The sequence below is a fragment of the Vicia villosa genome, linkage group LG1, assembly GCF_029867415.1.
Source record: "Vicia villosa cultivar HV-30 ecotype Madison, WI linkage group LG1, Vvil1.0, whole genome shotgun sequence".
Taxonomy (NCBI): domain Eukaryota; kingdom Viridiplantae; phylum Streptophyta; class Magnoliopsida; order Fabales; family Fabaceae; genus Vicia; species Vicia villosa.
This window is the reverse complement of record NC_081180.1, coordinates 160,111,309-160,180,532: the sequence shown is the minus strand read 5'-3', so window position 1 is coordinate 160,180,532 and position 69,224 is coordinate 160,111,309. Positions and strand designations below refer to the sequence as shown.

The 69,224-nt window shown below is 33.2% G+C and overlaps 2 protein-coding genes and 1 pseudogene across 3 annotated transcripts; 2 read left to right on the top strand and 1 right to left on the bottom strand.

Moving 5' to 3' along the window:
* Positions 1 to 15,329: 15,329 nt before the first annotated feature.
* Positions 15,330 to 16,454, bottom strand: LOC131658366 (protein SLOW GREEN 1, chloroplastic-like). Its single transcript, XM_058927672.1, has one exon. It carries the CDS (start codon positions 16,452 to 16,454, stop codon positions 15,330 to 15,332), a length of 1,125 nt encoding a protein of 374 aa, XP_058783655.1.
* A 16,258-nt stretch (positions 16,455 to 32,712) lies between these two features.
* On the top strand, positions 32,713 to 39,555 carry LOC131619668 (kinesin-like protein KIN-5B). 2 transcript variants are annotated; one of them, XM_058890748.1, is made up of 24 exons: positions 32,713 to 32,903; positions 33,032 to 33,220; positions 33,429 to 33,558; positions 33,685 to 33,840; positions 33,948 to 34,288; positions 34,367 to 34,505; positions 34,865 to 34,962; positions 35,055 to 35,211; positions 35,307 to 35,376; positions 35,464 to 35,540; positions 35,814 to 35,867; positions 35,953 to 36,033; positions 36,106 to 36,217; positions 36,300 to 36,386; positions 36,602 to 36,777; positions 36,870 to 37,031; positions 37,179 to 37,286; positions 37,392 to 37,550; positions 37,637 to 37,720; positions 37,831 to 38,036; positions 38,218 to 38,319; positions 38,402 to 38,511; positions 38,620 to 38,771; positions 39,117 to 39,555. In XM_058890748.1, the coding sequence occupies exons 2-24, from the start codon at positions 33,042 to 33,044 to the stop codon at positions 39,330 to 39,332; spliced, it is 3,156 nt and encodes a 1,051-aa protein (XP_058746731.1). In that variant the 5' UTR covers positions 32,713 to 32,903; positions 33,032 to 33,041; the 3' UTR covers positions 39,333 to 39,555. The 2 variants fall into 2 exon arrangements, with proteins under 2 accessions (XP_058746731.1, XP_058746725.1); XM_058890742.1 differs by having other exon boundaries at positions 33,004 to 33,220.
* Positions 39,556 to 42,033: 2,478 nt separating this feature from the next.
* LOC131619661 (zinc finger protein ZAT18-like) lies at positions 42,034 to 42,783 on the top strand (annotated as a pseudogene).
* The last annotated feature ends 26,441 nt before the right edge of the window (positions 42,784 to 69,224 follow it).

Genomic DNA, 69,224 nt, shown 5'->3' with positions numbered 1-69,224 from the left:
TGGGCGGTTTTGACGTAAAAAATCATCCGAACCGCAAGAGAAAAAAGTGTGCGGTTCGGTTTGGTTTGGTTGAATTTTAAAAATAAAACCGAACCAAACCAAACCAAACCAATGCGGTTTGGATTGGTTCGGTTGGTTCGGTTTTTTTACTAAAATTTATTGAGTCATACATACACATATTGATGACAACATAACTTTGTATTTAGTCATTTATGTGTTATCAAATAACAACAAAATTTATCATATTTGGAAAATAACTTTCGATTTAATATACAAAAATAATATTAGATAAAAATGAAATAAAAAACATTAAATAGTAGCATAAAATAATATCAAAAACATTATAATGAAATAGAAAAAAAAGGAGATGAAATATTATAGAAGACGAAAAAGAAAGAGCGGAAGAGATGCGATTAGATAAGAAAATGAACATTAAAAACATAACTGAAAGAGAGATCAGTAGAATAAAAATAATAAGATGAAAAAGAACGAACTTAAGAGGTGAAAGACTAGAAAATAATATGTGATCGATATGTATTTGGAAAAGAATATGAAAAAAAGGTGCAATACCGCTAGGAGAGATTTAAGAAGACTTGACTTGAAACCTTAAGTGAGGAAGAGAAAATTATTAGTAATCGTAAGACTAAGGCATAATAGGTTTGAGTTTGGGTTGGATATAAGTTAATTGAAGTTTGGAGGGTTGTAACATAATGTGGTTTGGTTCGGTTTGATTCGGTTTGTAAAATACAAACCGCAAACCGAACCGGACCGCGCGGTTTGTTAAAAAATGGCCCAAACACATCCGAACCATATGCGGTTTTTTGCGGTTTCGGTTTGGTTTGGTTCGGTTTTGCGGTTTTCTATTGGGTCGGTTTGGTTTTGAACACCCCTACTTTGAATTGTTAAGAATAAAAGGGTAGGATTTGGTGTCAAAATTAATATTTTGACACCGGTGTCAAATGACCCCGTCCCATATACATATATATATATATATATATATATATATATATATATATATATATATATATATATATATATATATATATATATATATATATATATATATATATATATATATATATATATATATATATATGAGGACGACTCAAGTGAGAACACTTGGTTATTATGAGAAATGAGAACAATGAATCACGACCATTAAATTTTGATTTTGTTGATTTCAATGGACTGGATTGGTTTCAAGTGTTGAACACTTACTCCGAATCTTAACCATATATTATCATTAATCCAACGGCTTTAATTAAAGTTTTATATAGAAAAATATTTCCAAAAATAATTAGATTAAATATTCAATTAAAACCGTTAGATTAATGAAATTCAATGGTTAAGATTTGGAGTAAGTGTTCAACACTTACTCTTGGAGTAAATATATATATATATATATATATATATATATATATATATATATATATATATATATATATATATATATATATATATATATATATATATATATATATATAGGGGACGACTCAAGTGAGAACACTTGGTTATTATGAGAAATGAGAATAATCAATCACGACCATTAAATTTTGATTTTGTTGATTTTAATGAACTGGATTGGTTTCTCTTTCTATGTTAATTTAAAATAAATATTAAGGATTCTAGAAAGAGAAACCATTCTAGTCCATTAAAATCAACAAAATCAAAATTTAACGGTCGTGATTGATTGTTCTCATTTCTCATAATAACCAAGTGTTCTCACTTGAGTCGTCTCCTATATATATATATATATATATATATATATATATATATATATATATATATATATATATATATATATATATATATATATATATATATATATATATATATATATATATATATATATGAGGAGGGATATACTTACTCCAGGAGTAAGTTATCAAGACTTACTCCTCATCATGACCATTGATTCTTTTCAATCTAATGGTTAAAATTAATGAGTACTCCCTCCGTCTCATAATAAGTGTCTCATTTGCACTTTTTTATGTCTCAAAATAAATGGCTTTTTAGAATACCAATGCAACATTTATTTTTTTTCCACTACTATACCCCTATATATTAACTTTCACGTTTTTCAACTACTCCACTACCTATAAGAAATAAGGGTATTTTAGTAAATGATACTAATTTTTTCATTAAAATCAACACATCTAATCATTTTCTTAAGAACCGCGCAAAACTCAAATAAGACACTTATTATGAGACGGATGGAGTATTATTTTTCTCTCTCTACATTTAATAACTTATTAATTTTAACCATTAGATTAAAAAGCATCCATGATCATGATGAGGAGTAAGTCTTGATAACTTACTCCTGGAGTAAGAATATCCCTTATATATATATATATATATATATATATATATATATATATATATATATATATATATATATATATATATATATATATATATATAGGGGACGACTCAAGTGAGAACACTTAGTTATTATGAGAAATGAGAACAATGAATCACGACCATTAAATTTGATTTTAATGGACTGGATTGGTTTCTCTTTCTAAGATCCAGTCCATTAAATATTAAGGATATATATATATATATATATATATATATATATATATATATATATATATATATATATATATATATATATATATATATATATATATATATATATATATATATATATATATATATATATAAAGAGAGAGGAGGGTTATATTTAATCCAGGAGTAAGTTATTATAACTTACTCCACATCTTGACCATTAATTCTTTTTCAATCTAATGGTTAAAAATAATTAAGGATAGTTTTCTCTCTCCACATTTAATTACTTATTATTTTTAACCATTAGATTGAAAATAATAAATGGTCAAGATGTGGAGTAAATTATAATAACTTACTCTTGGAGTAAATATAACCCTCCTTTTATATATATATATATATATATATATATATATATATATATATATATATATATATATATATATATATATATATATATATATATATATATATATATATATATATATATATATATATATATATATATATATATATATATATATATATATATATATATATATACATATATAATTGAAAATTATAAAAACTAAAGCATTTTCAATAGATGAATTTTTAATTAAAATCTTAAAAAAGTATTTTTAGAATAATCGCTAACAACTTTGTTCACCATATTCATACACAAACTATACACCAAATACTTATATTAAAGATTGTTCACTATATTTATACGCGTTGAACATTATTTTTTAAAATTAAAATATATACTTATAAATAGTAATGTGAACAGTACCGTGAACACTAAAATAATTGTTTGGGTTGATGGAATTAAATGGAGCATAGCGGAATGAGACGGAATATAATTATATTTTATTTTTTGGATAATTTAAAACGGATGGAGCAGAATGGAGTGTTATGGATTCCATTCCATCACTTACCACCATATATCTTTCCTTCCGATTTGGGCCGAATAAAAAATTTGTCTTGTTCCATCATACAATTTCCAAACAATGAAATTGTATTTTCATTCTGCTCCACTCAATTCGCCTCCATCTCACACTGCTTTGCCCTATTCCGCTCCGTTTATTTCATTTTATCCAAACATTTAATGGTGATGAAGTTGGGTAATCAACTTCCAGATATTAAAATTAATTTAGTAAAAAAACAAATTTGAGATTAGTGAATAGTAAAATAAGTTAATTAATAAAGTAATGAAGTTGATTAAAAATCATTCAATTACAAAATTGGTTAATAATATTTAAATGTTGGTTAATAAAGTTATAAAGTTAATTAAACATATTTTTTTATTTATACCCCTTGATTTGAATAAATAATATAAAAAAAATTAATATCTATATTTTTTAAAAAATAATTTATTATTATGATATTTCACTGTTTATCGTATTAGTGAATAGGAAGATACAATATAGATATATGATTTTAGTGTAGGAATAACACTTCTCCAAACAAAATCTAAGTTAGAACCATCTATAAGATGGGAAATCATCAATTGAATCTCTAGAGAAAAGCACCTACAATTAGTTTAAAACAATTCCTCAATCAGTTATTTTTGGTAAAAAAATATTTTAATTTCTTTTTCCCTAATATTTTCTCTTGCTATTTAAACGGATTTTTTTTGTTATATGCCATTTTGGATTAATTCTGCTTTTATTATACACATGATTTAATTTGTACATGTAAAAATATATTACAAGAATAAAATTGCATAAATTAAAATTAAAAGTAACTTTAACCTTTTAAATAGAGAGGTAAATAAATTTGTAGCACAAAATGTCAAGCTCTACATTTTAGAGTTAAAAATTTGATAAATTTGAAATGTTTTAACGCGGTTTAAATATGACACTTGATATTGAGAAAAGGACAAAAGTTTCTATTGTGAAGACCTTTTGCTATCTAACCAGGGGACAAAAGTGTTAATATTTGATTGGTGAAAAGAATAAAAAAAACAAAATATTACAATTTGCAATCGACATGTTTGATTTCTATAGTAAGCTACACCTACTCACCCCCTTTCAATTTACTGTATTTGATATGATGTATCATATAGATGAAATGAAATCATGAGACTATTCAAATATTTGTTTAATTCATATTAGGAAACTCATAATTTTTTGCTCCAACCATATCCTATATTAACACATTAAATTGTTAAATATATTGTAAATTTTGATTAGTTTATGTAGTTTTTCTTTTTTTTTTTTTTGGTCATAGTGATGGTATTTAGAATATTTTGGGAAGAAATGTTCGAATAATATTTATTAAATATTTAATTTTTTAAATAATATTTTAATATATTTTAATATTTATTTTGATAAATATTCAAATTAAAATTAAAATTACAAATCAATTTAAAATTTTAAAATTTCTTTCTCAAAATGTCTTTAAGAGTTATGATATTATTCAACATCTACTTAACTCAAATCAATCGAAGTTTTTCATCTTTTAAGATTTCTCAGAGTTTAGTAAAGGTTTCATTTCATGTAATGAATGCATTAGTTAAATAGGTTGTTTATGGTTTATTAAGTTGTATTTAAAAGTATAATGGATTGATTTTTTATCCATGCATTGAGATTTTTTAAATTTAGAGCATAGGTGGTTTATATGTTTGTGTTTTGCGTTTTTTTAGTTTTTTCTCTAGTGCGAAAGTTAACTTCTGAATTTTGGTTGTTCTGCATTGTTTGTTTGTGTTTGCCTGTTCTTTTTCCCCTGAGTTTAAATTATTTAATTATGATATGATTTTATCGATTTAATTACAGTAAAAAATGGCTAACAACCAAGAGAGATTAAGACATGAAAGATTAGCTCAACATGCTTTTGTTCAAAGGGGAAAAGCTAAACTCTCTCGTCCAGACATTGATGCCACTTCATTTGATGCAGGATCATCGTCTTTCGAAGTTCACATGTGTCTGCTTTTGTCCTCACGAAGACATGAGTACCATGTTGCTTCCTTAGAAGCCTAGAAGCCTAACATACTAATGTCGTTCTTGACGTTTATCTAGGAGACCCCTCAGACACCTCACTACTTTATATGTATGCAAACCATGCTGCTAGGCACGCATGGGATGGAGAGGTAAAATAAATTTAAATGTAATATTTTAAACATATGTGTTATAAGATTTGAACTTTATGACATTAATGTATTTTTTAACAGCATTGTAAGTCGTTAAAATGTACCAATATTAGGAATATAGTGAAGTTGCTGAAGTCTAATGAGGCATGGTTTCAGGATGTCGTGCAGCTATCTGGACTGCAAGATTTATGCAAAATTAAGTATACTTGTATGGGTTAATAGGTATTTTTCTCCTTGCCATATAAGAAGTTTTGAAAAACTTCCATGTAATTTTTTTTTTGGATTTCGTCCTTAAAATTTGAAGATTTTATTCTTTTAGTCCCTCATGAGACCTACCCACCAAGATATTTGACGTGTTTTTTTTTTAATGATATGGATTTTTTTTAATTTTTCATTATTATAAATGCATGTGGCTTTTAGTTGTTTTAAATTTGAAACTTAAAAAAATAAAAGTATCAAAATTTTGCATCCAAAAGCGATTGAACACATAAAAAAATTACCTTTTAAACTTAAAAAAAAAAAAAAACAAAAGTCGCATGGATTTAAAATAATAAAAAATTAAACAAAAGTTCAACAAAGCAAACCATATCATTAAAAAAAGTTAGTCACGTAAAAGATTATGATGACTGGGTCTCATGAGAGATCAAAAGAAAGGAATATTTAAATGTTAAGGACGGAATCCAAAAAAAAATTACATTGGAGTTTTTCAAAATATGCTAATAAGGCAGGGAATGTTATTAACCATAGATTGTTGTATGCTTTAGTCGAGAGATATTACTCAGAGACTTCTTCATTCCATCTTTTGATTGGTGAGGTGTCCATCACATTTCATGATGTATCATCCACTTTACATCTTCCGGTCACAGAAAGATTATTCAACTACTCTAGACTCAATAGACCATATGTAGTGAAGATGATGGTTCAACATTTGGGACTTGACCCAAGTGATGCTCAGTGTAACACGCCAAATCTAACCCACAATTAATATGGAAATCAGAGTGCACAAATCACAAAAATAACAACATATTCGAGGCGCACATTTATCGATTTAAAACCCATGCAACATAAAAGCTCATTAATAAAGATACATAACACATATCCACGGAAAGAATCATAATCAATTAGTCATTCAAATCAAACAACTTTGAAACATCGCAGCGAAATTCATAAACTCTTACACTTCAAAACATAACAACGACTAAACAAAATCTCTCCACAAGACAACAACAAAATCCAACTAAACATAACAACATAAGTCAAAGAAAACGACAATCCCCCCGAGTGCTACGTATCAGAGCAATGGACAGGACTCGAGCTACTAACGGTTACTCCTTATCGTTACCTGCATGTTACCAACAAAGGGTAACATTCAAACAGAAGGGTGAGATATCAAACAATATAAAGGAACGTATGATAATACTTATAGCAAATATAAGATCATACTTAATCCACCACTTCTCAACTTAAGCACTTACATCACCACAACATAGTTACTTATCAATTATAACGACATAATCACATCACAATTATCTCATCAACACATAATAATGATATTCATCTCATAATCACAACAATTCAAAATGCGACTCAAATGCGACTTAACTCATGCGTATGCATGTGGTACCATTGGAGTAAAACTCCCGTCTCAAACAATTGTCATTGGGTCGTCTCAAACATTTTCCATTAAGGTCGTCTCAAACATTTGCCATTAAGGCCGTCTCAAACAATGCAATGGATGCGACTCAAATGATGCACATCCCCAAATACAACATAAACAACACGTCACAACATCATCTAAACAACATTAACTCAATGCCAAAGTTCTATGGCAATAACCATATCATTACTATGATAGTAATTTATTACGTCTTAATCACGTCTTTACGGTATACAAATATACACAAATATCCAACTTCACAAAACATCATCAAATCAGAAGAAATACAATTCAAGAAAGTTTTCAAAAGTCATTCCAATCATTCTCATTAGATAGACATCACTTTCAGCTTTGTGGAGGTTCAAACGGTGCGTCAAACGAACACCCGAGTCAAAAGTTATGAATTTTCAAAGTTGGGAAATTTGTCAGCTTCATCAATGTAATTGATTACATCCCCTGAATTTGCCTCTGTTACGCAAGTTTTAACTATGTAACTGGTTACCTCAAATCATGTAACTGGTTACATCACTGCCAGTAACTCAAAAACCCCATTTTTATGGGATGTAACTGGTAGCCTTAAACACGTAATGGGTTACATCACTAAACCAGAGCCAAAATCTGCATTTTTTTCTGCTACGAGTTTTATTCCCAAAACCCCAAAAACTCAACTCTTACATATTCAAAACATCATTCTAAGTTATGATTTTTCAGGTCTATCATTGGTATCAAATAGCTATTCATAAACAGACATCAATTGCATCAATTGTTCAACAATACATTCATCAACATCATCAAAAATTGCAATTTCTACACAACCATGGATATTAAAGCGTAGAGTCAAATCTCCACTATAACCTATCATCATACAAACCCTTATAATGAAAGAATCCTACCCTTACCTTGGTTTGGATTGAAGATAACTCTAGCTTCAATGGGGTTTTTCCCTAGCTCTATTCCTCTCCTCTTCTTTCTCTTCTTTTAGCAAATGATCTTCTAATTTCTATTTTTCTAAAAAAATCCCTTATTTTGGTTATACCCTTACTAACTTGTTATATTGCTAATGGGCTCTAATTAACACCTCTCTATTACTAATTCTATCTTAGGCCCAATAACTAATAGACTTAATAACTCATATTATTTATTAATAATTCCCAGTAAAATAACACAAAACCAAGTAATCGCATAACTAACACATAAATAGCACAATCATCAATTAATTCACATAACACACAATGACATAAAATACCTAAAAGAAAAATGGTCGTTACACTCAACGGGAGATAAATGACACGAGAGGATGTCATGCCAGATTTTAATTTCTAGAGAGGTTGTACAGATACCACCTGGATGCGACAGTTGAGGTTGATGGTGCTGATGCATTTGTATCACATCATAGAGTAGGTTCATTAAGGTCATACCTCTTTTATTTGGTTGACACATCCATATTTGTGGACAAAAGTTCATATTATGTCGATGTCGTCTATCTAACTTAATTCATTGACTTCGAGAGGATTCATGAGTACAACCAAAGCGCCTCTTATTTGGTTTACTTCTACTCCAAGTTAGATGAAACTTATTTATGGAAGACTAGACATATGACAACAAGCAACACCCAGTTTATGGTAATATATTTACACCTTTACTATTACTAATATTTCATAACACTTGTGTTACGTCGTTACTTACTAATATTTCATCTCATCCAACACTTTCCACGTCTCTTCAGTTCGACATATATGGATGACTATCATGAACCTTTGCCACGTGTTTGCTCTTCCATCCTACTCAAAGGGAATCAAGTGATTGAGTCGTTTCGAGTATATCTTGATCGCATCGCGGTAGATGATAAAACTTCACATTGTACGACGATCATCGTGAAACATGGCCCTTCGATAAGATATCTTTTTACTCATGATGGATGGCTTATGGGTCACGGCTGATGTATCCACATCTACCTGAGCAAGTCATTTTCTAGTTTTGGTATCTGTAGAGTATTCCTAGAGCCCTCATCATTGTTATATTTACGGAGTACCATGATCATATTGTCCTAGAGGATGTACGTAGTGTTCCAGCTCATCAGCCATTGAGTACTGCATGCGGTTACATCCAATATTATTTTAGAGTGTCGCATCCATACATGACACTGAATGCAGAGGGAGAGCCACTTATGCCAGCTCATCAGGAGATATTAAAGGAGGATGAAGATAGGGCAAATCATATCATTGATGTATTATCGACCTTTCTGTGTATTGTAGCTATTAGGAGAGCGGGCATAGAGATATGAGAGTTTCAGAAAGACACTCTTGAGAGGTCCACTATAGAGGCCAAGATAGCTGAGGCATGAAATGCGTTGTAGTACAGGAGGTAGAGGACGAATTAGGGAGTCGGATATATCTAGTAATTGACTTATTTTTTCTATTTTGATGATTAGTATTTTAGTTTGTATTTTGTGAATAATGTATAGTTTTTATTTTGACTTAATATATGATAGTTTGATTGAATTACATAAGTGCATGATTTAATTGTATAACAATTATATATACTTTGTATACATGACTTACAATACATTCAAAAGGGTATACTTTGTACAAATGGTATTTTGTCTAAATATAATTGTATTTTGATCGAAACTTTCTATCCTAGGGTTAATATGGAACTTAACTTCCGTAATATCCACTGAGTTGTAAAATAAATACTCTAGCATATAGAGGTTAGTTCGAAATTTAACCTACGAATTCACCCTTCCATAATATGGAGGTTAACTTTCATACTATTTGTTTTACCAAAATGATAGTGACTCACTTACGAAATATTTTGGTATGTATGAGAAGTAGGGGTGGCAAAACGAGCCGCCCACCTTAAGCTCGTCAAAAAATTAGCGGGGCGAGCAAGCCTGCCAAGTAGAAATGGAGATAAAAATTTATCCCACCCCGCAAAGGTGGCGGGTTGGCGAGCAACAAGTTTACCCGCCTATTTATTTTTTTAATAGATTAATAGGTTTTTCTTACCTTTCAATTAAATTTTTCACTTATTGTTTAGAACAATTTTTTATAAAACATCTTTTTAACAAATTTTACTTAAAATATATATTGCATATATTCACAAATAAATGTATAAAATAAAACCTTCAAAAATTGGAATTACTAAAATTAACTAAAAAAAGGACTTAAGGCGAGACAGACTGAACAATAGGCGGGGCGAATTTTGGCGGGCAGCGGATTTTGACGGGACGAGCTTTAGAGAGTGGCAAGCTTTGGTGAACAGCGGACCCTAAATCGTGATCCAACCCGTCTTTTTTGCGGGTGCGCGGCCGGTCCGACGAGCCACAACCCGTTTTACTCCCCTAATGAAAAGTGGCCAGAGATTAACTTCTATAATATTCCAATGACATTTTTTGGATTTTAATATTCCAATGACATTTTTTGGATTTTTTAAGGATGGTTCTTGGCCACTAAGACTGGGAAGAGCAATTTCCTTGATTTTAAATAGTTTGGGCCACTGACCGGGCCATTTTTTTTAGAGCTCATTTAACATACTTGACAATTTTTACTTAAGAATGACTTTGTTTATGTTCACTTAGCATATTTTAAAATTTAACTAAAAAGTAGAGATTGTTTAGGTAAAAAAATAAATTTAAACATTTAGACCTTATATTTTATTTCATACCTAAGCTTTATACAATACGATTTAAAACAGTACAACTAATATTATCTTCTCTCAAACTTAATAATATTAACTTTTTAATCACTTCTTTCATTTTCACACTACTTAGACTTAACAATAAGTTTTTAACCAATTCATTATTTAGAGGAGTCAAATTTCCTTTTAACATATTTGTATGACCTTTATACAAAGTATACATAATGGTAATGGCACTACACAATGGTAATGACACAAGCTTAGCTAGCATTATGACTTTCTTTAGGTCTAAGTTCAAGCAGTCATGCATCTTCTACTTCATGACTTTTCAGAACTTGCCTACAATTTTTTTCTTTTTACTTTCATACTGATTTGGAAACATTACCGAAAGAGTGAAAGTTGATTTGTAAACTTAATCACTAAGCAGCCACATTTACATGAAAGCAATATAGCACTAAATTATTGTGATTCTCAAATTTTTGTTCCTTTGCAGTAAAAATGGTGTTATCTTCAAAATCCTCTTTATAAGGATTGGAACAGGTTTTCTATACTTTCTATACTCCTCAAACGGCTTTTCAGCTTCATCATACTTTTGAAGCAGGGCATAAACAACACCCCGACACAAATAAGCTTTTTATTCTATAAAAGCTTATCATGTAATGACTTATATATAAGTTGATTCAACCACGAAAGTTGTTATTATAAGTTATCATAGAGAGCTTATGACAATAAGCTACAATCAACTTATTTAGATATCATAAATCATAGTGAATTGCTTCTCCCACCTTAAGTGATGGAAAAGCACTTATGGAAATCCAAAAATGTTCCTCTGAATCAAAAAATGTATTTTCGAACACATCTCAAAATAAACTAAATTCATGCTTAAGTGAATCACACCCCATCTTGTAAAAAAAAAGTTTGGAAATATACTTCCAAAAATAAATCTGGAAAGTGAGATTCACACACACACATTAGCCATGTATCAAACCTTGAACAGCTGGTTAAGTGACCCAAACTTGTACTACATGTGCCAAACATGAATTAGCATAATCGAATGTCACAATAAATGGAATTCTAATAAAATTTCTCTAGCAACAATGACTAGAGACAATGTTTAAAAAGAAATTCTATTTTCAATGTCAATCCAGTCACTCTCCACGAATTTTCCAGTATGTCACTCTTCTACAAGACTACCAGAAGTGTACCAAAATATACTGAATATAGAATTCAATTTTCAAAGGATTAACAATTTTTACACTCTACATTCTTACTAAAAGTAAATTTTCCCGTAAAGAACATTATGGTTATCCTATATCAATATCACTATTGATGCCGATGCAATGTATTCACACTTGAATACTTCTCAGAAGATAGGAAGAAGATCCATCATATAGAAGGAAATGTATCTGGCATTACATGATGCCCTGAAATTACGCTAATGAACCAATTCTATGTTACAACATAAAAACTCTGTTCTAAAAACATCACTTTCCATATATGCACCAAAAAACCATGTAATTTAAAACTCTCACCATAAGCAAGATAATCAGCTAAATAGTACTGCCATTCGCCTGAATTACAACCCAGATCATTAGAAAAAAGTAAAGCAATGCATAGTAACATAACTTTAACAAGAAAACAAAACAAGATGAGTATCAAAACCTCTCTAAAGAAACAGAACTTGATTGAGATTATCAAGTTTTTGCTTCTATCCCTCCCTTCTCAAGCTTGTTCGACAAAATCTTTGTGTTATCCTCAAAATACTCTTTATAAGGATGATTCTCTGGAACAAGTTTTCTATACTCCTCAAAGTGTTTCTCAGCTTCATCATTCTTTCTAAGAGTATAAACAACACCCTGACACAAATAAGGTCTAGAATCACTCAGTTCTTCCCGTTCAATTAAACAGTCCACAACACGGATTGCTTCGCTGAGTTTTCGTGCTCTCACTTTTTCCTTTGAGAGCGACCTAAGTGTGTCTGCGTTGTTGGAAGTTTCAATCAGGATTTCATCATTGGAATATCGTTTTCTTTAGTGGATAAAGTGTCTGCTGTTGTGGAGGTGGTGATGGCCTATGAAGCACAGACACCTCTAGAATTTGGCGTGTCCGACACTTGTATGACACTCGTATAACACGTGTCGAAAAAGTCAAACAAATGTCAGAAAAGTCAGACAAGTGTCCCCTAAAAGTTGGTTTTTTTCTTTGCCTTGACACTCTTTTAATTAGTGTCCGACATTCGTATGACAATTTGTTTTTTCTTTACTAACACACATTTATATATTTTTTGGACAAATCTCACCCATATATAAAAGAGTTAAACATGTATTGAAGCAATCTCATAAGTAAAAAATTAAAGACATTAATTTTGATTAGAATATTTTTAACAATTTTAATAATATATGAATAAATGAAGCTCAAATGTTATCTTATATTTAGGAGTGTCGGTGTTCTATATATTTAACATTATCTGTGTAGGAGTATCCGTGTCAGAGTCTGTACTTCATAGGTGATGGCAGTGGAAGTTTCCGCTGGAGGAGGTGGAAGTGCTGATGTGGCGGCAGTGGAAGTTTCTGCTGGAGAAGGTGGAAGTGCTGATGTGGCGGCAGTGGAAGTTTCCACTGGAGGAGTGGAAGTGCTGATGTGGCGGCAGTGGAAGTTTCCGCTGGAGGAGGTGGAAGTGCTGATGTGGCGGTGGCAGGATTTTGTTGAATGCGAAACAAGAAGAATGCGATAGCTGCTACTGCGACATATGCAGTTTGAAGAGAGGTGAAAAAGCGTTCTGGGGTTTATGGAAATGATCCTGTTATTTTTCTATGAGGGGGAGGATGAGGATAATGAATAATGAGGCTTTGATGGATGAAAATAATAAGGGGGAAGAGGAGAAGTGGTGAGTATCTCATAAAAAAAGCCCAAACAAGATCTTCCAAACACACCCTAAATTGAATAAGAAGGTGGACAGCCTTCAATGAAATTTTAACAACCATAAAATAGTTTAACACTTAGCCAGAAAAATAAAATAGCATGAGATATGCCATCATCATTCAAGTACTTGAACATTACCTTCCTGATTGCCTCCTCTGTTTAAACTTTTGTTTTTGATCAAATCCTTAGTTTGTAATTTGGTTGACCAGAAATTAAACCCTATGGAGTTCCATAGAAAATCAAAACAGGAATTTTGCACTTCAATGGACACTCCTATGCAAATTTACAGAACATGATGAGAAAAATCAAAACAAATCATCTAATGTGCTCATGCTTATAGGACAGGAACATATCTGACATCAATACAATCGACAATATGCAGCATTCTGTAGGTTAGATAATACGTAACACAATCTACAAGATAGATAAATTAATATCCATCATTCAAAGTTGAGACAGAAAATGCATTATTATTCGAGTACCAAATCGTCTTTTAAGTAGTAGCTAGCAGCTAAAGAGTTATACCATAGAAGAATTTGATGCTATTAAGTACAAAATATTGTCAAAAGGCGGCTCTATAACACTCCTGTAAAGCAGAATTTGAATGAACGTTATTTTTTGCAATCCACAACTAAAAATAATGCATCAAATATGAATTTAGCATAATTGGCTACCGTGGAAAATAGATTTCTAATAAAACTTCTCCAGCAACACAACGCCAAAGGTATAAATGCAAAGCAAATTCAAATTTCAATGTAGGGTTAATAGTAGTTTAACCCCTGTAATATGAGCGTGTTTTGGTTTACCCCCTACCGTTGCCAAATGTAGGTTTTGGCAACGGTTTTTTTGAAAAAACCGTTGCCAAAAGGTAGGGAGGGGGGAAAGCAAAATTCGCCAACATTACCGAGGGTGAATTACTATTAACCCTTCAATGGTATAAATGCAAAGCGAAATCAAATTTCAATGTAAATCCTAGTCACTTTCCATGGGGTTTCCTGTATATAATACTCCAGTGTGCCAAAATATACCGATCAAGAATGAGCTTAATTTTTAAAATCTACATATTTACTAAGAATTTTTTCTGGCATAGACCATTATGATTATCCTATATCAATATCACTGTTGTGGTCAATGAAATGTATTACTATTCACACTTGAATACTTCTCAAAGAATAGGAAGAAGAAGATCCATCATATAGATGGAAATATAACCGGCATTGCAATGAAAATGCTTACATGATGCCCTGAAATGAAATTAGACTAATACCAATTCTACTTTACAACATTGAAAGAAAAAAAACTGTTTCAAAACCTTCACTATCCTTATATCCACCAAAATCTCGGTCCACCTAATTTCGAACAATCACATGCAACAATATAATCATCTAAAACAGAACTATCATTCACCTGAACTACAGCCCAAAACATTAGAAAAAACTAAAGCATGGGCATGATAACGTAACTTTAGCAAGCAAAACAAAAACAAGATAAGTGACAAAACCTCTCTATAGAAACGGCAAATGATCGCCATTCTCAAATCTTTGCTTCTATTCCTCCCTTCTCAATCTTCTTCGACAAAATCTGAGTGTTATCCTCAAATAACTTTTTATAAGGATGATTCTCCGGAACAAGTTTCCTATACTCCTCAAACTGTTTCGCAGCTTCATCATTCTTCCTAAGCAGAGTATACACAACACCCTGACACAAATAAGGTCTAAAGTCACTAGGTTCTTCCTTCACAATTTCCTCATACACCTTCAACGCACCCGAATAATCCTCTTGCATTACCTTCACCTGTGCAATCAAAAGCTTAAAATCCCTCGCCTCCGCCTCCATCTTTTTCTCCTCGAAAAACTTCACTACTTCATCAACCCTATTCAAAAAACCCTCCAACGGCTCCTTCAATTCCATATTCGCCATCAGAAGACCGCGATAAGCCTCAGAATTAAACGGATCTCGATTCAAAGTAAGTTCAAACCCGTTCTTAGCCAGTTCATGTTCCCCATTGTAACAATGCAAATGTGCTTTCAGTAAATGTAAATCAAATTCCTCTGGTTCGAGTTCAATTATACGGTCCACAGCACGAATCGCTTCGCTTAGTTTTTTCGCCTTCACTTTCTCCTCCGCGAGTGAGCGGAGAGCGTTCACATCGCTGCAAGTTTCAATCAGGATGTCATCGATTAGATAATTATTTTCGGATGAATTCTCGTCAGTTGTGGTTGTGGTGGTGGCAGTGGAAGATTCTTCAGGAGGAGGTGGAAGTGGTGATGCGGCGGTGGTGGTGGAAGATTGGGCTGGAGGAGGTGGGAGTGGTGATGTTACGGTGGCAGGATTTTGTTGAAAGCGAAACAAGAAGAATGCGAGAAGTGCTACTGCGACGTAAGCGGGTTCGAAGAGAGGTGAGTAAAAGGGGTTTAGGAGTTTGAGTAATTGGGAAAAAGGGTTTTGGGGTTTTGGTGAGGGGGAGGATGAGGATGAGGAGGATGAGGCTTTGATGGATGATGATGATGATGATGATGATGATAAGAATGGGGGAGAGGAGAAGTGGCGAGGAGGTAGAGGGCGGATGGAGAAGGTTGAGGAAGGTAGAGGGAATGGAGAATGGCGGTGATTGAAGGAGGGGTGGTGGTAGTGGAGTGTTTTTGGGAGAGGAGTCATGGATAAGGTTGAAGAAAGCAAAATTTTTCTTCTAAAAGCTTAAAACCTGTTATGATATTTGTATATTCATATATTATCGTTGGTTTTGGCTAAACCCTTTTCGTTGGACTTGTATGTCGCTTGTAACGGTGTCGTTTTGATTTCTTTCCTATTTTAATTTAAAAAAGACTCAATTGATATCGGTGGCGTCGACTATAGGGCTCTCGTAAAATAAATCTGGGTCGCACCTTCTTTTATCACTATTATCCTTTTTGCTGTTACCATTTACTCCCAGCCACCTTCAGTTATGGTTAACATGAGAGATACATCTCCTACGCCTAAAAGTATTAGTGGTAGTGGTCATGTCAATGCTCTAGCGGAGATACGTGTGTCGTGGACGAATTACGCCACCATAACCAGACGTTTGAGGACAACGTCTACAACATCAGCAGCGCTAACAAGATTTCATTTCTCATGAGGAGATGGAATTGTTAGATCCCCAACGCCCCTGAGTGGTATATGTTGTGTTGTGTGTTTTACTTGATGTTTCTTACGTTCTATGGCTTTTTCTCTTTTTGGTGCCGACTCATTTGTGGTAGGAGTTGACTTCCAGTGACATCATTTTAAAAGAAAACTTTCTATCAACAAGGAGTCAATACATAGGGACATTGGAGTTGATACACAATACTAAGGAGACGACTCCCTCGAGCTGAGGGTCGAATCCCACTGAAAGATTTTGCATATTTAATCTCTGTCTAAAATGAGTCGACTCCCACAGAAAAGATTTTGCATTTTTAATCTTTGTCCAAAATGAGTCGACTCCCAGGCATTTGGAGTCGATATATAACACGAAGGAGTCGAATCGCACATGTTATGAGTCGACTCCTACAGAAGCATATTTCTAAAAAAAAAATCTATCCATTTGGAGTTGACTCCCAAGCAGTATAGGTCGACTCCCACTTCGAATGAGTCGACTCCCACTGTTCAAAATGATCAATTTCGTAATTTTGCAATCCTATATTTTCTGTTTGGTATTTTCACACACTCACACATATAGTCATTCATGCATTATTTCTCATCATTGAAACCAAAAATATACAATAATGTTCATCGTATTTATAAGGGGTGTTCACTGTGCGGTTTGAGCAGTTTTGACGAAAAAAATCATCCGAACCGCAAGAGAAAAAATAGTGCGCTTTGGTTTGGTTCGTTTGGCTTTTAAAAAAAACCGAACCAAACCAAACCAATGCGGTTTGGTTCGGTTTTTTACAAATATTTTATTGAGCCATACATACACATATAAATGACAACATAAATTTGTATTTTGACATTCATACACTATCAAGTAACAACAAAACTCGTCATATTTTGATAACAACTTTCCATTTAATACTTAAAAATTAAATTAGACAAAAGTGAAATAATAAACATAAAATAATAGCATAAAACAATATAAAAATTATTATAATGAAAAAAAATAGAAGAGACGAGAGATTGGTGAAGATGAAAAAGAAAAAACAAAAGAGTTGAGAGATTAGAGAAGAAGATGTGCAATAAAAACGAAATTGAAATATGGAACATTTACAAAAAAATGAGAAGGTGAAAAAGAAATAATATAAGAGAGTAGAGATTAGATAAGATGAAGGAAGATGTATGTGGCAAAGAAGTCGCGATAATGCTATTAAAGATTTGAGAAGATCGGGATTGAAATCATATGTGTAAGGATGAGAAAATTGTTCGTAATCATAAGGCTAAGGTATAATAGGTTTAAGTTTGGGTTGGATGTGAGTTAAGTAAAAGTTAGGTTGTATCCTAATGTGGTTTGATTCGGTTTAAAAAATACAAATCGTAAACTGAACTAAAACGTGTTGTTTTGTTAAAAGATGACCCAAACAAATCCGAACTAAATGCGGTTTTTTGCGGGTTCGGTTCGGTTTGGTTTGGTTTGCGATTTTTTATTGGGTTGGTTTGGTTTTGAACACCACTAGACTATTTATCCACTCTCATTGCATACATGCAACAACTACACATAATAATTTTTATTGTGTGATCAAGAGATAGTTTGATAAAGTCCAATTAAGATTTAGTGTAATCAATTGGGTTGAAATATCTTTGGGGGTTTCAAGATAAATCCATTGTAGTTTCCTTCCAAGATCAAGGATTGATTTGGGAGTTTTTCATAAGATTGCATAATTTGGATTCAGCAGAGTGAAAACTTTGAAGAACGGGGGTTTTATCAAAGGAGTAATGGTAACTGGAGGATCACTTTTGTAATCATGGGTCACGATATGTTCCCAAATTGGATTCAGCTAAGTGAAAACTTTGAAGAAATGGGTCACGTCGAAGGAGTAACGGTAATAGGAGGATCAAATTGGAAGTATCAGGTTACTTGATCGAGCTCAAGATCAAGGGAAGAGAATAAGATAGGATCAACATTAACCATAGGTTTGGGAGGGTTAGGTTGCTATTTTTTCTCTTCTACACTATATTTGCAAGAGTTAATTTTTATTATCTCAATTCCTTCGAAATTGAGGACAAACGTACCCATAGCGAGTCCGATTGAAGAACGGCCTAAACAAATCTCTCTCTCTCTCTCTCTCTCTTACGTTTATATGCAAATTGTTAAACCGTTGATTGTGCGATTGAAACATGGAGATTATTTCGTTCTCTAATACTTCAATTTTGTTGATTTGATTATAACTACGTGATTGTAATTGGTTTCTCATATCAACAAAATTCAAAGAAAAATCTGGTTTAACTCAATTGCACACAAAGTGTTTGACAAATTACTTAAGCCGATTTTTGTGTATTATTTCATTGAAAATTAGTTATTATTGTGTGATTTATATTCAAATGCAAATTGCTGAAAATATATTGGTTGTCTTTCTCATCTTACGTATTCGTTCTATTAGTTTACGCATATCTGGTATTTTGGATAACAGTTCGGGATACACGATTATCGAATCCGACATTGTTTCTTCGCACCATAGTTAAATATTTTTCAAAACAATATTTATTAAGAAAAATTCATTTGTGATCTATTTACCCCCTCTAGACCGTAACATATCGTCTAACAGAGAGCTCTTCAGACATCATGTAAGCTGAGTTACTCAATATAATTCGACTCACTAAGAATATTCTCATTTACCATGGAGGTGTCCTCAAGGGGTTCAACGACCCTACCACTAAGCCTCCGGGCTTTGTGGAACTATAGGCCACCTTTCGAAAGAAGATGATGAAAAGGAATGTCAAAGCTATATTTTGGTAAGCGGTTGCAAATATGTGTTCAAGTGCATAATTGGGTTTCCCATGTTAGCGAAGTTAATTATAATGTCATCAACAATTTGATGGTGAGAAAAACACAACAAAGAGGGGATTGGAAATGTGTTACCCGTTTTAATTTTTTTTTTAGTCTGTTTCAAATGAAACTCAAGTCAATTATAAGTGATGAACAACAAATAGGTAATTGAAGAGATATTAAATAAACATAATGTATCATGGTTCAAGCCCTTAAGCCAAAACTATGTACACTCCCCCCACACACATAATTTTCACTATAATCAAATATATTACAATATCACTAAGACATTTTTCAGTCCAACTGATCCATGTCTAGATTTTTAAACTCAAAGAACTGATCATTGTTAGATATTTTTGTCATCTCAAAGAATATGACTAACACTTATCCGTTTGAGAAATACAATCTAGTAAATGAATAAAGGGTTAAATATACAATACCCTCTGTAATATAGACGAAATTTGCTTTATCCCCCTGTAATTTTTTTTATCACCAGATTGAAATGTTAAAATTTATGTCTTTTGCCCTCTAATTTAGTGCACAAGTTACCCCCATGTAATATCTATATATATTTTTTATTTAAACCACCAGATTCAATGTTTAATTTGTACGCTTAGCGGGTAATTAAAAAAAATAGGCAAAATACTCTTTTTGGTCCCTTATGTTAACCTCGGGGTTCATTTTGGTCCCTTAACTTCAAAAAGTGTCATATTGGTCCCTTAACTCTTCAAAAGGAGTCATTTTAGTCCTTTTTGTCACATTAGCGACGGAAAAACTCAAAAATCGGTTGCTAATATGACAAAAGGACTAAAATGACACCTTTTGAAGAGTTAAGGGACCAATATCACACTTTTTGAAGTTAAGGGACCAAAATGAACCCCGAGGTTAACGTAAGGGACCTAAAAGGGTATTTTGCCAAAAAAATATTACGGGGAGGGGTAATCCAAAAAAAATTATTGTAGGGGGATTAAAGCAAAAATTGCCTACATTACAAGAGAGTAAAACGGTATTAACCCATCAATAAATGATGAGGTGTTTATAAATATGACTCAAAAGGGAAAGTAAACAATTCTAAGTATAAATGCAAATATTTGAATCTCTCAACAGATAATGAATACAATAAAATTACTTGCTTTATTTTTTCCTTTTGGTAGAGCTTCTTCTATAGTTATTCTTTCTATAAAAGTTCTTTTCTCTTCCTTTCTTTTCTCAAGTTGATTCTCAAGAGTTTATTCACAATTTTTTTTTAATGTTGTGTAATGTGATTTTATGCGATGAATAAAATAGTGAGAAGTTGAGTATTTAATCTCTTCCTTATTATTGGTCATTGGAATCTTGTTCTTTTGATAAAAGATCTGATGAGATATGTGTATTATTACTGTTGTGAAAAACGATACCGTAAACAAAGTATAAACAGTTTCTTCTCGACGACAAGAAACTCACAAGGGTTAGAAAAGATGGTAAAATAAGAAGAACACAATAATTAGTTATAACTGTTATTCTTTCCTTTCTCTTCAAAACAAGATTACAAGAATAACAAATAACCCTATCACCCTAAATTAGAATTTGCAGTAAACAATGGTGAGAGACTAGTATGCTATTTATATTAAAACCTAACATACTAACTAATGGGCTTTTCCCACAAGGCCCATTACACAAGATAACTTAATAAACAATCTAACTTAACATATTAGGGCTTAAACACTAGAACCTACTTTAACATGCTAACAACTCTCGCATCTTTGACACCTGCATGCTAGACTTATCTTCGACTACATCATGCATATTTTGACACCAGATACCCTTCGACCATACTAGAGTTTGATCCAATATCTCACAAATCTCCACCTTTGACCTAACTCTATAACATCAAGGGAACAAACTAGCTTTCTTCATGCAGCTTTATCAACTGCATACAGTGGAAAAACTTGCAACTTGGCAATATCTTGGTGATCATATCAACAGCATTGTCCTCATTCGAAACCTTCAGCACTTGGACTTCTCCATGCTTGATTACTTCTCTAACAAACTACAGCCGCAAATCAATGTGCTTAGTTCGCTCATGATAGGCTGAATTCTTCAACATGTGTATTGCACTTTGACTATCCCATTTAATAGTGATACCTTCACCTTGAAGTTTCATCTCCTTAGCAAAACCTTCAAGCCACAATGCTTCTTTCACAACTTTAATAATAGCAATATACTCTGCCTCAGTTGTTGATAAAGCAACAACCTTCTGAAGTGTTTCTTTCCAACTAATTGTTGTGCCAAACATAGTGAAAACATATCCAGAGATAGATTTTCTGGAATCCATACAACCTGCATAGTCAGAGTCGACATATCCTTCGATTACTGATTTACTATCTTCACCCAAGGCTCCGCCATAAACTAGAACTCTGTTTAGAGATCCATTTATGTAACTTAAAATCCACTTCAATGCTTTCCAGTGAGCCTTTCCAGGATATTCCATGTACCTGCTTACAAGACTTACAAAATATGTTATGTCGGGTCTAGTACAGACCATATCATACATTAAAGAACCAACTATATTAGCATATGGGATGCTATTTATAAAAGCTCTTTTGACATAAATACTGGGACACTGATTAATACTCAGCTTGAATTGAAGGTTTGTTGGAGTCACAACAGACTTTGAATTCGACATACCAAATTTGTCGAGAATCTTCTGTAGGTATGCCTCTTGAGATAAGCATAACTTTGTCTGCTTTCTATATCTTCGAATGTCAATCCCAAGAATCCTGGAAGCAGCTCCTAGATCCTTCACATTGAACTCCTTATTGAGTCCAGCCTTCACCCTCATTACATCTTTGACATTTTTGCTTGCTATGAGAATACCATCCACATAAAGCAAAAAAATAACAAATGAATTACCAGGTTGAAATCGAAAGTAAACACAATGGTCGAACTGGCTTCTAACAAAACTTATGTGTGACATGAACTTGTCTAATCTCCTATTCCACTATCGAGGAGATTATTACAGTCCATACAATGATCTATTCAACTTACACACATAATCTTCCTTCCATTTTTCGATATACCCTTCCAGTTGCCTCATCAAAATCGTTTCATCTAGATCACCATATGAGAATGTAGTCTTCACATCCATCTGTTCCAGTTCAAGATCGAATTCTGCCACCATGGAAAGCAACATTCGAATGGAACTATGCTTCACAACAAGAGAAAACATATCATTGAAGTCGACACCTTCTTTATGAGTGAAACCCCTTGCGACCAACCTTGCCTTGTATCTTTTCAACACCACTCCTTTGATTCCATCCTTAACTTTGAAAATCCATTTACAGCTGACTAACCTTGCCCCAATAGGTTTCTTGATTAGTTCCCAAGTGTGGTTATCATGAAGAGATTTCATCTCATCATCCATGGCTTTAAGCCATTCAGTCTTATTTTGACTCCTCATAACTTCCTTATAGTCACTAGGTTCTTCGTCTAGAACCTCACTTGCAGAGATTAAGGCATAAGCTATAAGATCTGCATACCTAAGTCTCTAAGGGTCTTGATGACTCTTCTCGACCTATCCCTTGACAATAGGTACTCATCGACAATTTCCTTAGTTTCCTCAACATCTTTTGCTTCTTCTTCGACTTCATCTGGGATATGCAATTCAGCATTAACATGCTCCACCTTAATAGGAGTCTCTTCTTGTTCTAGCTCTTATGCACTTCGACCATCATCATCATTAGTTTTCTTGAAATCTATTTCAGATTCATTGAAAACTACATCTCGATTGGTGATACACCTCCTGTGACATGGCTTTAGGCACCATAGCCTATAAGATTTGACTCCTTTAGGGTATCCCATGAACATTCATTTAAGAGCTCTAGTTTCGACCTTGTCTTGCCTAATGTGAGCATAAGCTATGCAGCCAAATACTCCCAGTTTGTCAAGATCTGGTGGATGTCCCGACCAAACTTCTTCACGTGTCTTCATATCTAACATTGTTGAAGGACATTTGTTTATCAAATATGTTGCTGTCGAAACAGCCTCATCCCAAAACACCTTTTTTAATCTATCACTGGTCAGCATGCATCTGAATCTCTCCAAAATAGTTCGATTAAACCTTTCAACCAAACAATTTTGTTGTGGAGTATCTACAATAGTTATGTGCCTTGTAATACTAGAGGCAACACAAAAACTGTTGAATGCCTCATTGAAAAATTCAAGGCCATTATCAGTTCTCAACCTCTTGACCTTTCTATAAGTTTGATTTTCAACCAGAGTCTTCCAACTTTTGAAATTTTCAAAAGTTTCATCCTTAGTCTTCTAGATGAATACCCATAACTTCCTAGAATAGTCATCAACTATGGATAGAAAACACCTTGCTCCTGAATGTGATAGACACCTTGCAAGCCCCCAAATATCAGCATGGATATAATCAAGGGATCCATGTGTTCTTTGTTTGCCTTTGTTGAACTTCACTCTGCAAGATTTTCCAAGTACACAGGGTTCACAAAACTTTAGCTTTTCGATTTTGTCTCCACCAAGCAGATTTTGTTTCCCTAATTCGACCAGACCCCTTTCACTGACATGGCCCAAGGGTATGCAACTTTAGTCGAACCACTTATAACTTCAGCCTCAAGGGTATACAAACCTTGTTTCTTCACGCCTCTCAAGACTTCCTTCGACCCCTTCACGACTCTTAGGTTAGTTTTCTCTCCTTGGAAAACATATCCTTTCTTGTCGAATTCACCAAGAGAAATCAAATTTCTCTTCAAATCAGGAACATACCTGAATTCAGTCAACAACCTTATTGACTCATCATGGAGCTTGAATCTCACAGATCCAACACCTGCAGTCTTGCAAGCTTTGTTTTTTCCCAGCAATACAGATCCACCATCTTGATCACATAATTTCTCGAACAAGTATTTGTTTGGAGTCATGTGCCAAGTGCAGCCTGAATCCATAATCCACTCCTTATTAGAGTCACCACTTGAAACCACAAGAACTACCAAGTTGTATTCCCTTTTGAGTTTGATTTCCATGTCTCTATCACATTGATATGTGGTATTTATATCATTTTTATGCGTTGTTACTTTAGCCTTTTCACCACTTTTTAGTCATTTTTCCCTTCATTTCCATGTTTTATGCTTCAATTTGTTGTTTTTGTTCATTTCAGGTTTAAATAATTTTTTCGGACGATAAAAGGCGAGATTTGAAAGAAATACAAAGAAACGCGTGAAGACAAATTTTCTCCAGTAGTAAAACCAGAGCTATATTATCGGTGCCCGTAATATGCATTACGACCTGTAATGCACCCCAGACTTGGTTTCCCCATTTAATGTCTTCTCCATACAAAATCCAGAGCTCTGTTACGGGTGCCCGTAACGCACATTACGCCCGCAATAGAGGTGCGTTGAAAGTTTCAATTTCTTTCCTTATTCGTCAGGAGACAACTATTTTGGGACTTTGAGGCATTTCAGGATTGTCCTTGATTGCTTTTTAAGTATGAGATTTTTATGTTTTGGGATATTCCTCAATTTAATAAGGATTTTAGTGTAAGAACAATCATCCAGTTTTAAACGTATTTCTTTGCATCGCTCTGTATAAAGTCTCTGTTTGGAGCACTAGATCAAGTGAATTCTATTTATCAATTCGGCTTTTGTTTTATGTTATTGTTCTTATTTTAATTTCTTTATTATTATTTACGGTTATGATGAACTTTATTTTTTTCTGTGTTATTCCTCACCATGAGTGAGTAGCTCTTTAAGGGCTAAGGGCCACGAGACCAAATTCATGGCTATTTGTATGATCGGTTTAAATATGATACGAGAATTAACACGCGTTTATTCTTAAAACTTGAGTTTTATTTATTCCACCCCTGTTACGAAAGTAAAAGAGTTCTTAGGTATTGATCGCGATCCGGAAGAACTTGTATTAATACCCGATAACAAGTTTTTAGACGACAGAGTTTGCTGATGCAAAAGTGCTCAAACGAAGTGGAGAAATGTTCCATCTTAATAGTAGTACAAAATTAATGATCACTGACTAACGCTTTTGCACAATCGAAAGCTGACAAGCGTTCCGTTCGTCAGAGATATGACAATGCGCTGGCGAAAGCAGGCTTTGTCCGTAATAAACTATTTTTCTATAATTCGGGTAGGAATTCTCGTGTTAAAACCAAACTGATCACATGGAGATGCTTGAGTAAGGAATGGACCCTAAGTCATGTTTGTCTCATTATAATTTTAATTAAGTTATTTTCTAAAAAGTATTTTTTAAATAATCTGTTTTAAATTAAGTGATTTTTCACTCAAGTTGTCCCTAAAATACCAAAATTTGATCTCTAGATATGCAACGAAGGAACAGAGTTCGGTACTCAACCATTGGTCCTTGTGGTTTAATAATCTTGTACTACTCTGACATTTATTCTACACTTGCGTCGTGTCACACACGCTACCGTATTAATTAGGCATAAGTTAGGTGAGACCTTATTTGTTTACTCATTTATATTGGTGGATGTTCTAGGAGTCGTATTGATGCAAGAAGATGAAGAATCCCAAAGGTCTATCTACTTTGTTGACAAGGTGTTATATGGACTAGAAACAAGATACCAAAATTTAGAGAAAGTCGCACTTGCACTAGTAATAACTTCCCATAAATTGAGGTGATATTTCATGGTGCACCACATTATATTTAGAATATATTACCTAATTCTATAGGCGTTGTTTATGCAGGACCTAGCCGAAATAATGATAAAATATGTTGCTTAACTTTATGAATTTGACGTTATTTATGAACCTAAAAAAGCTCTAAAGCTTAAGTTTTGGCAGATTTCATAGCATAAACAACATTGAAGACCTTGAATACACCATCTAATTGGAAGGTGTTTGTGTGTGTGTGTGTGTGTCTATATATATATATATATATATATATATATATATATATATATATATATATATATATAAATCAAATCTTAGGGAAGTATGGATTGGATATTTTAGATAGTGGAAAAGGGCTGGCCATCGAAGTTTCATTGAGGTCTTGTTTCACTATATCAAGCAATCAATCAGAGTATGTGATAGGAAGCTATCCTACTAAAACTATGAAATTAGGGTTTTCTACTATAAAAGGGGAAGAATACTAAAAACTAAGATAATTAAAAATAAAAGATAAAAATAAACTTCATTGATTTCTTTGATACCCTAATGTCTCAATGAGACTACAATATATAATGTTACAAGTGGATAACAAATTAAAAAGCCGAGATATTAATAAAGGCACAAATAAATAATAATACAAATAAAACTAATACTTATACAAATTCTTAATAAACTTCAATATTTTACTCTCTATCATTGTTGCGGGGTCTACTTAAACCTTGTCCTCAAGGTTCTAAAATAACACTAGGTAGTGCTTCATTAAGGAGAAAACCCTAAAATAACCTAGAATCATGGACGTCGTATCAAATCATGGATGACACCATTGCTTAACTTATATTTTTGTCTTTTAGCACAATAATAAATGACGGATGAAAATAGATAGGAGGTGAGTAGAAATATACATCAAGCATTTTGATGCCAAGTGTTGGCGTGTGATTGGAAGGTACAACTTCACATGGATTGTGCTTTTTATGCATAGTTGAGATTTCACATGACATGATCCAATGGTTGGTAAGAGTTTCTCTATTGCTCTTGAAGAAACACAATACGAAACAACCTCCAATATTCCCTTTTCCAATTTTTTTTCTCTCTGACAAAGCATTTCTTAATAAACTCAACAATGAAGTAGAGCTTTAATCTTACTATATTTCCTCTCGAATCCATGAAAGCCATAGAAATGAAAATGGAGCTGACAAACAAGGTGAGGTGGAGGATTGAGTAGAAACTGTTATTTTGTTATAGTTATAAAAATAACGTTATCAGTAAAATTCCATTTTGGAGAGGGTGGCATATGCGGATTTAAGGGGATGTGCATTGTGGAGCAAGAGATAACGACCAAATTTCTACCGGGATCAAAGACGAAGATGGAAAACACGTGCTCAGTGGTTGTTGGTTGAAAATCATTTACACGAAATAACAACAATAGATATGAAACTTTGTAGGGCAGCGGAAGTATCAGTGTCAAACACAAATATGTTGATTTGAAGGGGTTTGAGTTTGTTGTTGGGTGAATGGTTGGTTTTGTTTTATTATGCGGGGTGGGTGTGATACTGAAATTGGAGTGGCTAGTTGTTGATATGGATGGTATGAGTTGGATAATGGAGGAGTTTGGATGTGTGTGTGTGGTGGTGTTGTGGTGGTATACAATGGTTGTTGGTGTTGAAAGGTAAGGGTGGAGTTAAGATATGTGTATGATGTTGCTGTAGTGGTATATGAATGATATGAATGATGCGTTGTTGTATAAGTGGGATATGAGTTAGATGTATGTGGTGAATACCCATGATTTAAATACAAATTTGGCGAAGATGATGCAACATGAGTGTTGGAATAGTAAGGTGTAAATATTTCCCATAGAAAAGATGGAAATGAGGGTGTGGTAGGATGAATGCTCCATGGATGATATGAAGGTGGATGATAAGGAGAATCCATAGGAAGATTTGAGTACATGGATGAAAGCACTAATTGATAGGAAGCTATCCTACCAACTATGGAATTAGGGTTTTCTACCATAAAAGGGGAAGAACACTAAAAACTAAGAGAATTAAAAATAAAAGATAAAAATAAACTTCATTGATTTCTTTGATACCCTAATGTCTCAATGAGACTACATTATATAATGTTACTAATGGATAACAAATTAAAAAGCCCAAATATTAATAAAGGTCCAAATAAATAATAATAAAAATAAAACTACTAATATAAATTCTTAATAAACTTAAATATTCTACTCTTTATCAGTATGATACCTCCTTGGTCAGACTTTCTATTGCCTTAGAGATAAGGGTTAAGGTTGTTTTGTTAAAGCGAAACTTCTAACTGGTAATGTCCTATATCATAGGGGAATATTAGAAAACTAAATTTTTTTGGCCAACAATGAACTAAGAAGCAAACGAGCATGTGAAGAGATGTGAAAAATGCTAGACATACAAAGACATACATTTGGCACCACTTGCAACGATGAACGCACTACCTTCCCTTTGGTTGTTTTCTTGGCGAGGAATGGATATTATGGGCTATTTCCTAATGGCTCTAAGCCAAATGATCTAGGCTGAATTATTGGCTAAGATAACCCACAAAAATATTATTTTCTTCTTAAAAGAAATATACTAATGAGATTTGTCATATCTAATGGGTCAGAATTCACTCACAAAAATATTCATAACTTATAGAAAGAACTCCGCATCATACAAGACTTCACTTCAGTAGAACACCCATAAATCAATGCTCAAACAAAATCCACAAATAAAGTTCTACTATGGGGATTTAGGATGAGACTTATTAAATGAAAATTAGGGATGACAACGGGTCAGATCGGGTGCGGGTTTCGTACTACCCAAACCCGCATCCAAAATCGGCACCCGAACTCGAACCCAAACCCAAACAGTGTTCGGGAGCCAAAATAATACCCACGCCCACACCCGTTAGGTTCGGGTTTTTTCACCCAAACCCGAACCCGCAACAAAATACATTTTTTCTACAACTTTCCACAATATATATATATATATATATAAGCGGGTGTGATTTCGGGTTTCAGGTGCGGGTTTCACACTACCCAAACTCGCACCCGAAATATCGGGTGGCACCCGAACCCAAACCCAAACCCAGTCAACTGGGGTTTTCACCAGTTGACTCGGGTTCGGGTGCGGGTTGGCCCCACGGGTTTAGGTCTCCTTGCCATCCCTAATGGAAATGGAACTATGCCAAGAAGATCCCTCATGTTCTATGGGCTTATTAGACCACCACTACTACAAAAAACGCATACAACTACGCCAAAGTCACCATGGTTCTTCTCAAAAGCGTGGTGACACTTCTAAATTCACACGCTAACATTTTTTTTATATTTTATAATTAAAAATTTTAAGGGTATAATTACGGTCACTTCCATAACTGTGGTGATACAATCAAGCTTTTCTAGGTTCGAACTTTAACTCTCTCAAATAGTTTATTTCTTTTACCTTAATGCGCACCTTTTCATTTTTATTTATATTTTAATAAAAATGAATAGGCACGTCTCTACGGTTCTTTTGTAAAACCGTTATTACAAATTGTCGCTTCTTTATGTATATATACATATACATATATATATATATTAAACACTAAGTATCCATTTTTCCACTAATAAAATAAACAAACTTAACACCAAAGATGTAGTCATCGTAGGGAAGAAGACAACAACATCTACATATTGTTCTACTTTGAGGTACGTCAAATATTTTCGATATTGTTGTTGTTCAGTTTCGTTTCAATATCGCATTTGAAGACAAACTCATCCAAATGTGTTTCTATGTATTATTCTGCTGTAAAATATTGATCTATAAATTTCTATGGTTGTGATTGTCGTATGGTTTTGTACCAATGCAAGAAGGGACAAAACAAAGGAAGACTATTTTAGAGATGTCCATTTTGGAAGAGTGATGAAACATGTAATTTGTTCATATGGGATGACGATATGGTAGAAAAGTAGGGAAATGAAGATGAGAGCATTATGAAGTCAGAGTTGAAAACTTTGGGCTATTTGAAGGTTATGTATGAAGATTCAAAAAAGAAAAACAAGAATTTGAAGAACAAACTGAAATCAGAGAGATTTTTTTGGAAATTTCAAGATGTTATGTTTTGCCATCTTCTTTATTTTAATATTTACTTTGTCATGAAATTTAATAATTGAATATGTTATGTTTAGGGTTGGATTTCAATTAGAATTATCGTTCAAGCTGTTTAGGGTTATAGTTTAATATTTACTTTGTTAGTATATTTTATAGTTTAAGCTGATAGTTTATGTTGTTAGTTAAGTTGATATCTTAAGAGAGTGATAAAGCTCTAAATTTAAGAAGAAAGATTAAAATTACATTACATAAACTTTCATTACAGAAGACCTAAATAATCGAATCTAAATCCTCTGGATGAGAGAAAGTTTGACCAATCATAGGCTTCCTCATCCTAATCATCAAAGTCGAAGAAAATCATCCGCCTTCTCAACATTCTTCTTCTTCTTCTACTAGGTTTACTTGTCCTCCAAGAGTCATTCGTGACTTTGTGACCAAGTGCATAACGACTACCTTGACTGGACCGGTTCCACTCTTCCAATAAGTTTTCGCCCACGATTTGGTCCACTAAGTTGGATAACGGTTACCTTCTGATTCTTCATCTTCTTCTCTTGGAAGTTTAAAAACCAACAGATGCATGCATAGTTTACTCATTATTAGTTCTTTAATTCTATACACTTTCTTTTCTCTTGGAAGTTGGAAAGATCATTTGCCTACCTCGAGCTGTTCAAATTTATTCTTCCATTCTTAGATATTCATTCTACATATATTTTGATGTACTTAATGAAATTGTGTACTTAATACAACTAATTTTAATATTAATTAAAAAATGGAGTATTGTTGATTCTGGTATGATACAATTGACATTTACTCATAAATAATATCACAACGATTATTAGGCTTAATTGTTGTTATATGGGGTGCACTTTCCAGTTTACTACAACGGTAACATGATCGTGATTGAAAGTACCACATAAACAACAACACGCTACATAACAACGTCTGGACCTGCGTGATTATATACGTATTCTAACCGTTGTCAAATGCCTTTTTGTAGTAGTGCGCCCTCACTCATTAACTAATAAAACTCCATTCTAGGTCACTTATGGATAAGAGGCAGTGATCCATTCGAGATATATGAGCTAAGTAGGAGAACCATGCATCATAATCAAGATATTGGTCCTTTGTTTTGAATTCTTTTGTAACACCTTGGGAAATTGGTCTAGAATAATACTCGCGTACTATACCTGACATTGCATATGGCGTGAGATTGTTCTGCAGTTTATTAGTATACTGAGTAATGAGCATGCACAAGCTATTAAAAGAGTCATGTGATACTTGAAAAGGACCATGAATCTCAAATTATATTATTACAAATTTATGTTGTTGTATTTGAAGGATAACATGATCTAGATGAAACACCTTATCAGATTAGTCAAAAGCAACTAATGGCTATATATTAAATATAGTTGGAGGAGATTATTTTGGAATTCAAATAAACAAAATATATTGGCTTAGTCCACAATGGAGTCCGAAATAATAAAATTAGTGACTTCCAGTAAAGAAGCAAGTTTGTTAAGATGCTTGCTAGCTGAGATCCCTTTATGTGAAAAAACTATACTAGTTATGTTGATCTACTACGACAGTACCACGATTATTGTAAAAATTGAGAACCATTAATATAATGGTAATATATGTCAAATAAGAAGAAAACACATCACTATTAAAAGATTTATCTCTAATAAAGTTATAAGAGTGAATCATGTAGTTCAATATGTGTAATTCTTGTAATTCACGAGCTTGGTTGCTCAAACGACTAAAACCATTGGGTCAAATGCCTCAAACCCTTCATGAGGACAATTTTTTTAAGAGTTAATTTAAAATAATTTATGTTTAGGTAAATGTAAAGTAATTTGACCTATACTTAAATTAAGAGTCGGATTAATTTAGAATAAAAATTATTAATTTTGACTTTAAATAAAATCAATTCTAATATACATAATTAAATTTTTAATGAATAAATATGTCATAATCAATTTTAAGCTTCTAGATAATATTCTTATCTCTTCTAAAATAGAAATCAAACCTACATTAATTATAATTCTATTTTTATTCTTATAAACACCGCTGATGTAGATATAACTTTTTGTTGAATACATAGCATTTGTTTTCATTTATAGTTGTTTATCATTATTTAATATTCAAATTTAGTTTCCCAAAAAAAGAAAATTCAAATTTCATCTCCAAAATTACTAAATAAAAAAATATACCAAAGTTTGAATATTGGATTCAAGAGCTGAAGAGCGTAGCTAAATAGTACTATAAAAAATAAGTCTCAACGAGTAGCCGTTTCATAAAGCAACGCAACCCTTCACCCATATTCTTCCTCTTTTCAAATTTAAATTCCCCTCTCAAACAAAAAAAAAAAAATCAAACAAAAAAATCGAACTCTTTTCCACCATCTTTTATCAGATTCTCCGATCAGAATCAAGTAAGCTTTAATCTTAATTATCTGTTTCCTCTTCATTTTCGCTGTTTCTTACAACACGAGAGTACGAGACTGATGATTGTTTTTGTTTTTGTTTTTACAGTTTCAAGCTAATTAGGGTTTTTCTGCAGGTAGAAAATCATGTCAATGACGCCAGATCAGTCCAAGAAAGTTGGATTGGGGATGATGGCAGCATCTCCGACTCCATTTCTGACACCGAGACCGGAACGACGGCGACCAGATTCAAAAGGCTCTGATCGGAACTCTCACCGTCAGGATAAGGATAGAGAGACTAATGTGCAAGTTTTGCTTCGATGCAGGTCCATTTTCTACTTCAATTTCACTCCATGCATTTTGTTTTTACATTTCCATAACTATCAAACTTGGTTTGGGATAGTGCATGTGTAACTTTGTTTCAGCTACTGTAACTGTGTAGCTTTGTTTGAGCTACTGTAGTTGTGTAACTTGATTTGAGCTATTTTAGTTGTGTAACTTGGTTTGAGTTTTTTTTTGTTTTTTGGTTTTTAGGCCATTGAGTGATGAAGAACAAAAGGGTAATGTTCCTAAGGTTGTGTCATGTAATGAAAACAAAAGGGAAGTGATTGTAATGCAGAATATAGCTAACAAGCAGGTAGATCGAGTTTTTAATTTCGACAAGGTACGCTTGCTTAAACCTCTGTTTTCGATTTTCTTTTTTAAAGCTATGATTGATTTGCCTACTATTTATTTATCGTATAATTTAATATTTGATTAACGAATACTTTCTTTTAACTTGATTGGTAAGGTTTTTGGACCTAAAGCACAACAGAGGTCGATATACGATCAAGCCATTTCCCCAATTGTCAATGAAGTTCTTGATGGTTTCAACTGCACCGTCTTTGCTTATGGACAGACAGGGACTGGTAAAACTTATACAATGGAGGGTGGGATGAGAAATAAGGTATTCATTTTGTCACTCAACCTATATTCCCTTCAAAAGTTTGTATCATGTTATATCACTGATTTTTTTCCGATCTTTATAATGTCTATGTCGTGATTTATATACAGAGTGGTGATTTAACTGCTGAGGCTGGTGTTATTCCGAGAGCAGTTCGTCAAATTTTTGATATTTTAGAAGCCCAGAATGCTGACTACAGCATGAAAGTCACATTCCTTGAGCTTTATAATGAAGAAATAACCGATCTATTGTCCTCAGAAGACAATTCTTCTAGGCCTATAGAAGAAAGAATCAAGAAACCTGTAGCCCTTATGGAAGATGGAAAAGGTTGCGTGATGTTAAGAGGCCTTGAAGAAGAGTCGGTATATAGTGTAAATGAAATTTATACTCTGTTGGAGCGAGGAGCATCAAAGAGGCGCACTGCAGAGACATTGCTTAACAAGAGAAGCAGGTAGCTTAGTTGCGTTTTAATTTTGTTGTTGGAATTTATGTTAGTTGAAGCTATTTACATGAATGTATTTTGGTGCAGCCGTTCCCATTCAGTGTTCACCATTACTGTCTATGTCAAAGAAACTGTAATTGGAGATGAGGAGTTGATTAAGTGTGGCAAGCTTAATCTTGTTGATTTGGCTGGATCGGAAAATATATTGCGTTCTGGAGCACGCGAGGTAAAAGAAAAATTTCTAATATACTCTACTTATGATAAAGTCTATGCTTATAGATATATGTTTATTAAGTTACAGTGTTGCACGAGAAAGTTAAGTTTTGGAACTAGTATTAACATGGGCTAGAAATTATTGTCTAAAAAATTCAGTTTTTGCAAGACTTTCTAATATTTTCTTTCCTCTCATTTATAAGAAATTGTATGCCTGATGTTTATTCAGGGCAAAGTGACATGAAATGTTTGTTATAGTTTCCAGACATAGCATGGTTTTCTTCTGATTTTGGTTCTTTGTTTGTCTCGACTATTATGTGAATTAAATTGTTCCGTTCATCTTACATTAAGTTTGTAACAATATGATTACAGGGCCGTGCTAGAGAAGCAGGGGAGATAAACAAGAGCTTACTCACCCTGGGGCGTGTGATAAATGCCCTTGTAGAACATTCTGCCCATGTACCTTACAGGTTTATATTAACACAGTTTTCAAATGTTATTATTAGTTATTACTAAAACATTTACCGTAATATGCATGCCACTTGGTTGCTTGTTATTTCAGAGACAGTAAACTTACAAGGATTTTGCGAGACTCATTAGGAGGGAAAACTAAAACATGCATAATTGCTACTATTAGCCCATCTGCTTATTGCTTGGAAGAAACACTAAGTACCCTAGATTATGCTAGTAGAGCAAAAAGCATAAAGAATAAGCCTGAGGTCAGTTACTACCTACTACTGCTATAACCCCTTAGATAATGTTATAAAAGAAGTATTTTCTTTATGCTGAGATAACGCTGATGTTTTTCTGATAGGCAAACCAAAAAGTTTCAAAGGCTGTTTTATTGAAGGACTTGTACATTGAGATCGAGAGAATGAAAGAAGGTACAGTACACTTACCATTATTTGATGTTTAGGGGTGAAGGGAAGATCGTTGTATCATATATTTGTTCATGTGAATATTGATTGCAGATGTTCGAGCAGCAAGGGAAAAGAATGGTGTATATATTTCCCATGAAAGATTTGCCACGGAAGAAGCTGAAAAGAAGGTCCTTTATTTTTTATTTAGTAATATCTGCATATCTACATACTATAATAATAATACTATTAGGAAAAATTTCAAGGATCGTTGCAAATCCGGGGATAGCAAAACCTCTACTTAAATACTTTTCAAATAATTCTCAATATGCTATTTTTTTTTATGGGCATGTTTATAATGTAGTTTCTTACGAAAGATCCATATTTAGATGCATGTTCTATCTTTCTTGGTACTTATTTCAATTTCCCTAGCTTAATTTGCTTTATATCAATCCTTCTTGCAGGAAAGGAATGAGAAGATAGAGCAATTAGAGAATGACCTCAACCTTAGTCAGAAAGTATTCCCCAAATCTTTGGTTGTGATTTCTTCCTATTGTTTATAGGAACTTCATTGATAAATGATTTCTTCCCATTAATTTGCAGCAAGTGGACAAATTCCGGGAGCTCTATTTGACAGAGCAAGAACAGAAACTGGATTTAGAAAATGAGCTTAAGGATTGCAAGGTGCGTAGAATTGTTATTTTCCTCCATCATTTTGTTTATAAACGTATCTTATCAAATAAAATTACTCTTTAGGTGAATTTGGAAGAAACCAGCAAGAACCTGCACGATCTTCAAGAGAATTACAAGCTAGTTGTTTCAAAGTTGAAGGAGAAGGAGTGCACAATTTCCAAGCTACTGAAATCAGGTAAATCAGTTGATGATCAAAGATTTATTCTGTTTTTATTCAATTCACTATATTTTATTTGCTTTATCTTGCTTGTGAACAGAAAATTCCTTGATTGAACGTGCAAAGGAAATGTCTATGGATCTTCAAAACGCATTAGATGATATTAATTTACTGTCTTCAAAGTTGGGTATGATTATTAACTCTTGATTTTGCTACCATAATTTTTTTGTTCCTAATTTGCCGCGCTTTCGTAAGAAAGTATGTTTCATGGGATTTGAAAATTGAGCTTTGAGCATATCTTAACATGGTGTTATTTGTTACATGTTTGTGAAAAGAACTACTTTGCAAGATATTGTTGCATTATTTCGACCAGGATATCTTAAAAGCAGTTTCTTCTTGCAGATCACAAAGAAAGGATGGAGGCAGAAAACCAAAAAATAATCTTGAATTTTACATCTCTCTTAAATGGGAGCTTAAAAGATTTGCATGCGACCATTATAGGATCTATTTCTGAACAACAGAAACAACTTAAATGCATGGAAGATCATGTTTCCTCTCATCTTGCGAGTAAAAGTGATGTAAGAAAACTAAACAGAATCTCACTTCAGTACTCTATTTTCCATGTCATGACCATTCATCATTTGATTTTTGAATGATATTCCTTTTTCAGGCAGCACAAGCCTTGGAATCAAGGATCAAGAAAATGACCGAAATTTATAGTTCAGGAGTAGGGACCCTGAAGGAGCTAGCAAATACATTGCATACAAAAGCTTCTTCTGATATGGAACAGATACAAAATAAAGTTTCATCACAGACATTGGCTGTTGAGAATGTAATTGAGTTACTGAAGAATATTAATTTCTTTTCCTGTTTTAGTTTCAAGCTTGATTGCAGGCATTGGTTTTTCAAAGAGTACTAAAAATATTTGGTAAATAACTGTTACTGTTTCCATGCTCACCTATCTAGTCCCTCTTTACAGTTTCTTGCCACCGCGGTTCTTGAAGCCAATGATGTGATCGACAACATCCATAATTCTCTTGATGAACAAAAACAGCTAGTAACATTCTCCGTTAAACAGCAAGAGGAAGTATGTTCCATTTGTTACCTTTACTTGAGTTTGTTCTGCATTTATACAAAAATACTAGAGCAATAGTTTAATAAATGCAACAATAAATTTAATTGATCATTGTAGGGATTACAACAAAGTACAATTCTGGCGCATGCGGTTTCAGAGGCAACTGTAAAATTCTTTGATGACATTAATATGCATTCTTCGAGAGTAATGAAAATTGTCGAAGAAACTGAAAATGAGAGGTCCCACCAATTGACTAATTTTGAGATGAAGTTCAAGGTAAGAAAACACTGTTAACTTATACTTGATCCTAAAAGGTTAAACTCGTGTTTGATGCTTGATTTTCTTCCTTCAATCTGAAACAGGAAGAGGCTGCGAGAGATGAGGAGGAGGCCTTAGAGAAAATTTCAACAATTTTGGCAAACTTGACATCTAAGAGAACTGCTATGGTCTGTAGACTACATCATCCTTTTGTTTCATTTCCTTGTAGCTGTTTTGCGCTATTCATATTGTATAGTAAGTAGTATAGTATTACTGACTTCCGCAAAATATGATTTAGGTCTCGGAGGCGTCAAAAAATATACAGGACGCAAATTTGCAACAGTCTAAGAGACTGCAGTTAGAGATGTTGAACATGCAGCAAGTTTCTAAAGATGCTACAAAGGAAGTTAATGAGTATGTAGAGAATGAACAAAGCCAATTTGTGAAACAAATATTCTCAGTAAACAGCTTTAAAGCTGCAATGGAGGACTGTCTCCTGGATTGGTGAGTTTTTTCGTTTTGATTTTTGTGTTGTAATAGTAAAGAGACAGAAAAATATTGTCATTTTTTCATTTTAACAATGACAACAAAATACAAATATTCCTATTTATAAAATTATTGAATTTTTGATTCGACTCTGCTTATCTCAAAGAAAAGCTTCAATTATTTTGTATATGGTATGCAGTTCAAATACAGTGGACTGTTCCAGGAGGCAATGGGAAAAAGCTCACTTGTCATTCAACAATTTTCACAAGAATAATCTTGCAGAGATAGAATCTACAGTGAAGTAAGTTTCTGCTAGTTAGTGTTTTAGATTTTTCTTATTGCGATAGAATCTAGAGTGAAACATGTTTTAATATTATTAACAGGAAAAACATCTCGACAAACCATGCTCTGGATCAAAAGTTTTTGGCTGCGTCATTATCTATGGATTCAGATTATGATGCAGGAACACGTAACCTACTAGAAGACGTGAATGGTAATTTGAATTTCTTGCATTTTTAGTTCATCTCCATCTTATAACACCTTTGTTTTTCTCTCCCTTTCACATATATGACTGAGTTGAACAAATATGTAATAATTCTAGGTGCATTCATGTTGGACCATGAGAATAAGAAGGAAATTGATTCTATGACTACTCAGTGGTTGAAACAGCTTAATTCATTACAAGATAGGCATGATGGAGATATATCAGATATCCATGTCCAAGCCGAAAAATCCCTTGTTAAAGATTACCTGGTATACATATCTTACTTTTGTTGACATTTTGCAGATTCGTTGTAATTGTTAGTTATTACTCCCTCCGTCCCACAATGAGTGATCCAGCCCACCATTTCACACCGATTAAGAAAAATGGTTAAAAGTAAGAGAGAGAATAATATTTTTACTACCCTTATTATGTATTGGAAATGATGAAACTTTTAATAATTAGAGGGTAGAATTGGAAAAAGTTTATTGAAAATTGTAATGGGTCATTTATTTTGGGACATCATTTTATTCTAAATGGGTCATTCATTGTGGGACGGAGGAAGTATGTTGTGAATTATCCACAAATTTAAAGTATGTTTTGTGGTTTATGAACAGGTTGACAAGAACACAAGTTCAACATCTCACAAAAAAATTGTGTTAGTCCCTAGCCTTGCATCCATTGAGGAGATGAGGACACAAATAACTGAAGACGATTCAGCAGAGAACCGGTTAAAATGGGCCCATTTCGAGAGCAAAATTTCGCATCCAGCTGAAAATCGAACTCCTTTTGCAGAGGTGAATTGTCTAGTTAGACAAATAGACAGGATGTAGTTGGAGGGTTGTTGGATGAATATCATAGCTAGTTCTATGAAGAGGATGGGAAGCTCATCATCTGATGAGCACCACTAACTTGTGTGATGTAAGAACTAATATTTTTCCTATCATGTAACTTGTATTTTCCTTTTTTTGTCTGTGTAGAGAGAATAAATTGTAGCTACCTCAAATATTGGAACTAGGGTGGGAAATCTAGTTGAAATTTCCACGGGTTACGTTATTTCTAAGATCTCAAAAAGTAACACAATTTCTATCTAAGTTCTTATTATCACGACACTTGTATGACACATGTTAGAAAAGTCAAAGAAGTGTCAGAAAAGTCAGACAAGTGTCATTTAAAAAATAGTTTTTTTTTAGTTCGACACTCTTTTAATCAATGTCTATGACCAGTGACGGACCCACGTTTGGGTCAGGGGATGCACCTGCACCCCTCAAATCTGAAATTTTAGTTCATTTTTTTTTTATAATAATAACCACTTTGCACCCCCTAAAATTTCACAATTTGCACCGAGTATTTTGCTATGCTATCTCTCTCTACGACAGTGTACCCTTCTCTCACATGTTAGTGTTTATATTATATAATAATAATGCTCTCTCAATGTTACTTATTGATATAATAAATACTTTCTTTCTCTCTCGTTAACCATAATCTCCCTCTCATACATTACTTTTTTTCAATTTTCAATAATTACTTATTATAACATATTAACAAAACTCTATAAAATTTAAAAATAAGAAAAATAAAATCTATAACATTTTAAATTTAAAAGGGTAAACATAACTAATATAATATACATTATGTAATTATGTAATTAAAAAAAGGATAAAATAAAAAAATGGTTATACTGTCATTCAATAGAAATATATCATTATGTCATGTCATATAAGTTATTTTAAATTTGTAGTATAATTTGACAAAAAATATGGTTGGTTGACAGTGTAAAATTATTTTACACAGTCAACGCATATATTTTTTTCCTATTATAATTTATTTTCTTTATTTATATAAATAGAGTATATTTCCAAATAAGAGACTTAAAATATTTTAAATTGTTAATTTACTCCGACTAAAGAATAATATAAATAATTATTGTCAAAAAATATTCTTGCAGCACCCCTGCCCTGGAGTCTTGGCTCCGCCACTGCGTATGACACTCATACCACATATGTCCGACAACTTAGACAAATGTTTCAAACAAAAATTTGTTTTTTTTTTGTTTCTACACACATTTATATATTTTTTGGATAAATCTCATACACATCTAAAAGGGTTAATTATGTATTGAAACCAAGTTATTAATAAGGAATTAAAAACATTAATTTTGATCAATATATGGATAAATGAAACTCAAATATTAAGTTATATGCAACAGTGTCCTATGTTTTCAATATTATCGGTGTCAAAGTGTCTGTGTCGTGCCGTGTCACGGTCTCCCTGTCAGAGTATGTGGTTCATAGAAGAAAATATGGGAGCTATTTCTTTTGAAAATTTCTCATCGCACCTTTAAACCTTCTTCCAATCCCCTGACAAAATGTCAAAAATACCCTATATTTTTGAGATACACTTCTGAATGCACAATTTCATCATTTTTGCCAAAATTTAATTCTGACATATGTATTTCTGAATTTTTTTCTGAGGTGAATGCAAAAATACTGATACATAATAATAACTAATACACAAGGCATTAACATTGAATCATGTATTTTGTTCGCATTGTAAATTATTGCCAGTCTATAAAGTGGAATTTATGAAATCAAAATACAAAGTTTAAGAATATCAGCAGAATATGAATTCCTCTAGCTTATTGTCTTTTCACATAACTAAGCTGAGGATGTTCAACTAAAACTTTTTATGCCTTCAAAGTTGTTCAATTCTCCGACTAACATGAATAAATCTCGTAAATACTTGTTATGTATCTGTTTAAATCAATTGGCACAACTTTTTTTTCATGAAGAAAACACCTTGACCGAACGAATAAAATGCTAGTTCATGTTACTAGTTCCGATAATTTTCTTTGAAATTTCGGTTCACAATTATTCACTTCAGGTGTATTTTAAGAGATACATCGCCGAATTAATTTCAGAAAAAATTGAAGATGCATTTCCAAACTAAATTTTGACAATAAATAAAATTTGATGTGTTCGAAGATATATCTCTGAAAAAATCCAATTTTTTAAAGGATTTTTAGAGGTGTACCCTACTACTAAATAAGGGTGTAATAGAAATTTTCTGATTCTATTTTCTAATATCCGTTTTTTTAATAGTACTTTTCAACTTCTAAAACTACAAAGTAACACGTTAGGTTTTTTCCATTTCCAACATCTTCTAGAAAACAAAGAAACAAAGAAAAACATCTATTTGCCACCCACATGCACATGAATGTACTAACTATTAATTAGAAGTTGCTATGCCCTTTCAACATAATTATTTTATTTGTTTATTATACTAGTAGAAACTGTATAAGAATATTCTTACATTAAATTGTGGAAGTTTCATGGAGCATTGTTCTTGTTCAACTAGTAGCTTACTACTCAAGGTTCAATCATGGAGGCTGTTTATGTTCAGCAATTACGCAAGCATTGAGGGTATTCACGTCATTTACAATAAGTGAAAAAGTCTAACTTATTAAATGTTATTACTATATTAATTCATGTACACGGTTGAACTAAAAAGACCAAGCTAAGTTTCTAAGTTGAACAATAAAACCCATTGTCCACGTTTTCCTTTTTTGACTTTAATCACAAGTCTATATAAAGATGTGTTTTATTTCAAGTGTTCCACATTAACATCAAACCATTTCATACATTATTAAACATTCACATGATGAAGAGACAGAGAGAAAATGAAGTAAATAAAGAGAGCATGGATTTAGCAACAAGTCTAATGCTACTGTCTTCTTATCGTACCCATCAACACCAAAAGAACAAAACATATTTACAAGATCAGTTTGAGTGCAAAACATGCAACCGCAAATTCTCATCTTTTCAAGCACTCGGTGGTCATAGGGCAAGTCACAAGAAACTCAAACTTGTAGGAGATGAAACACACAAGGGGTATGATCATACAAATAAGCAACCGAAAATGCATAAGTGTTCAATTTGTGTGGACAAGAATTCAAATTGGGTCAAGCTTTGGGTGGACATATGAGAAGGCATAGAATTAATAATGAACAATTTTCTTCCTCTTCTTTGAATCATCAAGTGATAACAAAATCTTCTCCTGGTTTGAAAAGATCGAATAGTATAAGGGTTATGTTTTTGGAACTTGACTTGAATTTGACACCTTTAGAAAATGATTTGAAGATGTTGTTTGGAAATAAAGCACCACAAGTAAATGTCTCTTTGTTTTGATTTTAGTATCTCACCAAATTTTTGGACATATTTTCACTACATTTGTATTCTATCTATTTTTGTATGTAAAAACATTTATGGATTAATTTATTGAGTATTTGGCTTCTGTTTTTCCTCCCAACTAGTAGGATACCCGTGCGCGTCTGAATTTATATTATACGTCGTGCAGTCTCATTTGTCAAATTTGAATTTATTTTTTAGTTGATTAATGTTCACATAGTTACAAATATAGACTAATAATATACATCGACTTTTAAATTTAAAAATAAAAAGAACTCTTAGATTAAAATATATTTGACCAAAATAGTATTAAGTCTTTAATGTTAATCAGAAAAAGAATTATATACTGAATTATTATAAAATAGTAGCAAAAGAAATATTTAAAAGATGAATATTAAAATGAATGGTTTATCGTTGGTATCTATAGATACGTTCACATCTACCCGTGGATCTATGCCTGTAATTTTCAGTTGATTAACATTGACATATTTCCAAATATAGACTAATAATATACATCGACTTTTAAATTTAAAAATAAAAAGAACTCTTAGATTAAAATATATTTGACCAAAAAAGTATTAAGTCTTTAATGTTAATCAAATTTTGTTTAAAATATTCTACAATTTAGTCAAAAATGAATTATATACTGAATTATTATAAAAAAGTAGCAAAAGAAATATTTAAAAGATGAACAATAAAATGAACGGTTTACCGTTAGTATCTATAGATGCGTTCACGTCTACCCATAGATCTATACCTACAAAGTCTTTCATTACGATGAATAATCTACATCTGTTAAATTGAGAAACAAAAATGAGAAATAAAAATAACTCATATACTTGAACAATCTACATATTTAACCAAGAGAGTATTAAGTTTTTATAAATATTGAATAAAAAACATTTAACAGAAGGAAATTATGGAGAGGAAAAATGTAATTTAAGTGTCATAATTTTGAATTATTAAAAAACATTAACTATATATAAGGAAAAATAGAATAATTTGAAATAGTATATTATAAAAATAGCAATGAAAAGTCTTTAAAAGGGACATTTAAAAAACCGATGCATTAGAAACCAATATGAAATTTGTAATACTAAGAAATTCGTGCTATCGTACAGTTCCAGTATGAATTTATATTATACGTCTCTCACTCTCATTTGCCAAATTTGTAATTTGTTCCGATTTATAATAATAATTGAATAATAAGTTAGAATTTTTTCCGTTTATAAAAATATTTGTAACTTATTCCCGTTTAAAAAAATTATTGTAACTTATTTTCGTATATAAAAATAGTTATATCAATATGTATCATAGTAGGGATTACAAGAAAGTACAATTCTGGCGCATGCGGTTTCAGAGGCAACTGTAAAATTCTTCGATGACATTAATATGCAGACTTCGAGAGTAATGAAAATTGTAGAAGAAACTCAAAATGAGAGGTCCCACCAATTGCTAATTTTGAGATAAGGTTCAAGGTAAGAAAACACTGTTACTTATACTTAATCCTAAAAGGTCAAACTCGTGTTTGATGCTTGATTTTCTTCCTTCAATCTGAAACAGGAGGACGCTGCGAGAGATGAGGAGGAGGCCTTAGAGAAAATTTCAACAATTTTGGCAAACTTGACATCTAAGAGAACTGCTATGGTTTATAGACTACATCATCCTTTTGTTTCATTTCCTTGTAGCTGTTTTGTGCTATTCATATTGTACAGTAAGTAGTATAGTATTATTGACTTCCGGCAAATATGATTTAGGTCTCAGAGGCGTCAAGAAATATACAGCACGCAAATGTGCAACAGTCTAAGATATTGCAGTTAGAGATGTTGAACATGCAGCAAGTTTCTAAAGAAGCTACCAAGGAAGTTAATGAATATGTAGATAATGAAGAAAGCCAATTTGTGAAACAAATATTCGTAGTAAACAACTTTAAAGCTACAATGGAGGATTGTCTCCTGGAATGGTGAGTTTTTTGTTTTGATTTTTGTGTTGTGATAGTAAAGAGACAGAAAAATATTGTTGTAATACCCGGTATTATAATTGTCCTGTTACTAAAATTAATTTAACAAGTAAAGTATAAGTATAATACACATTGTTAATAAAGGGCTTAAAATGATAATTAAGCTATTTAGTTTTAATGGGGGCATTATAGTCTTTCCACTCCTTAAATAGAACTAGAGTATGTTTGGTTGTTCATTCCACTCCTTTTAAAAATTAGAATTTGTGCAAATAGAAGGAAAGAGAGAAAGGAAGCGTGGAAGGAGAAAGAAGAAAGGGGGGAGTTCAACCAAGCCAACCATTGCATGCACCTTGATCAAGCTCTATCCACCATCAATCTCTGATTTTTGTAGCCTTTCTTCAACCTAAGGTGAGTCCATTAGATAGAAAATGGGGTTTTGATCCAATTGGGGGTTTTTGGGGTTTAAGTGTTTTGAGAAAGAATGTCTGAATCCTTGCTAGTAACATGTTTTAATGTCTTTTACTGCTAGATTATACTATATATTGGCTGGATATGTCCTTATTCCGTGCATGTAGGTGAATTTAAGGGGTTAAGGTACCCCATGGCAGAACTGGTGAGCTATGCGTTTTTCCTGCATCTGTGATGGTTCGCTAAGCGGGCTAAGGCCGCTTAGCGGATGCTATTTGTGATTCCAGAAAATTGCGAGCCCGCTAAGCGAACATAAGTCGCTAAGCGGAAGAACATTTGAGCTTCGCCACTGGAAAGCCCACTAGCAGTCCGCTAAGCAGACGATGCTGAGCAGAATTTTATCTCTCTTTCCCCTGGGTGCAGTTTTGGTTTCTAATCATAACCGAACTCCTCCTTGACTATTAGTACACATCTGTATGTTTAAAGTGTGGTGTTTTATGACACGCATTATCGTTAATTTCGTTCGATTACTTAGGATGTATGTTATGCGTAATGTTAAGCTTGCTAACTCAATAATTCTTGTCTTTTCTCTTATGATTGATTATGAGTATTATGATGAGACAAGGTATGGAAATGCGTTGGCATCCAATGTTCGGCTAAACATTCAGATTGGTTTGTTTTATATGGCTTTACGCTTGATACGTGTGTGTATGCTTGAATCGAAACGGGCCGGGGGCTAGGTTGGTTTATGACTCGGGCTTTGTGATCAACGAGTCGTCCCGGGCTTTGTGATCAATGGGACAGCCCCGATCGTGTGATCTTGGGCTCACACCTAAGCTACAGTTGCAGTGTGCTTGTGAGGGTCGCGTGGCATTTTACTCACTTGGTGTTTACACACTTGCGTGCTCGGTATGGTGGGGTTATGTGGCTAAGTAGGCCAATACATAATCTGTAACCCACCTCTAGTGAAGTCAAGTAGACTAAGCACTAGGCTTTCGGCCGATGGGCTTATGCGTCAAGACGACGGTTTGGTACTTGGTGTGAACACACGTGCGTAAAGGTGGTTATCGGGACAATGACACCATTTCGGCTAATGTCATCTCGCGGCCAAATAGGCTTGTGCAAACCCGCTTAACTACTCTTGCAGTGTGCTTATACGAGTCTCTTGGCAATATGCATGGGTGTAACTCATCGAGGATGTGTATTTTATAACCTAGTCGAGGCATTAACGCGTTTCTGGATTCCCCGTACACGGGTATGGGTTTGCATACTTATTTGTTATATATTTGTGTATTTGTAACGTGATGAGTCCAATGGTGGACAAATCCCTTGTTTGCTCCGTATTTGTACCGGATGTGAGGATAACCCCGAACCAATGGTAGATTAGTTTATTATGCATGTACCCTTTAGATCCGAGTGAACTAATAAGATAGGCGGACTCACTGAGATTTAGTAATCTCATCCCATTCCAATTCTATCTTTTTCAGGTGGTTTGAGGCAAGATCGTGGCAAAGGCAAGGCGGACTAGTCCTTTGACATTATTGCTAGATGTTATCTTTTGTTCATCTTTCGTGCTTTTATAGTACCCTTGTTGGATATTGTACTATTTTGGATGTATTATCATTTTGGCCACGATACATTCGGCTTTTTGTACCTTGTACTTATGATGTACTATTATCTTTCCGCTGCGACGTTATATATTTGTTGTCTTTATGAAACCATAATTAATACTTTATGCATATTATTCTAGACATATATGTGTAGGGTGTTACAGTTGGTATCAGAGCTGGTCGATTCTCGGCTTTGCTAAAGACACATCATAATGCAGAGCAATTCTGCCTCGTATGTGTATAGCCGGCATGATTCCTTATGTCTTATGTATGGCATTGAGCCTGATCAACTCGATTCCATGTGTAGGGCAAATAGGGAGATGGATGAGCATCACAGAGGTCCCGGAAGGCCCAGAACTAGGAATGTGGAGCCCGGGCAAGAAGCTGGAAATGCAGGCGTACCTTGGCAACAGATAGTGCAGCAAATGCAACAGCAGAATCAAATGATGATGTAGATGATGCAAGGTATGTTCGGCAACAACCTCCTGCTCCATTTCCTATTGCACAAGCTGCAATTGGACCAGATTTTCGTGCTTTCTTTAGAATGGATCCTCCAGAGTTTGCAGGTGGTCTTGACCCGGTATTAGCTCATGATTGGTTTGCTAGTATGGAGAGGATATTCCAGGTAATCCAGTGTAATGAAGAAGAGAAAGTGATCTTTGCTACACAGAAGATGAAAGGACCGACTCTTAGGCGGTGGAATACCGCATCTACCTATTTCACTACCCAGGAGATTCCTAAGGATTGACACCACTTCAAGGCGGCATTTCTGGAGAAGTATTTCCCCAACAGTGTTCGGACCCAAAGAGAAAGAGAATTTCAGGACTTCAAGCAAGGCAACTTGTCTGTTTCCGAGTATGCTGAGAAGTTTGAAGACATGGCTGACTACTCACGACAGGCTGTTTATGCTCCTGATGAGTTATGGAAGATCGATCAGTTCTTGATAGGTCTAAGGGCTGACGTTGCTCATAGTGTGTCTCAGAGAGAGTTCACCAGCTATGCTGAGTGTTTGAGGCAATGGTATGTTGCTGAGAACAATTTGAATAGGGTTCAAGAAGAGAGGAATCAGAACATGACTAATTTCAGAGAACAAGGGAGATCGGGCCAGTATCTAAAGCCCCGCAATTCTCCATCAAAGAAGAAACAAGGCCCTGGTGACCAATCCTCTCGACCTCCTTTTTGTGACAAGTGTAAGAGGAAGTATACCGGAGATTGCAGATTCGCATTGTCCTAGAAAGAAGGCTCCTAAGAGGACTTCAGGTCGTGTGTACACTCTAGATGCAAGGAAGGCCAAGGGGAACAACAATCTCATTGTGGGTACGTGTTATGTTAACAACCAACCTTTATGTGTTTTAGTTGATTGTGGAGCCACTCATTCTTTTATTTCCACAGAGTGTGTTTACCGACTTGGTATGGGAGTTACTCCATTACCCGACCCTATGGTTATTTCTTCGGCAACATATGATATGGTGGAAGCTCGACTGATTTGTAAATATTGTTCAGTATCTTTTAGTGGTCGTGACTTTCTGATCAACCTAATCTGTTTACCTCTTAAGAGACTCGATGTCATTCTTGGAATGGATTGGTTGTCCATTAATTCGGTGTATATTGGTTGCAAGGGGAACGTGTTAGCTGGAGATTTCGAATGATTTGTATATTCTTCGAAGAGTTAAGTTTCGGAGAAAGGATGGCTTTGAATGGCTATTTTTGAGAATGTTACATACGAGGAAGATTCCTAAATCGAAGCTGAATCGAGATAGATAGTCTTTGAAGCCTTGAGTAGTCTTCGAAATACAAAGATTGTTGAAACTTAAGGTATTTTGATACATTCTCACGAAAGACACGTTGTTGCAAATCAAATAAGGTTCGAGCGAGAAGGTTTGAATTTCGAAAAGTTCCGTTTGAATCAAGGAGGACAGATGTAAACCCCAAGGATTCGAAGCACATGCATACAAGCAACGTGGCGTTTCGTTAGTATAGGACCGTTAAGGTCGAATTAGAATAAATAAGGGTCTTAGTAGTAGGATCCAGGGTTTTTATTTTGTATAAATTACTCACAAATCACTCAAGTATCAAGCGTTAGAGAAAGAGTTTTCGCTGAGAAATGTACGTGTAACACCAACACCTTATATATGTTTGTCTTTCTATTTAAGATCGAAGTGTCTTTAACTTCCTTTACATTCTCGTCAAGTCTTTTCATATTCGCAATTTAATTTCCTTTACATTCTTGTCAAGTCTTTTCATAATCGCAATTTATTTTCCTTTACATTCTTGTCGAAGTTTATTTATAATTGTCTAACCAGTTTATGTTTCGTTGCATCTTCATTTAGTTTCATTTCGCAAATTGTTTATAGAAATATACCATCATATTATAAAAGAACTAAAAACCAAGAGAGTATGAACCAAGTCATCATAAAAGACAACTTTTCGACACATGTCCTAGGATCAATCTAGTCGATCCTGCAAGTAACCAAAGTATATTCATAATTTGGAGGACTAGCGATTGTTTACCGAAAATCACCTTAAACAAATTGGCGCTCCCAGTGGGACGGTGTCAAAAAATTGTCATTTAAATTTTTGTTTCTTTTAACTTATAGGGTTAGAACATATTAGAACCTTGTATGAACTTTAGGAATGGTAAATCAACCAACGATTCACAGCCAATTCCTAAACGTAAATACAAAAAGAAAATGGTCAATTTAACAAGTGAAAGGGGAACGCAAGATCCCCCACAAGGGTCAGGTATAGTTGCTGCAAGTACAACAAATGTTTCGACCTCCATGCCAGAAACTCAAGCGATACCTACATCGTTAGGGTCCGCTGCCGTGACTAGTTCCCAGGCCATGCCCGAATCTACATCGATGTCAACAGGGACGATACCAGTACTTAGTTCGACTATGGTACCACCCCTTACAAACACAACAGAAATTCCACATTTTTCGATAAAGTTTTCAAGTTAGGGACCACCATTTAACCCGAGACCAACAAGATTTGAAGGTTATAGGCCTTGGAACCCACAACCTTATGGAATGCCAGCATCCTATATGACAGGAATGCAGGGTGGTGGACCTACATACACCCAGCCTGTTACGACAACCTTTTCGCCAAATGTAGGTTCAGTCGGTCGAAGTGTACAAAATCCAGGCCCGTCGGACCAAATGCCTACATTAACCACGAATAACAAAGCAGCATCTAGGCAAGAGATGGATGCAAGCAACCATGAAATTGTGTGTGTACTTTCTCGAGAAATGGGTTCAATCTTTTCTCCCTTAATAACAAACATTACTAGGACTAACCAACGAATATCCACGCAAATGGGGCGTATAACAGATTTCTTAGGGGTCCCTCAAACGTCTACCCGACAAAGAAACAACCAGGTTGTCGTTCAGGCGGACGAACCAGTGTTAGAACCTATCCTAGACCCAGTTCGACCACCTAGGCAAAGGCCTAATGAATGAAATCAGGAGGTAGAGTTGGAACGACAGACCCGGAGAACCAATGCTATTCGACAGGAAATTCCTGAGGAATAGCCTAGAGTAGTTATGGTCAATAGGGAGCAAAATGCAGATGAAGTAATACATAGGGTTGGAAGAGATAACATGGCAACAGAGGATAACTTAACAACCCTGATCGAAAGGATTATAGCTAACAATGGCCTCAATACTGGAATTCGACGTCCCAACCATACTTCCCCTGTAGTAGATTATATTTTGCAAACTGAACTACCAAGAGGTACCAAAGTGCCCAAATTTACAAAATTTTCAGGAGATACTAGTGAATCGACTGTGGAACATGTAGCCCGATATTTGACAGATGCAGGTGATTTCCCTAGTTCATTAACAAAAAATGCTTTTACATGGTTCACCACCTTACCTCCAAACTCCATAGATACTTGGGCTCATCTGGAGAGAATGTTCCATTAACAATTCTACATAGGGCAAACCAAGATTAGTTTGAAAGAATTGGATAACATTAAGAGGAAATTCACAGAGCCTATAGATGATTATTTGAATAGGTTCCGTTTATTGAAATCAAGATGTTTCATAGTTGTTCCAGAACATGAATTGGTCAAAATGGCCGCAGACGGATTGGACTATTCGATTCGAAAGAAGTTAGATACTCAATATTTGAGAGATATGGCCAAGTTGGCAGATAGAGTTCAACAAGTCCTACGATTGAAATCTGAAAAGGCCAAAGCAAATAAAAAAATACAAGAAGGAGAGAGTGGCCTATGTTGAGGCTGAAGATGTCGAAGTTGAAACCTTTGATGATTCATATGGCTTTGATGAAGTCGAAATAGATTTGGATGAATTAAAAGAGGCACCTCCATATTCTTGTAAATTGCTCACCCCTTCTAATGGGAAAAACCCTGTCGAAACTGACAAAAATGACAAATTCCCAAAGAAAACATATACTTTCGACGTCACCAAGTGTGACAAATTTTTTCGATTTATTAGTAAAAGATGGCCAAATGATAGTACCTCCGAATTCTAAAATTCCTCCGTTAGAACAACGGAAGAAACGAGGTTTTTGTAAATATCATGGGTTTTTGGGCCATAAAACCTCACAATGTTTTCTTTTCAGGGATCTGATTCAAAATGCTATCAAGGATGGTCGTTTAAAGTTTGCTGACAAAGGAAAAAACAACATGAAGGTTAATGCTAATCCCCTCAATGTCGCTGACACCAACTATGATGAAAATGTTGACATTACCATGGTGAACGTGACTGAGACTGATATCACGGAGTGGGAGATGGTTTCGACAGGAAAGCAGGCTACTGAAAGCCTAAGTAACAATGTAATCTTCAATACTGAAGTTGAAGGTTCGTTCGAGTCAAAGACCACTGAAGGTCTTGTGGGGAAAACAAGTGAGGCTACTGAAGACCTTAGGCTGAAGCTCCAGAAAATAAGAATTCTGAAGTCCCTCCAGCAGGAGTCAACATGATGAATGTTGGACAACCCTTGTTTGAGATTGAAGAAATGGAAAGATGTCTGGTAAGGGAGAAAGAAAAAGGGGACTATAAAAATCCAAGGGCAAATGAAAGTCTGAAGGATTATCTCTAGAGGTGCCATGAGAAGAATGCTAGACGAATGATAATGTGTCCAAGATGCTCAATCATGCAGAGTCGAAGGGTCCAAGCGAACTATGAAAGGGCCCAACGGAGCAGGATGCAAGGAAACTGGAGGCAAGAAAACCAGTTGCTAAAGGTTTACCCAAGGCCTGGTGAAAGCCTTGTGAGTTTTCTGGTTCGCTGTCACAAGGCGAAAACTGAAATCATTATGTGCCCTAGGTGTGGGGCGGTTTATGATAGCCAGATGGCGGAAACATTCAAAAGGGTGTCTGTCATACCCCAAAATTTGCCCACTATATTTCAAGCTCTGATTCATAAGATGCCCTTTCAACTGCTCAATAAACGATTGTTTTGAGCTAAAAGCCAACTATGGTTAAAGTACAGTCAAAACTCCTGATTTTTGGTCAACATCAATATTTTGAAGTCACATTCATCATTTGATCAAGAGTTGATCATGATTCATCAAGGAAAGCTCAGAAATCACCAAAAATCGAAGTTGCTAATTTAGGGCTTCTAAGAGAAAGTCAACTGAACTTTGGCTAATCATATCTCTCACATGGTTCATCTGAAATTCCCCAAACAAAGCTCATTCTCAAGGAAATTCAATTCTCTACAACTTTGATGTTGGGACCAAGGTCAAGAAATGCACCATTTGAGAGATATGAGCCAAAACATTACAGGTCCTTCTAGAAACTCGCAAAAAAGCTGTTTTTTGTCAGGAGCTATATCTTTAAGATAAAATCCTCAAATCCAAACTATGTTCCAAAGTGGCTTGTAGAGGACATCATGAGCTTTCTAAAAAGTCCTAGATCATATCCATATGATAAATATTGAACGAGTTATGGCTTGCACAAGTTGGTCGATTTTTGAGAATTGCATGAAGCCCTAAGTGATGAAATTTATACTTTTGCGTATTGGGCCCATGATTTTGTATTATCCACGTGATTCCAAGCTCAATAAAGGCCCATTGGTCATATAAAGTTTATTTCATGATTATATTTTATTTACATTTGATTTTATTCTTTTAAATTCAAATTTAATCAAATTAAATCATATTTTAACAAAATAAATTTTATTATTCATGTTCCAAATATTTAATCAATCAAAATCCCATCCAATGGCCAAGAATGCATGAGAAATATGCATGAAGTAGCATGGATCTTAAATTAGAAAGATTTGATTAAAAATCATATCAAATTTTCCCTTGATGAATGATTGATTCTTTTCCAATTCTTTTCATTTCCTATCTCATAATCTCTTTTCCTTTTCTTCTTCATCTTCTAGAAATAATACCTCTATAAGCTAAATGTAGAAACTTTCTCATCATACACATAATTAGATTTGTTGTATCACACAAATGTAATACAGTGAAATAATATACATAATATAATTATTTCATGTGTTCAACATTCTGTTCTTTAAATGTTAAAATTTTAATACATAACTAAAATTTTATTTTTATTTAACAGGAGTTTAAGACCAAGAATGACGTTCTCAATTTTCTGGAAGATATTCTTTCTCAGTTGGCTAGGGTAAGTTTAATTACAAATAGAAGGTATAATATGCATTTGAATGTATCATTGAATGTTTTTCTTTACAATATGCATGGTTAGTGTTTATATAGGTAGCCAAGTTACTTGCAACTTAAGTAACTAAAATAACAATCTTCCTAGATTCTAGGAGAAGTAAAATAATTATAATAACTAACTCAAATAAGGAATATTGAATAGTCTCCCTCAAGCTGGAGCTAAAACTAGAGTGTAGTTGTTGAATATGCTCAGCTTGGATAAAATCAAGGAAAAAGGTTGAGGTTCAAAAGGCATCATGAGGATTTCCGCAAGCAAGTGAACGATACTTAGCATCTGAGGAAGAATAAGAGACTGTGATTTATTATTCAGAATTCCATGAAAGGTGAAAAATCTTGTGATTGAACGACGAGTGTCAATGCATGAGGCCGAATATGAGTCTCTAAAGGCCTTGAGTTAGATAGTAGAAGTGGAGGAACTTGGTCATGGTGTTGAAGCTCAATGAAAGAAGGGAAAGGATATAGGCAGAAGATTAATCTTCCTAGTTATACCATAATAGAATTTATAATATGTATTTGAATGTATCATTGAAAGCTTTTTTTTATAATATGCATGGCTAAGGTTTATATAGGTAGCCAAGTTAGTTAGCTTAAATAACTAAAATAATAACCATGCTAGATTCTAGGAGAAGTAATAACTATAATAAATAACTTAAATAAGGAGTATTTAGTAATTACTTTCATATTATTAATTAATTCTATATTGTTTGTTGACTAATAAAACATATTTTTTTTTTTAAATTTGATTTATAATTATTTTATAAACAGGCCCGTTATCGACCGAAATTTATTCATTTTGAGGATACATCATACGACCGCCACATATGCCGCTGCAATGTCTAATATCATTCTTGCGCTTACCTTTGTACTAGCTTTATTTGGTGTCAATGGAGGAAACAGCAACAATAATCACGATGGAGTATCACATGTTTTATTTGGATCCATATTCATTTTTGCAGAATGTCTGGGTTGTGCCATCTTTATGAATCTAAAAGTAAGTTAATATATTGGGAATTTCAAGTACTTGCAAATAGTGATCTTTTAAAATAAATTAATATATTTTGCATTTTTTCCCCTTTTTATTTGATTTTGACAAAAAAAAAAATATTGTTTTATAGGCTATTACATTAAAGTCTTATCCAGTAACACTTTCCTTGACCGCATTGGTATGCTTGATGGGTGCCCTAGAAGGTCTAGGAATGACTTTTATCATGGAGGAAATACACTTTAATGCAGCTTTTTTGGTTTTCAAGTGGGACATGAATTTTTTGTCGGCTATTTATGCGGTAAGTTTTTTTCAACCAAACTCTAAAAATTATAATAAATAGATGTTATATGAAATTATTTTGTAGAAGATTATATTAATGGATTAAACAACTTATTTTCTTCTTTTTCTCATACCAAAGACATTTTTAGTAATTATTTTATAGGGTATATTTGGTTTTTAATTATGTGCTAAATGATTATGATATTGTTTTATTTATTTAATTAATTTTTATAATAATTATATATAGGGGATAGTTTGCTCCGGCATTGAATATTTTTTTGAGGGAATAATTATGAAAGAGAAAGGACCAGTTTTTCTTACCACCTTCAATCCATTATGCATGGTAATAGCTGTTGTGGTGAGTTTCTTCTTATTTGGGGAGGAAATCCTACTTGGAAGGTAAACTATAAAAACTATAGTGTAAGAACTTTAAAATTAATTAAATTTTTAAATAATATTTTTGTTGCTCTTACCAATAACTCGTCACGTGCAAAAGAAGAAATGAATTCTGAAGAGTTGAAAGAGGCACATTGTGAAAATTCAGGAGACGAGTTGAGAGAGACACACCGTGAAAATTCAGGAGACGGGTTGAGAGAGACACACCGTGAAAGTTCAGGAGACGAAATTACAGTTGAGTTGGTATAGGCTGAGGGACGGAGCTATTCACAACAAAGTGTGGGCCTATGCCCCCACTACCTTTTAAACTTTTATATACATCATATAATCATATTATCATACTCACACCTCATATTATCACACTCACTCCCTTTTATGTCACTTGGTCTTTGCATACTCACTCTCTTTTATGCTAGTTGGTCTATGCATTAAATATACAAATGTTATTTAATTAGTTGTGGTCAATGTCATACTATACTAGTATATATCAAAGAAATTGTTTCACGCATGCACGCACGCACACACAAATATATATATTTATATATTTAAAATTTATATTAAAAATATATGTATATATTTGCCCCCACTAGTTAAAAGTTCTCGCTTCGTTCCTTTAAGGTTTATATAGGTAGCCAAGTTAGTTAGCTTAAATAACTAAAATAACAATCATGCTAGATTCTAGGAGAAGTAATAACTATAATAACTAACTTAAATAAGGAGTATTTAGTAATTACTTCCATATTATTAATTAATTCTATATTGTTTGTTTACTAATAAAACATAATTTTTTTTTTAAATTTGATTTATAATTATTTTATAAACAGGCCCGTTATCGACCAAAATTTATTCATTTTGAGATTACATCATACGATCGCCACATATGCCGCTGCAATGTCTAATATCATTCCTGCGCTTACCTTTGTATTAGCTTTCTTTTTAAGGTTACTTTTCGTTGTTGTTTAAATTTTTAAATTAGATTTACATTTAAATTCAATAATCATGTATTATTTTTATTAAATAATTATTCAACACATTATATTATTTATAAACAAAATTGAAAACTTAAATAAAATATTAAAGAAAACATATTTAGTATAAAGGTAATAAAAAGTTAAAAAATCTCTTATATCTAGGTTGGAGACGATAAATGTTGGAAATAGACGGTGTCAAGCCAAGTTGTTATGCACCATAGTCACGATCTTAGGAGCTATGGTGATGACCCTAATTAAAGGCCCGGTGTTATTTGGTTTCAGTGGAGGAAACAACAACAATAATCATGATGGAGTATCACATGTTTTATTTGGATCCATATTCATTTTTGCAGGATGTCTGTGTTGTGCCATCTTTGTGAATCTACAAGTAAGTTAATATATTTGGAATTCCAAATACCTGCAAATAGTAATCTTTTAAAATTAATTAATATATTTTGAATTTTTTTCCCTTTTTATTTGATTTTGGCAACAAAACTTTGTTTTTATTAGGCTATTACATTAAAGTCTTATCCAGCAACACTCTCCTTGACCTCATTGGTATGCTTGATGGGTGCCCTAGAAGGTCTAGGAATGACTTTTATCATGGAGGAAACACACTTTAATGTAGCTTTGTTGGTTTTCAAGTGGGACATGAATTTGTTGTCGGCTATTTATGCGGTAAGTTTGTTTCAACCAAACTCTAAAAATTATAATAAATAGATGTTATATGAAATTATTTTGTAGAAGATTATATTAATGGATTAAACAACTTATTTTCTTCTTTTTCTCATACCTAAGACATTTTAAGCAATTATCTTATAGGGTATATTTGGTTTTTATTATATACTAAATGATTATGATATTGTTTTATTAATTTAATTATTTTTTATAATAATTATATATATAGGGGATAGTTTGCTCCGGCATTGGATATTTTCTTGAGGGAGTGATTATGAAAGAGAAAGGACCCGTTTTTCTTACCACCTTCAATCCATTATGCATGGTAATAGCTGCTGTGGTGATTTTCTTCTTATTTGGGGTGGAAATCCTACTTGAAAGGTAAATTATAAAAACTATAGTGTAAGAACTTTAAAATTAATTAAATTTTTAAATAATATTTTTGTTGCTCTTACCAAAAATTGTAGGGCAATTGGAGCATTTATATTATGTCTGGGATTATTCAGTGTAGTTTGGGGTAAGAGTGGCGATATCAATAACTCCTCATGTGCAAAGGATGAAATGAATTCTGAAGAGTTGAAAGAGGCACATTGTGAAAATTCAGGAGACGAGTTGAGAGAGACACACCGTGAAAATTCAGGAGACGGGTTGAGAGAGACACACCGTGAAAGTTCAGGAGACGAAATTACAGTTGAGTTGGTCTAGGCTGAGGGACGGAGCTATTCACAACAAAGTGTGGGCCCATGCCCCCACTACCTTTTAAACTTTTATACACATCATATAATTATATTATCATACTCACACCTCATATTATCACACTCACTCCCTTTTATGTCCTTTTATGTCACTTGGTCTTTGCATACTCACTCTCTTTTTGCTAGTTGGTCTATGCATTAAATATACAAATGTTATTTAATTAGTTGTGGTCAATGTCATACTATACTAGTATATATCATAGAAATTGTTTCACGCATACACGCACGCACACAGATATATATATATATATATATATATATATATATATATATATATATTTATTAATATATTTAAAAATTATATTAAAAATATATGTATATATTTGGCCCCACTAGTTAAAAGTTCTCGCTTCGTTCCTGTAAGGTTTATATAGGTAGCCAAGTTAGTTAGCTTAAATAACTAAAATAACAACCATGCTAGATTCTAGGAGAAGTAATAACTATACTAACTAACTTAAATAAGGAGTATTTAGTAATTACTTCCATATTATTAATTAATTCTATATTGTTTCTTGACTAATAAAACATAATTTTTTTTTAAATTTGATTTATAATTATTTTATAAACAGGCCCGTTATCGACAATTTTTTTTTCATTTTGAGGATACATCATACGACCGCCACATATGCCGCTGCAATGTCTAATATCATTCCTGCGCTTACCTTTGTACTAGCTTTCTTTTTAAGGTTACTTTTTGTTGTTGTTTTAATTTATAAATTAGATTTACATTTAAATTCAATAATCATGTATTATTTTTATTAAATAATTATTCAACACATTATATTATTTATTAACAAAATTGAAAACTTAAATAAAATATTAAAGAAAACATATTTAGTATAAAGGTAATAAAAAGTTAAAAAATCTCTTATATCTAGGTTGGAGACGATAAACGTTGGAAATAGACGGTGTCAAGCCAAGTTGTTAGGCGCATTAGTCACGATCTTAGGAGCTATGGTGATGACCCTAATCAAAGGCCCGGTGTTATTTGGTGTCAGTGGAGGAAACAACAACAATAATCATGATGGAGTATCACATGTTTTATTTGGATCCATATTCATTTTTTGCAGGATGTCTGGGTTGTGCCATCTTTGTGAGTATACAAGTAAGTTAATATATTTGGAATTCCAAGTACCTGCAAATAGTGATCTTTTAAAATTAATTAATATATTTTGAATTTTTTTCCCTTTTTATTTGATTTTGGCAACAAAACTTTGTTTTTATTAGGCTATTACATTAAAGTCTTATCCAACAACACTCTCCTTGACCTCATTGGTATGCTTGATGGGTGCCCTAGAAGGTCTAGGAATGACTTTTATCATGGAGGAAACACACTTTAATGCTGCTTTGTTGGTTTTCAAGTGGGACATGAATTTGTTGTCGGCTATTTATGCGGTAAGTTTGTTTCAACCAAACTCTAAAAATTATAATAAATAGATGTTATATGAAATTATTTTGTAGAAGATTATATTATTGGATTAAACAACTTATTTTCTTCTTTTTCTCATACCTAAGACATTTTAAGCAATTATCTTATAGGGTATATTTGGTTTTTAATTATATGCTAAATGATTATGATATTGTTTTATTAATTTAATTATTTTTTATAATAATTATATATATATAGGGGATAGTTTGCTCCGACATTGGATATTTTCTTGAGGGAGTGATTATGAAAGAGAAAGGACCCGTTTTTCTTACCACCTTCAATCCATTATGCATGGTAATAGCTGCTGTGGTGAGTTTCTTCTTGGAAGGTAAATTATAAAAACTATAGTGTAAGAACTTTAAAATTAATTAAATTTTTAAATAATATTTTTGTTGCTCTTACCAAAAATTGTAGGGCAATTGGAGCATTTATATTATGTCTAGAATTATTCAGTGTAGTTTGGGGTAAGAGTGGCGATATCAATAACTCGTCACGTGCAAAGGATGAAATGAATTCTGAAGAGTTGAAAGAGGCACATTGTGAAAATTCAGGAGACGAGTTGAGAGAGACACACCGTGAAAATTCAGGAGACGGGTTGAGAGAGACACACCGTGAAAGTTCAAGAGACGAAATTACAGTTGAGTTGGTCTAGGCTGAGGGACGGAGCTATTCACAACAAAGTGTGGGCCCATGCCCCCACTACCTTTTAAACTTTTATACACATCATATAATTATATTATCATACTCACACCTCATATTATCATACTCACTCCTTTTTATGTCCTTTTATGTCACTTGGTCTTTGCATACTCACTCTCTTTTACGCTAGTTGGTCTATGCATTAAATATACAAATGTTATTTAATTAGTTGTGGTCAATGTCATACTATACTTCTATATATCATAGAAATTGTTTCACGCATGCACGCACGCACACAAATATATATATTTTAATATTTAAAAATTATATTAAAAATATATGTATATATTTGGCCCCACTAGTTAAAAGTTCTCGCTTCGTTCCTGTAAGGTTTAGATAGGTAGCCAAGTTAGTTAGCTTAAATAACTAAAATAACAACCATGCTAGATTCTAGGAGAAGTAATAACTATATTAACTAACTTAAATAAGGAGTATTTAGTAATTACTTCCATATTATTAATTAATTCTATATTGTTTCTGGACTAATAAAACATAATTTTTTTTAAATTTGATTTATAATTATTTTATAAACAGGCCCGTTATCGACCAAAATTTATTCATTTTGAGGATACATCATACGACCGCCACATATACCGCTGCAATGTCTAATATCATTCCTGCGCTTACCTTTGTACTAGCTTTCTTTTTAAGGTTACTTTTTGTTGTTGTTTAAATTTATAAATTAGATTTACCTTTAAATTCAATAATCATGTATTATTTTTATTAAATAATTATTCAACATATTATATTATTTATAAACAAAATTGAAAACTTAAATAAAATATTAAAGAAAACATATTTAGTATAAAGGTAATAAAAAGTTAAAAAATCTCTTATATCTAGGTTGGAGATGATAAACGTTGGAAATAGACGGTGTCAAGCCAAGTTGTTAGGCGCATTAGTCACGATCTTAGGAGCTATGGTGATGACCCTAATTAAAGGCCCGATGTTATTTGGTGTCAGTGGAGGAAACAACAACAATAATCATGATGGAGTATCACATGTTTTATTTGGATCCATATTCATTTTTGCAGGATGTCTGGGTTGTGCCATCTTTGTGAATCTACAAGTAAGTTAATATATTTGGAATTCCAAGTACCTGCAAATAGTGATCTTTTAAAATTAATTAATATATTTTGAATTTTTTTCCCTTCTTATTTGATTTTGGCAACAAAACTTTGTTTTTATTAGGCTATTACATTAAAGTCTTATCCAGCAACACTCTCCTTGACCTCATTGGTATGCTTGATGGGTGCCCTAGAAGGTCTAGGAATGACTTTTATCATGGAGGAAACACACTTTAATGCTGCTTTGTTGGTTTTCAAGTGGGACATGAATTTGTTGTCGGCTATTTATGCGGTAAGTTTGTTTCAACCAAACTCTAAAAATTATAATAAATAGATGTTATATGAAATTATTTTGTAGAAGATTATATTATTGGATTAAACAACTTATTTTCTTCTTTTTCTCATACCTAAGACATTTTAAGCAATTATCTTATAGGGTATATTTGGTTTTTAATTATATGCTAAATGATTATGATATTGTTTTATTAATTTAATTATTTTTTATAATAATTATATATATATAGGGGATAGTTTGCTCCGACATTGGATATTTTCTTGAGGGAGTGATTATGAAAGAGAAAGGACCCGTTTTTCTTACCACCTTCAATCCATTATGCATGGTAATAGCTGCTGTGGTGAGTTTCTTCTTGGAAGGTAAATTATAAAAACTATAGTGTAAGAACTTTAAAATTAATTAAATTTTTAAATAATATTTTTGTTGCTCTTACCAAAAATTGTAGGGCAATTGGAGCATTTATATTATGTCTAGAATTATTCAGTGTAGTTTGGGGTAAGAGTGGCGATATCAATAACTCGTCACGTGCAAAGGATGAAATGAATTCTGAAGAGTTGAAAGAGGCACATTGTGAAAATTCAGGAGACGAGTTGAGAGAGACACACCGTGAAAATTCAGGAGACGGGTTGAGAGAGACACACCGTGAAAGTTCAAGAGACGAAATTACAGTTGAGTTGGTCTAGGCTGAGGGACGGAGCTATTCACAACAAAGTGTGGGCCCATGCCCCCACTACCTTTTAAACTTTTATACACATCATATAATTATATTATCATACTCACACCTCATATTATCATACTCACTCCTTTTTATGTCCTTTTATGTCACTTGGTCTTTGCATACTCACTCTCTTTTACGCTAGTTGGTCTATGCATTAAATATACAAATGTTATTTAATTAGTTGTGGTCAATGTCATACTATACTTCTATATATCATAGAAATTGTTTCACGCATGCACGCACGCACACAAATATATATATTTTAATATTTAAAAATTATATTAAAAATATATGTATATATTTGGCCCCACTAGTTAAAAGTTCTCGCTTCGTTCCTGTAAGGTTTAGATAGGTAGCCAAGTTAGTTAGCTTAAATAACTAAAATAACAACCATGCTAGATTCTAGGAGAAGTAATAACTATATTAACTAACTTAAATAAGGAGTATTTAGTAATTACTTCCATATTATTAATTAATTCTATATTGTTTCTGGACTAATAAAACATAATTTTTTTTAAATTTGATTTATAATTATTTTATAAACAGGCCCGTTATCGACCAAAATTTATTCATTTTGAGGATACATCATACGACCGCCACATATACCGCTGCAATGTCTAATATCATTCCTGCGCTTACCTTTGTACTAGCTTTCTTTTTAAGGTTACTTTTTGTTGTTGTTTAAATTTATAAATTAGATTTACCTTTAAATTCAATAATCATGTATTATTTTTATTAAATAATTATTCAACATATTATATTATTTATAAACAAAATTGAAAACTTAAATAAAATATTAAAGAAAACATATTTAGTATAAAGGTAATAAAAAGTTAAAAAATCTCTTATATCTAGGTTGGAGATGATAAACGTTGGAAATAGACGGTGTCAAGCCAAGTTGTTAGGCGCATTAGTCACGATCTTAGGAGCTATGGTGATGACCCTAATTAAAGGCCCGATGTTATTTGGTGTCAGTGGAGGAAACAACAACAATAATCATGATGGAGTATCACATGTTTTATTTGGATCCATATTCATTTTTGCAGGATGTCTGGGTTGTGCCATCTTTGTGAATCTACAAGTAAGTTAATATATTTGGAATTCCAAGTACCTGCAAATAGTGATCTTTTAAAATTAATTAATATATTTTGAATTTTTTTCCCTTCTTATTTGATTTTGGCAACAAAACTTTGTTTTTATTAGGCTATTACATTAAAGTCTTATCCAGCAACACTCTCCTTGACCTCATTGGTATGCTTGATGGGTGCCCTAGAAGGTCTAGAAATGGCTTTTATCATGGAGGAAACACACTTTAATGCTGCTTGGTTGGTTTTCAAGTGGGACATGAATTTGTTGTCGGCTATTTATGCGGAAAGTTTGTTTCAACCAAACTCTAAAAATTATAATAAATAGATGTTATATGAAATTATTTTGTAGAAGATTATATTAATGGATTAAACAACTTATTTTCTTCTTTTTCTCATACCTAAGAAATTTTAAGCAATTATTTTATAGGGTATATTTGGTTTTTAATTATATGCTTAATGATTATGATATTGTTTTATTAATTTAATTATTTTTTATAATAATTATATTTATAGGGGATAGTTTGCTCAGGCATTGGATATTTTCTTGAGGGAGTGATTATGAAAGAGAAAGGACCCGTTTTTCTTACCACCTTCAATCCATTATGCATGGTAATAGCTGCTGTGGTGAGTTTCTTCTTATTTGGGGAGGAAATCCTACTTGGAAGGTAAATTATAAAAACTATAGTGTAAGAACTTTAAAATTAATTAAATTTTTAAATAATATTTTTGTTGCTCTTACCAAAAATTGTAGGGCAATTGGAGCATTTATATTATGTCTGGGATTATTCAGTGTAGTTTGGGGTAAGAGTGGCGATATCAATAACTCGTCACGTGCAAAGGATGAAATGAATTCTGAAGAGTTGAAAGAGGCACATTGTGAAAATTCAGGAGACGAGTTGAGAGAGACACGCCGTGAAAATTCAGGAGACGGGTTGAGAGAGACACGCCGTGAAAGTTCAGGAGACGAAATTACAGTTGAGTTGGTCGAGGCTGAGGGACGGAGCTATTCACAACAAAGTGTGGGCCCATACCCCGACTACCTTTTAAACTTTTATACACATCATATAATTATATTATCATACTCCCACCTCATATTATCACACTCACTCCCTTTTATATCCTTTTATGTCACTTGGTCTTTGCATACTCACTCTCTTTTATGCTAGTTGGTCTATGCATTAAAAATACAAATGTTATTTAATTAGTTGTGGTCAATGTCATACTATACTAGTATATATCATAGAAATTGTTTCAAGCATGCACGCACGCACACACAGATATATATATATATATATATATATATATATATATATATATATATTTAAAATTTATATTAAAAATATATGTATATATATGCCCCCACTAGTTAAAAGTTCTCGCTTCGTCCCGGTAAGGTTTATATAGGTAGCCAAGTTAGCTAGCTTAAATAACTAAAATAACAACCATGCTAGATTCTAGGAGAAGTAATAACTATAATAACTAACTTAAATAAGGAGTATTTAGTAATTACTTCCATATTATTAATTAATTCTATATTGTTTCTTGACTAATAAAACATAATTTTTTTTAAATTTGATTTATAATTATTTTATAAACAGGCCCGTTATCGACCAAAATTTATTCATTTTGAGGATACATCATACGACCGCCACATATGCCGCTGCAATGTCTAATATCATTCCTGCGCTTACCTTTGTACTAGCTTTCTTTTTAAGGTTACTTTTTGTTGTTGTTTAAATTTATAAATTAGATTTACCTTTAAATTCAATAATCATGTATTATTTTTATTAAATAATTATTCAACATATTATATTATTTATAAACAAAATTGAAAACTTAAATAAAATATTAAAGAAAACATATTTAGTATAAAGGCAATAAAAAGTTAAAAAATCTCCTATATCTAGGTTGGATACGATAACGTTGGAAATAGACGGTGTCAAGCCAAGTTGTTAGGCGCATTAGTCACGATCTTAGGAGCTATGGTGATGACCCTAATTAAAGGCCCGGTGTTATTTGGTGTCAGTGGAGGAAACAACAACAATAATCATGATGGAGTATCACATGTTTTATTTGGATCCATAATCATTTTTGCAGGATGTTTGGGTTGTGCCATCTTTGTGAATCTACAAGTAAGTTAATATATTTGGAATTCCAAGTACCTGCAATTAGTGATCTTTTAAAATTAATTAATATATTTTGAACTTTTTCCCCTTTTTATTTGATTTTGGCAACAAAACTTTGTTTTTATTAGGCTATTACATTAAAGTCTTATCCAGCAACACTCTCTTTGACCTCATTGGTATGCTTGATGGGTGCCCTAGAAGGTCTAGAAATGGCTTTTATCATGGAGGAAACACACTTTAATGCTGCTTGGTTGGTTTTCAAGTGGGACATGAATTTGTTGTCGGCTATTTATGCGGAAAGTTTGTTTCAACCAAACTCTAAAAATTATAATAAATAGATGTTATATGAAATTATTTTGTAGAAGATTATATTAATGGATTAAACAACTTATTTTCTTCTTTTTCTCATACCTAAGAAATTTTAAGCAATTATTTTATAGGGTATATTTGGTTTTTAATTATATGCTAAATGATTATGATATTGTTTTATTAATTTAATTATTTTTTATAATAATTATATTTATAGGGGATAGTTTGCTCAGGCATTGGATATTTTCTTGAGGGAGTGATTATGAAAGAGAAAGGACCCGTTTTTCTTACCACCTTCAATCCATTATGCATGGTAATAGCTGCTGTGGTGGGTTTCTTCTTATTTGGGGAGGAAATCCTACTTGGAAGGTAAATTATAAAAACTATAGTGTAAGAACTTTAAAATTAATTAAATTTTTAAATAATATTTTTGTTGCTCTTACCAAAAATTGTAGGGCAATTGGAGCATTTATATTATGTCTGGGATTATTCAGTGTAGTTTGGGGTAATAGTGGCGATATCAATAACTCGTCACGTGCAAAGGATGAAATGAATTCTGAAGAGTTGAAAGAGGCACATTGTGAAAATTCAGGAGACGAGTTGAGAGAGACACACCGTGAAAATTCAGGAGACGGGTTGAGAGACACACCGTGAATGTTCAGGAGACGAAATTACAGTTGAGTTGGTCTAGGCTGAGGGACGGAGCTATTCACAACAAAGTGTGGGCCCATGCCCCCACTACCTTTTAAACTTTTATACACATCATATAATTATATTATCATACTCACACCTCATATTATCACACTCACTCCCTTTTATGTCCTTTTATGTCACTTGGTATTTGCATACTCACTCTCTTTTATGCTAGTTGGTCTATGCATTAAAAATACAAATGTTATTTAATTAGTTGTGGTCAATGTCATACTATACTAGTATATATCATAGGAATTGTTTCACGTATGCACGCACGCACACACAGATATATATATATATTTATATATTTAAAATTTATATTAAAAATATATGTATATATTTGCCCCCACTAGTTAAAAGTTCTCGCTTCGTCCCGGTAAGGTTTATATAGGTAGCCAAGTTAGTTAGCTTAAATAACTAAAATAACAACCATGCTAGATTCTAGGAGAAGTAATAACTATAATAACTAACTTAAATAAGGAGTATTTTGTAATTACTTCCATATTATTAATTAATTCTATATTGTTTGTTGACTAATAAAACATAATTTTTTTTTTAAATTTGATTTATAATTATTTTATAAACAGGCCCGTTATCGACCAAAATTTATTCATTTTGAGGATACATCATACGACCGCCACATATGCCGATGCAATGTCTAATATCATTCATGCGCTTACATTTGTACTAGCTTTCTTTTTAAGGTTACTTTTTGTTGTGTTTAAATTTATAAATTAGATTTACATTTAAATTCAATAATCATGTATTATTTTTATTAAATAATTATTCAACACATTATATTATTTATAAACAAAATTGAAAACTTAAATAAAATATTAAAGAAAACATATTTAGTATAAAGGTAATAAAAAGTTAAAAAATCTCTTATATCTAGGTTGGAGACGATAAACGTTGGAAATAGATGGTGTCAAGCCAAGTTGTTAGGCACCATAGTCACGATCTTGGGAGCTATGGTGATGACCCTAATTAAAGGCCTGGTGTTATTTGGTGCCTGTGGAGGAAACAACAACAATAATCATGATGGAGTATCACATGTTTTATTTGGATCCATATTCATTTTTCCAGGATGTCTGGGTTGTGCCATCTTTGTGAATCTACAAGTAAGTTAATATATTTGGAATTTCAAGTACCTGCAAATAGTGATCTTTTAAAATTAATTAATATATTTTGAATTTTTTCCCTTTTTATTTGATTTTGGCAACAAAACTTTGTTCTTATTAGGCTATTACATTAAAGTCTTATCCAGCAACACTCTCCTTGACCTCACTGGTATGCTTGATGGGTGCCCTAGAAGGTCTAGGAATGGCTTTTATCGTGGAGGATACACACTTTAATGCTGCTTGGTTGGTTTTCAAGTGGGACATGAATTTGTTGTCGGCTATTTATGCGGTAAGTTTGTTTCAACCAAACTCTAAAAATTATAATAAATAGATGTTATATGAAATTATTTTGTAGAAGATTATATTAATGGATTAAACAACTTATTTTCTTCTTTTTCTCATACCTAAGACATTTTAAGCAATTATTTTATAGGGTATATTTGGTTTTTAATTATATGCTAAATGATTATGATATTGTTTTATTAATTTAATTATTTTTTATAATAATTATATATATATATATATAGGGGATAGTTTGCTCCGACATTGGATATTTTCTTGAGGGAGTGAATATGAAAGACAAAGGACCCGTTTTTCTTACCACCTCCAATCCAATACTTGATGGGGATTCCTCAAAGTAAACAAACCATCTTGCTCTAGAAGACCACTATTTGTTAGCCTCTTGGGGAAATTCGGGTGTATGAACCTTCTTTCTTGAGAAGAAAACCCTTCCACGACTTTGCAGGGGAAGCTTGAGTACATGCCCAAGTGACTCGGGCACTAACATGATCAAAGCCTAACTAGACTATGCTAACTATGCAATTATGATGTGAAGTATGCATGAATATTATGATGATTAAGAAATGTAAAGTGAATGTGAATAGAATTGTCGCGGATGTGAAATCCTATGATACGACTTGAATCTTTGTTGATAAGAAGTTGTCTTCTTCTTGCAGTTTGCACTCCGTTGGGGATAACTGGTTATCGGTTGCCCGCTGTTTGAAGTGAGTGATATGAATTGAAGTGAAGATCTGTCATCGGGAGATAGCAAGGAAGATTTGTGTCGGGGATGGGACACCGTGAACCAAATGCTTGAAAATCAACACAATGAAATTCAAACATCGTTCGGGCGGAGCAAGACGGTTATGGAACACCGGTATAAGGGCCAAATTTTATTCTCCCAATTGATTTACAACATATCCCGAACGGGTTTGAATTTTTTGTTTCATGAAGCGAAGCGGTCGGAGACCACGGGGCCGGATAGTTCTTTATGTGGGTGTACCATTAGAAATACATACGGCCTTCCATGTGCTTGTATACTTTTAAAAAAGAAGAAGTTGAATTCACAAATACGCATGGATGAGGTAGCCGACCATTGGAAGAAACTTCGTTTTGATGATTTTGACCCGCCGAAAGAAAATGACTCCAAAATCACCATCTCCGACGAGTTGGAAGTGATAATGGAGAAGTTTTCTAAAGTGGATGACACCACGAAAATGCACATAAAAGAACAATTGCGAAAAATTGCATTTCCGGAGACCACCGATTTGAAACCGCCATCTCAACCGGTTAAAACGAAAGGTGCACCAAAAAAGTCCAAAGTTACACAAGAAGACACATCAACAAAACGATCTCCTTCCTACTTTGAACATGTTGATGCATCATTCCCGGATTCACCGACACCGAAGTCCAAGTGTAGTGGTAACAAAGGAGCCTGTATTTCGAAGCCACCTCGCACACCGCCGATCAAAAAATCACCCATTGTCTACATTGATGAGATGCCACTTTTTATGCACAAATATATCGATAACATCGTTGATGTTGGAGGAGACGAAAATTGTGAATATCGGGCCGTTGCGGGTTTGCTCAGTAAAGGGGAAAATAATCCCACTTTAGTCCGACGGGAACTCATTGCGGAGTTGACTTCGTATCGGGACATCTACGGTCGACTATATGAAAATCAAGAAAAGTTTGCGAAAATTCATGATGCACTTGTTCCATCACTTACCGGTATCGCTCCGGTTTCGAAGTGGATGTCATTCCCCGATATGGGTCATCTAATAGCAAGTGCATATGATATGGTGTGTGTCGATTTGACGAGGTTTGGACTAAGTGAGACTTTCTTTCCACTTCATAGTCGACCGCCGTTGGACGCGTCGAGCCGCATCATATGCATCGGGTATCTACGACCGCGGCACTTCGTCCAAGTGTTTTTGAAACCGGGGTGTCCTATACCGGCTACTTCTTGTCAATGGACGACACATCGTTCAAATGAGGCGGAGACTTGGCCG

Coding starts and splice junctions, on each gene's coding strand:
- LOC131619668 (XM_058890748.1), top strand. CDS start 33,042: ATGTCAATGACGCCAGATCAGTCCAAGAAAGTTGGATTGGGGATGATG. Junction 33,221..33,428: donor CAAGTTTTGCTTCGATGCAG/GTCCATTTTCTA, acceptor TTTGGTTTTTAG/GCCATTGAGTGATGAAGAAC. Junction 37,287..37,391: donor CCGTTAAACAGCAAGAGGAA/GTATGTTCCATT, acceptor TGATCATTGTAG/GGATTACAACAAAGTACAAT.
- LOC131658366 (XM_058927672.1), bottom strand. CDS start 16,454: ATGACTCCTCTCCCAAAAACACTCCACTACCACCACCCCTCCTTCAAT.